This window comes from Bidens hawaiensis, unplaced genomic scaffold (genome assembly GCF_021521415.1).
Source record: "Bidens hawaiensis isolate Kalapana, Puna unplaced genomic scaffold, B.hawaiensis_p1.1 tig00008762_1, whole genome shotgun sequence".
NCBI classification, from domain to species: Eukaryota; Viridiplantae; Streptophyta; class Magnoliopsida; order Asterales; family Asteraceae; genus Bidens; species Bidens hawaiensis.
Genome location: NW_027491632.1, coordinates 1,044,569 through 1,116,657, shown reverse-complemented (window position 1 = coordinate 1,116,657; position 72,089 = coordinate 1,044,569). Strand labels below are relative to the sequence as shown.

The 72,089-nt window shown below is 36.0% G+C and overlaps 1 protein-coding gene, 1 non-coding gene and 1 pseudogene across 3 annotated transcripts; 1 reads left to right on the top strand and 2 right to left on the bottom strand.

Moving 5' to 3' along the window:
• Window positions 1-18,041: 18,041 nt before the first annotated feature.
• LOC143529913 (uncharacterized) lies at window positions 18,042-21,287 on the top strand. The gene is made up of 6 exons (XM_077025596.1): window positions 18,042-18,623; window positions 18,953-19,004; window positions 19,469-19,558; window positions 20,505-20,569; window positions 20,637-20,795; window positions 21,156-21,287. The coding sequence occupies exons 1-6, from the start codon at window positions 18,042-18,044 to the stop codon at window positions 21,204-21,206; spliced, it is 999 nt and encodes a 332-aa protein (XP_076881711.1). The 3' UTR covers window positions 21,207-21,287.
• Window positions 21,288-26,643: 5,356 nt separating this feature from the next.
• LOC143529912 (anaphase-promoting complex subunit 8-like) lies at window positions 26,644-28,251 on the bottom strand (annotated as a pseudogene). Its single transcript, XR_013134753.1, has 2 exons — window positions 27,175-28,251; window positions 26,644-26,875 (listed from the first exon to the last, which is right to left on the bottom strand). The product of XR_013134753.1 is annotated as an anaphase-promoting complex subunit 8-like (transcript).
• A 1,449-nt stretch (window positions 28,252-29,700) lies between these two features.
• Window positions 29,701-29,773, bottom strand: TRNAA-CGC (transfer RNA alanine (anticodon CGC)). The gene has a single exon. It is a non-coding gene; the product is annotated as a tRNA-Ala (tRNA).
• Window positions 29,774-72,089: the final 42,316 nt, after the last annotated feature.

Here is a 72,089-nt window from a genome sequence, read left to right as displayed (position 1 = left end):
TAAAAAGGGCATGTAAAAGAAGATTTTGGTTCTGGAAAAATTACAGGGGACTATGTGGATGGCAGGGGACATCCAGGAAAAATTTGGGATTTTTCTAAGATCGTTTGGTATTTACGACATATTTAGTGTTTAAATGGTGTTTAAAAATAATAGATAAATAAATTTTAAATATAAGAATAAATTCTGGAAATATTTTTATAAAATTCCCCACTGTTAAAAAGTGATTTTTGCAAAATTTCAAGATCCGAGAGTAAACGGATGATTAATCGTGCTAATTATCAAACTTTTAAAGTTAAAACGCGTAAACCGGTGAAGTTCGCTTAAGTGAGCTGACTGGTGTATAAAAACCCTAAAAATGAACTATTTTCATATAAATGAGTTAAACAAGTAAAAATAAATCATCCGAAAATAATTCGGATGATTTGAGTAATTTTAACCTATTTTAACAGTTTCCGGTACGCCAAAGACGGAAACGGGTCCCGCGGCCAATCGGGACGTCTAAACCGAGCTATAATTTCACATCTTTAATTAAATTATCAGACAACCACTAATTTCGGGTCGTGTGTAACCAAACTCATTTTTCAAACATAAAAACGGATAACCGTGCTAGACACGCAAAACGAGAAAAAACGACTAATAGTAGTTGTGACCATGGAACTCTAAACGACATCACAATCTGAGTCCGAAGAAGTGTTTCTGGGTTAACCTTGCCCCCAGAACGAGTACAGTGCTGGGTTAACAGTGCCCCCAGATGTACCGGTTAACTTGGTTAAAGTTATATTAATAATAAGTGTATAGTAACGATCGTAGGGATCATATTACAGATTGGACGTGTTAACTGATAATGATTGTTGTTACCTGCTTGCATGTGCTAAGGTGAGTTTCACGAGCCCCTTTTTTACTGAACTGTTTTAAATATTTTCCCGGGGCGGAAAGCATGTTTCTATCAAAATGTTTAAGTACATGCTGATCGCATGGAAATGAATGTATTTATATAATGTTTATTGTACGGGAATCGTACGGTAATGTATTAAGATGGTAATTGTCTGAGTTGCTAACAGTGTAAGGCCCGAAACAGTGTTCTGGGTTAACAGTGTCCCCAGAGGTTATTAAATGGGTTTCTGGGTTAACAGTGTCCCCAGAGGGTATTAAATGTGTTTCTGGGTTAACAGTGTCCCCAGAGGTTATTAAATGTGTTTATGCGTTAACAGTGTCCCCAGAGGTTATTAAATGGGTTTCTGGGTTAACAGTGTCCCCAGAGGGTATTAAATATGTTTCTGGGTTAACAGTGTCCCCAGAGGTTATTAAATGTGTTTCTGGGTTAACAGTGTCCCCAGAGGTTATTGGATGTGTTTCTGGGTTAACATTGTCCCCGGAGTGAGTACAGTACTGGGTTAACAGTGTCCCCAGATAATGTTATATTATGATGTGGATTTATCATGGTTTACTAAAATTGTGAAACTCACCAACTATTCGTAGTTGACCCGTTTTCCCACATGCTTTTCAGGTACAATTTAGATGAAGTGATTGCTTACGTGCTAAGTGCTTGATGTGTGTAAGATTTGTGTGCGGGATGTTAGGATACGTTATAACAGATAGAAATATGAATCGTATTGTATGATGTGTGTATCACCTAGACGGTAATGAAAGATGAGATAATGTAATTTTGAAGTATATTAATGCATTCAGTTTTCTTTATAAACAATGTGGTTGATATCAGAGGTGTCTGTCGCATCCCGTTTACGTTTCCGCTGCGGTTGTGGGGTGTTACAGTAAGAGTAATTGTCTGACGAGGCTCTTCTTCCTCGTCTTCATCGTCGGAAATCTCAAACGTAGCAGCACGTGGTTGAGCGTGTGCCACGTGTTCTTCAGCAACCTGAACAATGACAGGCTCAGGTTCGGTCTCAGAAAAATGACCGAATTTCTCAAGGGGTCTCGATCCCTTGTAAACTATTTTGGCCCCTTTTCTTGACTGCTTCATTAACCCAAAGGAGTTGGGTCCCATTGTCTTCATATCCAAGGTCTCAACAGTTTTCACCAAATCAGAGTAATGAGAATCGAAGATCATCTGTAAAAACCTTGGGTACATAAAAAACATCTCCTTCTTCTTTTCTCTGAGATTGCTTATCATTTCATTGAAGACGAATCTGGAATAGTTGTAATTCCAACCCATGATTAGAGCAGCAACGGCAGACATTTGAGTGTGGCTAATCTCATCTGAACCCCCTTTTCTTCCCGAGATGCATGTGAAGAACGTGTGCAATAAATATCTCCAGTAAGGGTGAAACAGCTTCTTGATTACCGGTGGATAAGAACCTTCATACCCCATCCTGGTAATTACTTCAGTAACCGCGGCTGTAGAATACTCTGTTGGGTAGTCGGGTTGATCCTCAAACAGAAGTACTTCTCTGATAATTGCTTCAGTAACGGTAACAGGCTTTAATTGTATCTTGGAGTCGATTGAAGTAATTCCATCTGCTCCTTGAGAGTTGATCTTTGCATTCTTCCAGAAGTCAGTAACCATCTTCTTGCAAATCACAGGATTCTCACGAAAAGCATGGGAAATCCTGCAAGTGTTGAGTCACACAATCATCGACTTGAACTCCTTGTGAGCCAGTGGCGGGTCATACAAGTGACAAGCGATATTATGAGTGTCTACAAACTTTAACGGATTTTGATCAGCCATATCTGCACCAAACTTAACAAGTTAGCTAATAATTAAATTATATTGACATGGATCAACAATTTGTTCATGAATGGTAAAGAATTTTAGTTATTAGACTAAAAAAAATGTCAGATAGCCCAAAGTACATTAAACAGGTCCAAATTCACATCACTGTGAAGGTTTGGGCTCAAATAGTAGGAATTTAGCCCAGTAAGAGGGATCTCGGTTATCAAATGGGTTTTCTGTCTATAATTTAACCGAGAACAAAGGTTCTCGGTCGCGAGTTGGCCGAAAGGGGGTTCTTGGTCACGAGTCTGCCATGAAAGGGAGTTCTCGGTCAGGACTTGGCCGAGAACAGAATTTTGTTTCACAATAAGGAGTTTTCGGTCAACAAAAGTCAACCGAGAACTCCATCACAGCTGTGACAGAAAACCCTTTTGAATTCCACCTCGGGAAGCGAACCATCGTCTTCAATCCCACCGAGATCCCTAAAAACACCATTAAACCTGCAACACCCTGATTAATATCAACCAAAAACATATTCAAATTGGACACGCTGATTAATATCAACCGAAAACCCCAAATCACAACTAATATATCTATTATTAGTCCGATCACTCATGAAACTAGTGACCAGTTCAACAAGTCATCCGTAAGAGCAAATTGAGAGACCACAACTATAGGTCTTAGTGATATGTAAGCTTCATATACCCACATCCAGTACCTGCTAGTCACAAAAACAATCTTGAAGCTTTGATTAGTAGGGAAGGTTTTGATCTCGGCAAGAATATCAAGTATTATGGAGAAGGATCTCGGCTGAGAGTGTTTGATATGGGCAAAACAAAAAGGAAAAGTAACTCTTTGAATATTTATATTACCCTTAGCAGGTCGAAAACCCCTTAGTGGGCCGAAAGCTCTTGGAGGGCTCAAGAAGGCCGAATACCAGACAAAAAGCCCAAACCATTTAATACTTTCAAAACATTTGAGAAATAGCCCAAAACATGAATCATGACCCACTCGGGAAGTCCAAAACTTTCAAAGTCCAAGTTTGAAGATACGGTTTATGCAAATGTTCCAAGGAGAGTAATTTTAGAGGAGAAGCTATATAAGACATGACAAAAATAAACAAAATAATAAAGTAGAAAATATTTTTCACTAGAAACTAACTCTCTTTATTTTAACGTCGGGATCAAATTTCAGTTCTTCGTAAAACTGCCGCCCCTTTTTGAAAAGATCCGAACATGAAATCATATCGTTTAAGAGGCTGTCACAAGGATTCATGTTCAGCATTATTATGACATCTAAGAGACAGATTGATAGCGTGTATCCCATACTTAGCATGATCTTTCATCGCATCAGTGATATGATTATGGTTCAGTTAGACATAAAGCTTAGATGGACATCACTGATGGACCTGTGATGCCTCCTATCTCTTCTCAAAGCGTATTTGGCTTTCCCCAGATCACCCCAATTTGACTCCAACCCCTAGTGCTTGATCAAAATGAATTTTTATACAAAACATGGCTTAGAAGTAAGGTTGAACGTTAGACTGAGTGCCAGTAAACTGACAAGCCTTTCATTCGAGACATGACAGGACTTACTTGTGTGCCCCCATCTCTGTAGTTCTAGTTTGAACCCTTGAAGCCTTGATAATGAGATAACTATGATATACATAAAATAGCAATATTTTGACTATATAATATTTTGAGATAACAATTTTTTTAATAATAATAATAGCAATATCTTGACTATATAATATTTTTGAAGATCAAGACACTAACGGGCTCGTGTATGACTGGGTAATTGTTTTTCTGCCTATCATTCAGAGAGATGTATCTGGAGACATGCACCTGTCTTCAAAATGACCCTCCACATTAAGTTTAGCAAATTTAGTTTATATCACTTCAACTTTTACGCATCGTGAAAAGTACCATACACATCAATGACTGTTCTAGAGTCTTTTAAGCCTAATAACTTCACCCGTTAGGCACACAGAAACAATTTATCTATCACTTTCCAAAGGTTGGATCAATTTCCATTTGAAAATATTTTAAAGCTTCTAAAAAGCTATTAACTGAATAGTGATATCACTTCCCTGAGAGTTAATTAAAAACACACGCGTTAAGCATTCAGTCACCCCGGTCACTTTAAGCCTTCAGGTTAATGGCTATCCATTATAACCACAAGTGGTTAACCGGACCAAACATGCATAAAAACACAAGTCCTTCCGACTCAGAGTTACCGACATAATTTTAAGTAAAAGAACACGAAACACAAACAACATATCATAATCGCCCCGGGTTCTTTCAGTCATCAGGTAAATGGCTATCCTGTTCAACAATAGATGTAACACCGGACCAACCATATGCAAGTATATGTCCTTCAAACTTGAGCAACCGACATAATTTTAAGCAAAGATGAATGTTAAAGATTTTTTTTAATAAAGACAACACACACACATTATTTTTTTTCTTTTTGACCACACACACTATTTTTTTCTTTTTGACTTTTTCTCCCCCTAAATTTGTGCAAAAATAAACAAATTAAGTACAAATTTACTCCCAAAAAGACTCAATCCTCGAAACGAAGCATTTTGAGAAAACTCACAAGCACATTAAATTTTGCTGTTCCGACCGGTTTTGTAAATAGGTCCGCCACGTTATTGTCGGTGTGGACCTGTTCAAGATGAATCAATTTTCGATCGAAACAGTCACGAATAAAATGAATTTTAATGTCGATGTGCTTGGTTTTAGAATGTTGGACAGGGTTTTTCACAATAGCTATGGTTGCATCATTATCCCAAAAAATAGGAGTGTCAAGGAATTCCAAACCGTAATCCAGCAACTGATTTTGCATCCAGATGACCTGAGAGCAGCAAGCAGACGCAACAACATACTCCGCTTCGGCTGTCGAAGTGGACACTGTTTGTTGTTTCTTACACTGCCATGAAATGAGTCTATCTCCAAGAAACTGGCAACCAGCTGACGTGGATTTCCTGTCAATGTCATCTCCACCATAATTGCTATCAACAAAAGCATAAAGATCAAATTCTGATTGTTTGGGATACCAAAGACCTAACTTCGGTTGTCCCTTCAGATATCTAAAAATTCGTTTAACATCAATTAAATGAGAGAGTTTAGGATTAGCCTGGAATCGAGCACATTGGCAACTGCGAACATTATGTCGGGATGACTGGCTGTGAGATACATCAGAGACCTGATCATCGATCGATAGTATGTCTGATCTACGGGACTCCCTTCAGGATCAGACGATAAGAGTGGTCTTTCAGCCATTGGAGTGTTAGCACTTTTGCAATCTTGAAGCTCAAACTTAGCCAGCATATCTTCAACATACTTTCCTTGATGTAACAGGATACCCGTTGGACTTTGCCGAACCTGTAACCCTAGAAATGTTGTCATTTCACCCAATGAACTCATCTCAAATCTTTTCTTCATAACGCTTTCAAATTCTTTGCATAGATCAGCACTGGTAGAACCGAAAATGATATCATCAACATAAATCTGGACTAGAATCAAATCCCTTCCGACTGTTTTTCGGAAAAAGGTTTGATCAATCGTTCCCCGCTTATAGCCGTGGTCAAGTAGATACGCAGTCAGTGTAGCATACCATGCCCGTGGAGCCTGATGTAACCCGTACAGAGCCTTATCTAACTTGTAAACATGATTTGGCTTCTTAGAATCAACGAAACCCGGTGGCTGATCGACATAAATTTCCTCTTTAACCTCACCATACAAAAACGCTGTTTTAACATCCATCTGATAAACTGTGAAATCCATGTATGACGCATATGCCAGAAAGATCCTTATTGCCTCAAGTCTGGCTACTGGAGCATAGACTTCTGTGTAATCTAACCCTTCAACCTGGCGAAACCCGCGAACTACCAGTCGAGCCTTATTACAAACAATGACCCCAGTGTCGTCTTACTTGTTCCTAAAAACCCATCTTGTATCAAGAGCTTTCTTTCCTTCCGGCAATTTAACCAATCTCCACATCTTCAACTTTTCAAACTGATTCAGTTCTTCATGCATAGCATCAACCCAACTAGGTTCTTGAAGTGCCATCTCAACATTCTTTGGTTCAATTTGAGATATGAAACAGGAGAACATGCTGTTTATGTGTCCAGTCTGGCTTTTGGTGGACATTCCTGCTTCAATGGGACCTATGACGTTCTCAATCGGGTGATTATTTTGTATTCTAGAGGGAATTGAATGATCAGAAACAGCACAGTTAGGTTGCAAATTTGTTACATTTTCTCCAGAGTCAGTGAGAGGGCTTTTCCATCCGGACGTTGTTGTACTGTGAGAGTACGAGGTTCCGGCGACGTATTCATCTGGAATGGCATCGGGAAATAATGTGCTCCCGAAAATCTGATGAACGGAACTCTCCCCCTCAACATTTGCAGTATTTTCAGACGAGATTGGTTGAGATTGATTGGTCTCTGAAGATTGAATAGGCTGATCGTCGGTTGTGGTTGTAGCACTCGTCATCTCAACAACCTCATCGTCCAGTGACGGAGAAATATGAGACAGTGATTGAGAACTGTCTTGAGTAATCTCCACTGTAGAACCACCTTGAGTCTCTGTGATGATAACCGGAAAGACATTAAAAGGCTTGAAAAATTCATTGTAGTCGAATAGCCAATCAGGACCAACACGGGCGTCAGTTTCATTTTCTTCCAACCAACGAACTTCATAAGACTCTATGATCTGTTTGGTAGACTTGTTGTAAACCCTGTAGGCTGTGTTACCGGCATATCCAACGAAATAACACTCATCTGCTGCGGCCCCAAACTTTGGAGTGGTTTCTAGATACAGCAAAGTGCATAGACATCCAAAGGCTCTGAAATGTGCGACTATGGGTTGATGACCATAAACAATCTCATACGGAGTTTTCATCTTTGACTTGTTGATTATCACCCAGTTCTGAACGTAACAGGCTGTGTTAATGGCTTCAGCCCAGAAGAACAATGGCAATTTAGAGACATAACATCGTTCTTGCTGCTTCGATTAAAGTTCTATTTCTTCTTTCAGCAACACCATTTTGTTGAGGCGTACGCGGAGCACTGTATTGACGAAGCACCCCCTTTTCTGAGCAGAAATGATTCAGAACTGCAATCTTGAATTCCGTTCCATTGTCACACCTGATTCCTTTCAGCTTTAGGTTTAATTGATTCTCCATCAATACCACAAATTTCTTGATTAGCTCTGCAGTTTCACTCTTATTTGACAAGAAAAACACCCATGTAAAACGTGAGTAATCATCAGTAATAACTAGACAATAAGAGCTGCAAGACAAACTTAACACATGAACTGGCCCAAAGAGGTCCATATGAAGTAACTGAAAAACTGACGAGATGGTATTAATTAACTTAGGCTTATGAGATTTTCGATGATGTTTTCCCAAGGCACAAGCCACACATTTTTCAACAATCACAAAATCTTTGATAGGTAAACCACGCACTAAATTATTTTTAGCAAGACGATTTAGATTTTTAATATTAGCATGACCAAGCCGACGATGCCAAAGCATCGCATTATGTTCCGACACTTTTGAAAACAAGCCGACGATACCGGGTTTCAGAATTAAGCACTCATTTTTAGTAAAATGAGTTGAAAAATCTTTTTCACAAATTTCTGACACGCTTAACAGACTGTGCTTCAATTCTGGAACAAAATTAACATTTTCAAATTTCAACACACCGTTACTTACAGTACCCTTTTGAGTGATTTTTCCTTTCTCTCCTCCCGCAAAAGACACATACCCACCATTAAATGTTTGAATGTCGTTTAGCTGAGTGATGTCTCCTATCATGTGTCTGGAACAGCCACTATCAACATACCAAGGTCTGATGATATTCCTCCATAGCTGTCCCTGCACAAAGCGTGGGATTAGTTAGTTTTTGGTACCCAGTCCATACATACACTGGGTGACCCTGACTCATCAATTTTTGTCACAGACTGCCATGTCATATCCTTTTGATAATCAAAAACAGAATGATTAGATGCATTTGCCGGAGATTTAGGCAACCACTTATGTCTGGAAGACTTGGAATTATAAGTACGAATGGTTGTCATTATCTCCGGTGCCTCAGATGTAGAATTATTAGATGAAACCTTTTTCTTCTTCTCCTGTTTAGGTCTAGAGTTGGTGTGTATGTGAGATTTTGAATGTGAAACACCTTTACTGATCCTTCTTTTGATCATGTTGGGTTTGGTTTGATGAGGACTAAACCTGCCAGACTTGTTTCGATTCCAATCATTGTCAAAGGAACTAGCCAAAAAATGTCTAAACCCTTTCCTATATGCATCGTGATGCACATATGGCATATTCCTTTGATAAAATCCGTAGTATGGAATGTACGGACGATGTGGACAATTTCTTGCAATATGACCAGGAATGCCACAACTGAAACATGTCTGGCGTTTTATGAAAAAATAATTCTGATTAGATTTTTGTCTGGACTGGTTGTGTGGACCAGTCTGTTTAGATTTGCGAGAATTCACATTTTGTCTTTTGAACTTATCACCTTGGTTGTCGTTGGAGCATCCCTCCTTGACAAACTTAGGTGCAACATATTTTTCTGATGTTTTTGAAATTTTTGGAGTTTTGTTTTTATTAGAAATCACATTACTAGAATTCAAAGTTTCATCCGAATCAATCACACAAGTATCCTTGCTCTTTAAAATAGAGCCCACACAAACATGTCGGAATAACAGAATTTAAAACAGGAAGTTCTAAAGAAACATTAGAAATGAAATTATTATCAAAATCAAAACATGGGTCGTCATCCTCATCAGTCCACTCCTTCACAATTAATTTTTCTGCACATGAGGTAGACACATTAGAATCATTCACACTTGAAGTAGATGAACCGGCACTAGCAGAGCCAGTCCCCTCACCTTTATCTTGTTTACCGTATTTCAAATCTTTTATCTTTTCTTTTGGTTCTTTTGTAACAGGGGTAGGAACATAGTTGTGGTTGTATGGTGGGGGAACTTGACTAAATCCTATCCCCTCACCTTCATTTTCTTTCCACCACAACTGATTCTCAATCATTGAGTTGACAACTTCACTAGAAGTATCGAACTTCTTAAAATCAAGTTCAGCCTTTTCAAACTTGCTAGTCAGATTTAAAATTTCCAATTTGGCGGCTTCCAGCTTAGCAGTCAACTCATCGATTTCTTGTTTAGCATCAAGAAAATGACAACTTTTAACACTAAAGTCAGATTTGAGTTTCTTACATGTCTTTATTTAGAGATTCAATTTTCTCTAAAAACCCATTTTCGTTTTTCTTAAGTTTAAAACTCTCTGATTTTATTCTTTCCATATCTCTAATTAGATTATCATTATGAAGTTGATACATTTCAATTTTCTCACCACAATTTAAAGAGCATGGTTGAAAACGTACCTCAGATGATTCCGGAGAGGTGAATGCCATGTATGCAAAATGGAGTTCCTTAATCTTCTCCTCAGCAATGTTTTCCTCTTCAGATTCCTCAATTGTTGCGAAATTTGCAGTTTGATTTCCAATATTCAACGCAGCCATCTGTCCTTCCCATGAGAACGTTTGAGCAACCATACCTCTTTCCCCATTACTTGAACTACCTCCAGCTTCACCCCGAGCATTTCCGGCTGAAACCAAGGCCCTTTCTGTATTCCCCTCTTTAGTTGGATTGGTGCATTCACGAGCAAAGTGACCTGGCTCATGACAGTTGTAACACCTGAGAGTCTCCTTGTTAAAACCCACCTTTTGATTGTTTGGCATGTTCCAGTTATTTCTACCCGTCCTTTTGGTGAACTTCTTAGCAAGGAAAACCACCATGGAAATTTGCCACGAGATGTCCATTTCTTCAACATCATCAGGATGAATCTGATCAAATTCAGTAGCAGCCATGGGTTGGACCAGATCTCCTGCCAGAAACTCATGGTAACAGTTCATAAATCCTGCCATTAATGCAATATTTTCTTGAGTTTCTTTGGGTATGGTAGGAATCTGGCTGGAGTTTACACTGGAAGCGACTTTGCTAGCATCACCAACTGACTGACCAGATTTGGTAAAGAACACAGGAACTGGGTTGGGTGGATTTGATGATGATGATTGACCAAGAGTGGATGAGAACATCTGAAAGTTTCCCGGTGGTGGTAGTTGGGAAGGCTTAAATAATGAGAAGCTGTCTTGAGACATGAGGACACTATTAGAGGTAGCATTATATCCAACAGCGCTATAAGAACTAGCATGATTTATTGCTCGCTGTTTGTCATCCATATCGCAGGCCTTAATAGTGGCAATCATCTTAGTCATACTCATTCTGTTAAGATCTTTGGTCTTCTTAATGACTGCAACATGCATGTCCCAGTTCTTTGGCAGGGAATTCACCAACTTGTTGTTAATCTCTGAAGTTTGTAGAAGAATTCCAGCAGTTCTCATTTCAGTTGCCAGGGATATGAACCTTTGAAGTTGAGATTCCAGTGTTTCTCCCAGAACGTGATTAAACATATTAAACTTCTGTCGCAACAAATCCTGGCGACTTCTCTTCATATCCTCATTACCCTCATAAACTTCTATCAGTGCATCCCACAACTCCTTTGCTGATTGGAGTTCTCTAAACTGGAGAGCGATCTCGGGTGAAAGTGTTATAGTTAGAGTTGATAAAGCTCTCTCATCTTCTTCAACTTTTGCAAAGTTATCATCGTCGTATTGAGCAACTGGTTTCACAAGAACCTCAGTTGAACCAGCTTTTTGATAAGTAATCCTTTGAGGTCCCTTCACAATACTTCTCAAATCTTTGAATCTTTCATTTTGGCATAGTGTTCAAAGCGAAATTTCCATTCATTGAACCCTTCCGAGGATAATAAACGAGGTACACGTGTAGCAGTACCCATGATTGAATCAAGTTCTTGGTGAAGTGATGAGTTGGTTGAGTTGCTGCCATTTGTTAACTGGGCCATTTCAAAATGGTTACTGATTAATATTAGGTCCAATTAAAATAATTGTAAGTCCAATAGGAGAAGCCCAAACACATACTGGGCAGAGAACAAACACTTTTGGCCGAGAACTAAGTGAGAACTAAACATAGAGCTGACTTAATGTTTGGCCGAAATCTCTGATTGACCAAATTAGTTGACCGAAAACCTTCTTTTGTTGACCGAGATCTAGGATTTTTGACCAAATCTTGACCGAGAACAAAGGTGACCGAAAACTGGTGTTGATCGAAAACGAATTTGACCGAAAACCAATATTCTTGATTGAGAACCAAAGGTGTTGACCAAAGCCTTTAACCGAAAGCTCTGTCTTTTGAGCAAGTTATGGCCGAAAACTGAGTCAGCCGAGAACTAGGATTTTATTGGAATTATCTTGGCTGAATACCCAATCTTCCCAGTTTAGTTGTAACAAACTTTCGTAAATTTTGGAATGTGGATATGTTTCCAAATCCAGATCCAATCTTTACCAAGATACAGCCTTTTCTCCTCCGATGATCAGTTGGCCTGAAAAACAAAACACCACCAAAAATACGATCTTGAATACGTTGATATCACAATAACGAGCCTGAATTCATCAAAGGCTCTGATACCAATTGTAAGTCCCGAATCTGGATCACTACAATATGATACCAACCAAACAAGTATTGGTGCGGAATACCAATGCTCGGTTATTCAAGAGCACAAGTGATAACAAGTAAACGAACACAAAGTTGCTTCAAAACACACGTATATTGATTACGTCGGGTGCTTAAGCACTAAGAATACTTGAATGATAATAAGAATGAACAACCCTAACCCTATACATTACACATCTATATATAGGGACACCAACCCAAGCCGGCCCAATGTACACCAAGCCCACCGAGAACACAATTATGTTCTCGGTTTACATAAACACCCAAAACCAAGTCCAACTAAGCATTAGACAAACTCAAACCACAAAACTAGGCCCAACAAGTACTCACATTCAAGTAATAAACTTGATTGGTAAAACGACGAGTAACCGGAAGGATGAGGTTTAACGAGCAAGGTCTAGATAAAAGGAAGTCTTGTATTATAAGGGTTGTCTAGGATGTCTTTAAATAAAATAAATGATAAGAAATGCAAACAATTTAAAGTTTAAAGTTTAAAATGTAAATATTTACGAAAAACATAATAGTAGTCGTTTAAAAATATAAGTTTGCGCCCTTAATATTTACTCAACCTATGTTAAGTAATAAGGTGGGTAAAAATGCGAGAGTGCAAGTCCCTTTGTAATATAGATACTAAAACGGGTTTTAATGAGTGTTTCGGGTTGTTGGTTCGGGTCTTGATAATTGGTCAAACCCAAAGTCAACTTTCCAAAATAATAGATGTTATGAGATAACTCAATAAAATTTAATAAGACTTAACCAAGTATTTAGTTCTATTGTTTTAGAACTAACAACGTCCATTAAGCGAGTGTTCGGTTTTGTTGGTCCAAACTTTGTTATGAGATCAAGTTGGATCCAACATTTCCAAGTACTTAAGAAAATAATTAAAATCAGTTTGTAAAGTACTTTTAAATATTTATACAAGTCTTGATAGCTAAAAACACACTTTTGTGTCTTAAGCGAGTAAAAAATTGGTTTAGATCAGTTTGGTTTGGTTTCCATCTCACAATAAGTTCCTAGATGGTTTCCACATGCCCAAATATCAAAGAACTTGTATAATAATTTATAAATGAAGAAACTTAAGTTTTACAACCAAAAAGTTAACAATAAAGTCTTTAAACGAAAGTTCAGTTTGGTTCGGTTTCCATCTCGCAATAAGTTCATAGATGGTTTCCACATGCCCAATATCTAAAAACTTGTATAATAATGTATAAATGATGAAACTTAAGTTTTGCAACCAAAAAGTTAACAATAAAGTCTTTAAACGAAAGTTCGGTTTTCGGTTAGGATCTAGTTTCGGGTTAAGACCGAGGTTAGAATTGTAACACCCTTGGAAAACACAACATCGTCCCACTCTTAGTCTATCCCACATCGGCCGTGGATAAGAGAGATCCTTGGTTCATAAGTAATGTCCTGCCTCTTAACATCACCAACGCGTTTTGGGCTTAGTTGGCTGTGAAGCACATGAAAACTCCACGGTTAAGCGTGCTTAGGTGGAAGTAGTACTAGGATGAGTGACCACCTGGGAAGTCTCTACCTGGGCAACCAAAAAAAAAAGCCGTGAGTTCCCGGATGGGCAACCCATCGGGGGCAAAGCGGACAATATTGGTGGTACGAGAGACCGGGATGTTACAGGTAAATGTAACAACTCGGGTTTTCAAAACTTGAGGTTCGGATTATTAAACATATCGAGCTTATCAAACTAAATTGAGTATTTAATTAATAATTTATTTTTATAAAAATATCTTTAGTGTATTTACTCTTTTAGCCCAAAACATAAAGTTCTATCCATTTCTATATTCATCTCCAAACTTGAGGGGCCTGTTTGTAAAGTTTGTTATAATCCATGTTACATGATGGATAATCCATCCCCAAACCCGACCCATATTCAATTTCGTGAACTCGTGATCAATCAATCAACTAATTAGCTGGCACGAATCGTTTGTAATCAAGTTATAGGTTAGGAAATCGTTTATTTATGCTAGGCCCGGCCTCACCGACAATGTAATTACGTTAATTACACCTTATTTGACTCGTTTTTCCTTTATTAAACCTAACCGACACCCTAATCTTGTTACACACGATAACAGTAATATTAATCCAATTAATTTTGATGATTCTTTCCTTGATTGATGGATGGCCTTTTGCCCCTATTTAATTGAATCATATCAATCATTTTCATACTCGTTCATCACTTTAACTTAGCCGGCTCTGTTTCGCTTCATTACCACTCTTCTTATATTCGTTCAAGGTAATTAAGGGCATGGTTGGGATCGCGAATTCATGGGGATCAAAACCCCTAAACTCGTTTTGATTGATTGTAACAGATTTGATCAAATCGAATTTAGAGTTTATACAAACTGTTTGGGGATAAATAGTTTCAATATTTATATTTTTGAATCTGGTTATGTTTGCATTCGTCTAAGCTGGTCTGCTGGTAACGCTTGTATGTTGGGGTGGCAGAGGTCGTGGGTTCGACCCTTCCACACCCCGTTAATTTTGGAAAATGATCTTTTCAATCCTTTCTAAATATATTCATTTTAATAATAATAATAATAATGATTAAACAAAGTCGTTTCACTAAAAACCGACCTTTTAATATTCGTATGCATTCATGTATATCTATTTCTCTAAGACACGCTTTCATTTATATACAAAAGTAAAGATACTTAAAAGCTAACGTTTTAATAAATAAATATATATATATATATATAAATCAAGTAACTTTATAAAAAGACTAAAGACGATATTTTATTAAGTTATGTTTTCTCAAATCTAAAATAATATTTTAATAATAAATCCTTACAAATATAATATTATTATAATATTAAATGGTTATCGTTTAACTCGTATCGTGATTAGGATCCTCATTTTAAGTATATTCTTTATTCTCTTAGGCTTTAACGTTGTTCGCGTGTGATTCGTTTCCCCATTCTCACTATCCTAACCATCCTCGTTCATCTTTGAGGTGAGTACCACATTCCCCTCTTTTTACTCGTTTTATCACTTTTGGGGACATATGCGTAACTTAGTATATTTTCATACTTTATCTATACACAAAACTGCAATTGTTGTCTTATGTGTTAACTAATCTCATGCCATACTTGTTATATGTTTATGTGCTCAATGTGAACCGCATTCAGAGAGGTCCAACAAAATTTCATAAAATAGTATGACTATACGCTAGTAGATTTAGCCTTGTGCTTTTCGACATCTCATTTTATTTGCTCATTGGTTGATTGGTTAAATCTCATATGACTCGTTGCAGTTACGTATTTTATTATATATGTATAACTTAACTGGTGTGTTGCTCACTCAACCTCGTGTTGACAAACTATATTATTTTCAACGCATATGCAGGTCACCGTTTGATGTGAAGTGTGTGAACTTAGAAGATTTATTTAAGGGCTTATGCTAGAAGAATTTATTTTGAGACTATGAATTTTCATGATTTTGATTTATCTTTGATGTTTTGTTTATTTTGGATTTTGTAATGAATAATGGTGTTATTTGAATTTAAATAAATAGATATTTGAACTTTAAATATTTGCATGATAGTAACCTTACGAGATGTGACAATCAGTCCACGCCCCGGCATTTTCGTTGTAGGTTGGGGTGTGACAAGAATCTACAAACCCATAACCATAGAAATTATAAAAATGATTTTAGTAACTTAAATCTAACATAAAGTATGTTTAAACAGTTATTTAACAAAACTAGTAAACAAAGTTCGGTTTACGGTTTAGAGCTATTTACGGTTAAACCGAGGCCAGACTCTTCAAAACCATAACCATAGAACTTCATAAATACGATAAACAAACTAAAATGAGCATAAGTTAGTCATGGTTAGTATGTATAAACAAGTTATATATATATATATGTATATATATATATATATATGTATATATATATATATAGAACACGAAGTCCTCCATGTAGTCTTGCCTTAAGAGGCCTGAAACTTAACCAACCGAGGTCGGATAAGTAACTACCAAAGGTAAAAATGGGTGTATATTATATATATGTTGTGCAATAAGCTTCAAGTATTAATTAAGACTAAGTAAACCAATTAAAATGTAAAACTTGGTCAGTTTGACTTTTGAAATTCAAACTGTAAAGAATATGAAGAAACAAGCTTAAAGATCAATGAATTTGAGTGTGGAAATGAAATGAGATCAGGGATGGATGTGGGAAAGGGTCTTGTATTTATGGGACAAGTTTTGGAGGGTTAAACAAGAGGTTTGGAGGGTAAAAACCGAGTTTTGGACAAAAGAACAAATAAGAAAACATGTTTCTGCAGCTGCTATCTGGGACCTCATAGCGGGACGCGACCCTATGAGGGTCTAACCCATCGCGTGGCGCAATGGGTTGGCTGGTATAATTTTCCAAGTTTCAAAAAATGGCAGAAATGGTCACTGGAGTTCGTTTTAAGTGTTTTTAACGCACTTTAAGGACCGAAAAGGATGTTTTTGAGACTCAACAAGTGTAAAACAAATATGAAACATAAAATCCACCATTTTGAATATATCGAGGGTTTCGATTTATAAAACGGGTCGGTTTACATAATAAACGATTACAAAACGAATACAAATCGGACTCGAAATTGACGAATGTCACATTAATAAAATTACTTCGTAAATTGAAAGCATATTAGAGTTTTTTTTTTAATTTACAATCTTCAACAATATACATAGTATAATGTGTTAATGATAACATTTAAAATTATATTCTTTTCAATATTTAACAAACACGGTTTGTTGTTGATTTTTGGATTTCACAAAATATGTTGTTAAATATATTCTAACAATGTATAGTAGTATAATATGCAAATATTTATTTTTATAAAAGTGTATAGATATAATATAAATAAAGTTTTAAAAAAGTGAATAATTTAATCATATTATATATATATATATAATATAGATGGTGTGTAAAATGAAAGTGAATAATTATTAATCTATGACATATATTAGTTTTGGAGAGAAAAAATTGTGAGGATTAACCATAAACCGACATGTGTCTACAGTTATGTTGCTTTATTAGAATATGTAGATGTCAAAATTTAGAACCAAACCATGAAGATCATAATCCAATTTTTTGTCCTTTTGATGCACTTCGAGTCCCTCCACTCGGTTGTTAACGCTTATTTTTTACTAACACGCACAACCCGAAGTTGATACGCGTGTAATATGGCAATGAACATGTAACAATCTTGGTACAAGCATAAAGCAGCATCGCACGTACCCAGTGTAGGCACACATGTAACTCATAACTCAATGCGTTCATCGACGACGCACACACTGGGTTACGCATAACCGACACTGAAACACGTGTGCCCGTCACTACACGTGTCACCGATGTCTAAACACACGTATCCGATGACTGACGTGAAACCTATGTCAAACTATAACCTGAATCCATCCAACCCACACACTTACCAAGCCCAGGATTTGAGGATTAGTTGATCTGTCAACGACAAAAGAATGAGACATGGATGAGGAAATGAGTACCAATTATGACCCGTAATAGTATTAGGTCTTCCGCTCATTATGCCCATATCAACCCACCTAGAAATTATTGAAGGCCTAAAATAACCAATTACCAATATTAACCCAAATTCAAACACTTGGCAACATATACTCTTTTAGAAGTCAATATGCATCATTATTAACAAGGACCATGAAAACCACAACCCAAACTTATGCATCATTTTACAATTGCTCCAACCGCCATTGAAATCAATGGAGGAAGAGGAAGCAGCAGCGTACTACGACGAGCTCACTCGTAAAGGCGGTAACGCCGCCAGATTCAAACAAGGCCTCGGTTTCTCTTCTTCCTCTAACCCTAACCACGCCGTACCAGCCACAGGCTCCGCTCTTCTTTCGTCGTCGTCGTTCCTCAGCAGCTTTGTCAAAGCTTCGACTCCTTCCAAATCAACCGATGCTCAGAAACAATCTCAAATTGAATCTATTCAAAACAAGCTCAAGAAAAAGCATTATTCGGATGATCGATCTCGAGGGAGAGATAGTGACAGCCGTTCTTCTTCGAGGCGTAGGAGTACAAGTAGAAGCAGAGATGATGATGATCGTTCGAGGAATCGGAATAGGCGGAATCATAGGTCGAGTAGTAGAGATCGAGATAGGGATAGGGATAGAGATAGAGATAGATTTAGGGATAGGGATAGAGGAACAAGGAAGAGGAGTAGAAGTGTGTCTCCTCGGGGCCGGAGATCGGAGAAGATTAGGGACGATGATCGGAGGAGTAGGAAGGGCAAAATTGGTGGAGGCGATGATGCGAAATCGATTCAAGGCTATGACATGATGGTATGCTTCTTGTAATTTTAAGTGTTATTAGAATGTGTGCATTACTAGTATAATACTATTATGAATGTCTTATTTGATAGAAAACTAGATTAGAATGTCTCTCTCTTACTGCTAGTATACTATTATGGATTCTGTTTATAAGTTAAATAGTCTTGTGAGCATGTATGGATAAACACTAGTGATTGCCGCTTTTTGTTTGAAATCACTACATCATGTGAAGTGTAATGTTCTTTTTTTATTTTCACTTGAAATGTTTGCTTGTCGGTTGGATTATGCTATAGTTAACGAGCTAGGAAGTTAATTTATGCTATGCTTTGTGCTGTATGCAGTCACCAGCTGAAAGGGTCAAAGCAAAGATGAAACTTCAGCTTTCTGCAACTGGTAAGTTAGTGTTGCTATATAATTATTACTACTTTACTGCAGCATGCTAACTGTTATCAACATTATGAAGACTTGATCCACTATAGGTGTATATTGGATCACTATGTAGTTAATTGGGTTAATGGCTTATAGTTATAAGGGTGCGTTCAATACAAAACCAATTTTAAGTAGAGAACTGCAAGAACCGAATAACGCTTGTACACAGTCTTGACTACTTGACTAGATATAGAGAGAAAATTGAGATGGTTATGTGGTTACATAACGTCCTTATGCATCACAATATCACCCTTAAAGAAACATGTGCTTGTGTTTATGCTTGGTTGGACTGCAACAAGCAAGATTAATGGCATTTTACACTCATTTCTATGTTTTTACTGAGTTGAACAGAGTGTTTTTTGCATAAACAAATGGACATAGACTTTTTTTTTAAATATATAATTTTATGAATGTATTTCAAATTTCAGCCAAACAGGATGAAGCAAATGGCATGGGCTCAGGATGGGAGAGGTTTAACTTTGACAAAGATGCTCCACTTGATGATGAAGTGATTGAAGGTTAGCCCATGTTCAAACGGGCCGGTTGGGCGGGCCAACAAACCCTTTTATTTATTCACCATGCAGGGTAGTGTGTTTGTCTCGGTAATATTATAGATATACATACATATACATGTACATATGGACACACATATAGGTACCTGTATACATACGTATACTTTACGTGTACGCACACACACATGGCTGTAAACAAACCGAACGGACATGGACAAGGCCTTGTTCATGTTTATTTGTTAAGGAAATAAAGTGTTCGCGAACACTTACCGAACGGGATTTTATGTTCGTGTTCGTTCATTAAGAAATGAATGCGTTCACGAACACAAATAAAATTGGTGGAGCCTAGAGATTGGGACCGATGCATTCATCAATGTGAATAATGAAAGCCTATAGATGAATCGAACGAACATGAACAAGGTTGTGCTCGTGTTCGTTCATTTAACTTTGCACGAACACGAACACTTAATCGAACAAATATTTATGTTCATGTTCGTTTATTTAAAACATGAACATTTGTGTTCGTTTGTTTAAAATCTAAACGAACATAACTGAACAAAGATAAACGAACATAAATTAATGAAGATATATGAACAAATGTGAATGAACACAAATAGACATAAACGAACATACATGAAAACACTTAAATGAACACAAATTAACAAATATAAAACCTTAAAGTAAATGATTCATTCAGATAATATTTAATTATTTTCTATTAATACATAAACGAACATAAATAAACAGACATAAACAAACATTCATGAACATAAATGAACGAACGGGAACATGTGTTCATGTTCGTTCGTTTAGTTAAACGAACACAATTTTTTGTTCATGTTTGTTCGTTTATTAAATAAACGAACTTCCCATCGAACGGTTCACGAACAGCTCACTGAACGTTCAGTTCGTTAACAGCCCTACACTCATACTATCAGTATGCGTTTTTCAGCTGCAGAAGATGATGGAGCTTTAGTGAAGCATATTGGCCAAACTTTTCGGTTTTCTACTGTGGAGGTAGTTCGCATATTAAACTTTTTTTATTTAACTTCGGGTAGTGAGGGGTATTTTGGTCATTTTGAAGGCAAGACGGGAGGAGAAGATTAAAGTGACTCATGATGAGGCTATTTTTGGAACTTCATCACTTGCACCGCCTGTCGATATAGACAGTGAAGCAGATGGAAACAATTGCACAAAAGAAAGTCCCGAAAACGCCCCTGCTGCAGGTCTCATAAGCGATCAGGTTTGCGACAATTTGCAGATTCGGATTTGTTTCATCTCAAACATGTCTAGTGAAAAAAAAATTCTAAAAAGGGAATGGGTCAAAAATGGGTTGATAGTCAAATCGGGGTTGAACTCAAGTATTTGTAATGGGGTTGAACTCAAGTATTTGTAAGAGTAAAAGGAGGAAACGTGTAGACATATTTGAACATAAAAGGATGATTCCAGTTATGTTTTTTAATTTAAAAAAAAACCTGAAACTTGTTATATATCTGAAAGACAAAATGTAATTTACTCATAGTGTTACTTAAAAGAAAAATTAAGTTCTAACCCGATCATATATGTGGTGATGATGATGATGATGATGATTTTGTTGTCACAGGTTCGATCCTTGCAGCAGGGCTCGTGGCGTGATCGGATACACAAAGCTTGATTGAGGATTAGTTGGTTTTAACCCAAGTTGTTTGCCCATCTTTTATAATGTGACAGCATAATTTATTATAACTATTGTTGAGTTATGTTTTATACATACCATGTCAAATTAGTGAATAAATAAGTTTTTAAAAAAATATTTCAAAATTATATATAAACAAACAAATGTACCTAGTAAAATCTCAGTTATAGCAACAACCTGTTGGTATATTAAAAAGGCATAAAGTGGCATAAGAAATCAGAACAAGAAGAAAAACATTAAGAAAACTACAGTAGTGATAGATGAGCGCATAGCTATGAATAATGAATAAGGTCATTATTGTTAAATATTTAAATATAATTAGTACTATAGAATGTTGTTTGTTTGTTCCCTCAATTAAAATCAAGAGATGGGAATAATCAAGTGGTGACCAGGTCTATGTTCTTTCTAGCAAGTAGCAACTAGAAGGTGACACACAAAAGACGTGTGCAACTATACTATGTTAACGACTAATAAACTCACCAACCCCCTTTCATTTCAAATAAATGACACATATTACAAGAAATTAGGAAAACTTTACCCAAATATTTTTAAAAGAGTTTTATAATATTATTAGGTAGAATCTTTCCAAAGAAAATGTCCAAACATATTTTATAATTCTTGAATTCAAAATTCACAATTTTATATGTTTTGAATTTGTGAAAAATAACATTATTTTCCAGTCAATCTACTCAAAATATTAAAAACGGTTTCAATCTAAGAAGGTGAAGAGGTAGGTTCCAGCAGAGCCCAGTTGGTCCCGCAAGACTCACCTTGAACAGGGACGTCTGCGCAAAGGCCATCTGCTTCCGCAGGACCCACCATGCTCAGAGAACCTTACGCGCAGTACGCAAGCTGTACACGCAGGGAAAGCCTCCCAATGGTGAAGTACCCCGCCTGTTCCCGCAGTTGCGGATACAAGCCATCAGGGAAGGCTACCCGCAGACAGCAGGGCTACACGCACAAGACAATAGATACTTCAGTAGTCACATGAAGGAATGAGCAAGACGGGAACAATCCCGCCAAAATGAGCCAGTCCGTATGATTCTGAAAGATCTTCTGTACTATACCTACCAAGGTATGGATAGGACAGACAATCTGACCAGAACAGCCCATGAGCCAATCACAGGGTGACAGCTCATCGACAACAGTACGAGGAGGAGCACCCTCTAGTACTGTTTGTCACTATTAGCCGCTGCCTACTCACCAACCCTTACTGCAGGGCATGCGCAGCCTACAGTTGGTGAAATAGTGTTACTGTTGGCCGTAACCTATTCACCAACCAGCATGGCCTGCGTATAATCCACAGTAGGTAGGACGTGCATAATCTACAGTTGGAGGAATAGTGCAGCCGACATAGTTACTGTTGGCCGTAACCTATCCACCAACCAGTATGGCCTGTGCATAGTCCACTGTTGGTAGAACAGGAATACTATTCAGCCGGCTATACCTTCTAACCTACCTTCGGCTATAAATACTCCAACATCTTGGAATGGTAAGATCATCTGCTATCCAGTTATCTAGCAATCTCTTAATATACACTTATATTCAGAGCAATCTAGTCTGATTCTCACGCCGGAGGGTGGTCACAAGGAGGAACCCCCCCCCCCCCCTTCTCAGTGACGAGCTTACGGTGTTTGTTTTGCAGGTCTCCTGAAGAACAGCCTTCTCAGTTAGATCTCATCCGTGGGAAACATTACTTAACCCCCAGATTATCTATAATCTGTCCAGATTATCTATAATCTGTCCAGGGTTCACTTAGTGTTTCTTCAGAAGGTCAATGATATATCTTTTACTCTTTTAGGATACTCTAAAAATTAAAAAAAACATCCAAAAACAAAGCAAACTACAATTGAATTTGGTTATGGTTGACAATCTATTCGTATTTTGTGTATGATCCTACTACATTTTAAAAAAAGCGACTAAAGACGATTCAACAACTCTTTCACCCTCTCGGTCATTTATGTTTGTATCAAAAATATTTTGTCGGTTCCAATAACCAATTAACTTTGTTAAGTCAGGTCAGCAATATGTTTTTGGTTTTTTAGTGTAGATCTAGTGTACTTATTTGGGTTGTTGCTTCATGTGAGATTTTAAGATGATTTCCATTATAAATAAATTTGATTTGTTGAAGGAGATTTTAATTTTATTCAAATGATTTAATTAGCAACATACTTAATCTATAACAATCAAAGAGATGCACATTACAAATTAATTTAAGAAATTTCAACTTTAAAATAATAATGGACGGAGAAATATACACATAACGTATAAACTGTGACATCTGCCCGATCCAACCCGACCCAGGTACCCGTTTTTGAATCCGATTCTTTTTATGATTTAAAATTTGTTTATTTAATCTTTGTAAATTTAACATTAAATAAATTATATATATTTTACTTACTAATAATAATAATTTCTTTTCCGCCATCCCGCCTCTTCCTCTCTCTTGTCGCCGTCCCGCCTCCTTTTCTCCTTTGTCGCCGTCCCGCCCCTTTGAGTCTGAACTCCTTTTTCTCTTAACTCTTTGCTTGTCCTTTGGTTCTTCCCGCCTAAGGATGTCTGCGCAGCTCCACGCGCCAGACTCCTTACAAGGAAGCCTGCGTGAAGACCAGTTGTTCCTGCGATACGCGAGGCGAACTGTTCTCGCAGCGCGCTAAGAATGTTAGTTCTTCTCGCAGCGCGCTAAGAACGGTAGTTCTTCCCGCGACGCGCTAAGAATTGTAGTTCTTCTCGCAGCGCGCTAAGAATGGTAGTTCCTCCCGCGACGCGCTAAGGATTTGTAGTTCTTCCCGCGGCGCGCTAAGAATGGAAATTCTTCCCGCGGCGCGCTAAGGATAATAGTTCTTCCCGCGGCGCGCTAGGAACTGTTCTCTGTCTGCCTTCGCCCTCGCGCGTGCGCTCGAGCCTTCTCGCGCTAAGTCTTTTCTTCTGTTTAGGTCAGCCTGTATTCTTTTGAGATCTTATTTTATCTTTTGAGCTCTTTAGGTCAGTTCCAACATCTGTCCGAAAAGCCACTTTCGGCGCAGCATGCGCACCAACCCTATTGGTTGACAGAAAAAGTGACTGACATAATCTTTTGAAATCTGCTTTTCCCATGCCTTGACCAGTACCTTTATCTGACTCCTCCCATGCTTTATTCTGTAACCTGTCAGCCCTTTTTCCTGTTCCCCGGCTGCCATATCTTTTGGTATCTTTTGCTTTTGGAATCTTTTGCCTTTTGATATCTTTTGCTTGATTTGAGGAGATCTTTTCCTCCTTTTTAGGGATTGTGTTCCCTAGGGTTTCCCTATATATAATACTATTTTCTTGTTATTTAACACTACACACACAAACACTTAAACTCTCCTCTGCTCTCTTCTCCTTGCCCTCTGCCGTTGTTCCTCAGCCGCCTCCTCTCTCTGCCTTCGTCTTTTCCCTTGTCCTGCCCAGATTTCCGGTAATATATTATATATAATAATTTGTTAAAGATACATATTACTATGCTAACATATATTCAAGGTATAAAACAAATCATTAAACCAATAAACTTTTATTTATAGGTTAACTTGTGCTTGTTTCTTGCATTATCTTTCAACACACCTTTTTCAGGTGAGTAATCTCGTACCTAATCCCTTTTTATTTTTAATGTTTTGGGATGTTCATGTGTTCGTACAAACTTGAGTCTTAAACTTGTTTATAAACTTTTGTCGCGCAAAACTCCATGTGTTATGGACGTAGACTTGGCTGTTTATTTGTATGTGTGAATCATTAACCGTCTTGTCGGCCTATTCCGCAGTTTTCATGGATCCATTAGATGAACACGGGAGAACTATCGTTTATGATTTCTCTTTTGTTTACACTTGCACAGTTTTCTTGTTTTTGTGCTCAATTGGGAGCACGGATTGAACTATGAGCTATGATCTAAGGCTTGATCACAATCTGATTACACCCTTGTTGAACACCAGTTATACACATGATGCGCGCAGATATTGTTATCTATTTATATGTATTACACTTGATTTCTCACCGACACGCAAGTGTTGACGTTTTATTTTAACACATGTTCAGGTTTGCTGTAGCTGTTTCTGGAAGCTTGAGGACACATAGGATGTTTTCTTTTCTTTTGGACCTAGTTTAAAATGTAACAAGACAAGTTTATGTTATTTGAATATTTTAAGTTATGATATGATTTATGTTAATTTATGATTCATGTTCTGCGCTCGCGCAATGAAAATGTATTTATTAAATATTGACACCCAATAGTGTCGCGAGTAATGAAACAATACGTGGCGCCCCGATGTATAATCCGCCTTCGGTCGGGGTGTTACATATAAACAATAGTATAATGTCACTTGACCATGAACACATATGTAATTATACAAACATATATGGTCCCCACCTAAAATACAAACAGAAATATATAAATTATCATTCAAAGTTTCTAGAATTTATTATAATAATAATTAAATTGAGCTGGTTAATGATTTGCTAAAAATTAGCATGAAGATTCAAATAGATGAATTTGGGTATATATATTGTTTGTTCCCTGATTTCCCTTCAGTAAAATCAAACCAAACCAAACCAAACCAAACCAAACCAAAGAAGATATGAAGTGGTGCACAAGTCTTCTAGTCCTTTTATGCTACTAGAAGGTGGCACTTACCATAGACCTAGTCATTAGTCAAATTATCTGTTGTTATCCCTTAACCTTAATCAACACACAAACAACTTATAAGTACCTCATTCAATATGACTATATGTGTTACAAACAAAAATCACATTCATCTCAAATCAAACACTCACATTTTACAAGAAAATTATAAAACAGGCGAAGCAACCATGGACACCACAGGTGGTTGTGGGAAAGCTGACGGGCATTCTTTTGATAACCTTCCAGCAAACCGATGGCAGATTAAGAAAAAAATTCTCAAAGAACTGATATTTGGTGATGGGAAACAAGCAAATGAAGATGGAGGTGCGGTGCTTCCACAAAATAGGTGGCAGATCAAGAAGCGACTATTTAAAGAATTGTTTAGCTAAATCCGGTTACATGCAGACTGATTAACGTTGTATTTTGTTTTAATTAACGACTACTGTTCAACTTTTACGAAAATGTAACAAGAAACACATATGATTTGCACTGCTAATGTGTAAACTTTTTTGTACTTCATGCAAAATGTGGTATTTGCAACAAAGGTTATAGCTTTGGCTTGGTGTCTATTTTAAAACCAAAGATGATTTTAACTTTTGGCTTGGTGTCTTGCCTTATTCCTGGGTCCTTTTTCATGTCCTTTTTAATATACACTTTATCATATTTATTTTATTTGTATTTTACACCGTAAACAAACCAAGATTTATTGAGCTAGAGGGTCTCGTTGGGAGCAGACTCTCTATCTCCTAAGATAGAGGTAAAATTTGTCATCATCTTATCCTCCTCATACCTTACTCGTGGGTTATTACTGGGGTATGTTTTATTGTGTCCTCAAAACTTTGAATTCAGAATATTAAATGCTCAGAATAATAAAGATCAACACAAATCATAACAATAACAAATATATAAAAGTTGTACCGTAGATCAAACTATCAACTAGTGATTAAACATCCATTCAAGTAAACCTAGATTGCGCAAGTTTAATATCTTCAAGAAGGCTTTTTGCTCTTTCTTTCTCCTGCATTCACAATTAAAATTCAAAAATTAACTTCATAAAGCTTTCAACTTTTCAAGTTTTCCTGTTTCCAAAACAAACTTTAAGACAAAACCCGGGTCATTTAAGTTGGGTAACGGCCTAAAATGGTCTGCACGGGTTAAATTGACCCGTAATCACTCTTTTTTGCCCAGTAAATAAAATACTTAAACCAAAAAGTTTAGAAAGTCATGTTATACAACTACCAAACCCATTTTCAACCAAAAACTTATTTAGCCGGTTTGACCCGTTTGAAAACCAAAAATAAAGAATTTACAGCTTACCGGGACATTATAATCAAGCAGACGTGTGCAATACACTTCGGCTTCATCGAATCTTTTCTGAACTTTACAATAATCTGCAAGAAAAAACAATGCTTCCACAAATATTCGGCCCGTCCCGTTCTTCATCTTCCATTCGTTCCAAATCTTCTTTATAATAAAACGCTGCCTCTTCATTTTGACCCAATTCCCTATGCAATATCGCCAACCGATGAACCGCGATCGCCTCTCTATCATTACAATTCGCAGCCCGTTTATAACACTTAATCGCCTCGTTAACCATCTGAACCTGATCCGTTTCATAACATTGAGCCATTGCGATCCATAACCGCGAATCACCCGGCTGCAGAAAAACCGACTTTTTAAAATAATGAAGCGCGTAAAATGGCATTCCCATCATTTCATACGCCTGCCCGAGCCCGTACCAGGCACGATAATCACACGCGTTTATATCTACAGCCCGTCTGTACGAGTCAACCGCAGCTGGCGTGTTCTTCATCTCGAGAAACTCATGACCCATTAACGTCCACGCGGAAAGATACTTTTTATCCAACTTTAATGCGCGTTTAAAGTACATAACTGACTTTTCGTGAAGACCCTTTAAACTATAGTAGTTACCGATAATACAACATGACTCGGGTCGGTATTTGTCAGTTAAGAAAACTTTATGCGCGAGGTAACTTAGGCCTGAAAAGCATTCTTTTGCATACAGCACGTTTGAATACAAATCCATGTCATCAATACGATACGGGTCAGTTCTAAGAAGCTCTTCAAAAATAGCTTCGACTAACTTGAACTCGCGTAAGCTGTATTGGGCTTTAGCGATCTGAGCTTTTACGTAATTGCTAGACCCAAAAGTTGCTTGCAAGTATTCATATTTGGTTAACGATTCGTTATGCATAAGTAGTTCGTGATACGTGGAGGCAAGAAAGAAGTCTTTCATCCAATGGTTATTGAGTTTGAGCCCGTTTAACATGTCGCTTGTCGTGCATAACGATTGCAGTTCTTTCCACGCGCTCCAGTTCCATGGATACGCGTTAACCGACTCGACAAGCACGGTTCGTGCTAGGTTTTCATTACCTTTTGGTGAGTTTGGGGTTTAATTTTTATAATTTTGTTAGTTTGAAATATTATTGTGTATGTACATGTACCAATAAAAGGAATAGTACTGGTTTCGTTCCTTAATTATGATACTGATTTTGTTGGGTAGCTACCAAACGTCCAAACAAATGAAAGTAAGAAAGTTTTATTATTTATTTATTTGTTTTTCAGTTTGGGATGAGATTTTAGTAGCTATAAATTGTGGTGACTGTGATTTGGGACTTTGAAGTTTTGTATACTATTATGATTTTGATTGTAAATTTAAAGTTTGGAATGGTGTAAGTGGAAGGATTTGTTTGATATGGGGTAATGAAATAAATATGGGAATGAAATAGAAAGGGGAAATGAAATGAACCGTTATCATTTTGTTGAGGTTTTTGGTTATCATGTGAGAATTAAATGAATCAACATTGTGTATTCTTTTGTAGTGAGTGGAGGTGGTGGATGGTGGGGTGGCGGGTGGCGATGGTTGGAGGTGGGCGGTGATAGTGGGTGCCGGTGGTCGGCGGCACGGTAATGGTCTATTCCATTCTGTCTTTCATTTTTGCATACAAAACACTACTTAAGTGTTCAACTCTAGTTAGTTAATTATTACGTTGTTGGGCTTAGGAACAATAATTTTTGCGCGTCAGGCTGAGTTGAAGGCTGAAACAAAGCAAAGTTTCACAAGAAAAATCAACACATGTTCCCTATTATTTTCGATACATTTGGTTTATAGCCTAGGATGTTGTAAGTTTAACGGGCCGTGTATCGTAATTTTTCGGCCCATAAGACACAAACTTTGTTTTTAGTACGATCAGGTTTGCCATTTAAAAAAGGTTTGTGAATTGTGACAACTTGATGCACATTTACTTGTCATTTTTTTGTTAGCAAAACTCCACATTAATACTTTTTTTTCTGTTTTTTTTACAGGTCCCCTACATGTTAAATCTGAAATTCAATACCAAGATCCAAAATTTAATTTTTTTTGCTTGACTTTGTTTGTTGATTTTATTGCTTGTATGCATGTGCCAAAGAATAAAAATGTTCAGGTGATATTTTGATTGGTTTAGACTTTAGACTAGATATAATAAATCTATATAATAGTAAGCTTAATAACTAATAAGAATATTATACTGGGTTGCTTATTGCTCTAGTCTTTCTTTTGGGTTCGTTTCTTCTTGGGCTTGAAAGTGTCTTCGATTATGTATTCTTTTGTTTTTTCTAATTAATTGGTTATTGGTGTAACGGCAAGCTAAAAAGAAAAAAAAACAAGTGCAAAATGCACACTATATATTTAGTTTATTAGAATACAAAATGTTAACTTAGCTAAATAATAAAGGAACGAGTCAAATTTTGGTGTGAATTCTCTCTCATTTACGGATCATTTTTACATGTAATTCTCAAAATAATCAGAGATTTCCAAACAAACAATAAAAGAAAAACGTTCGGAGGTGCGGGAAATCGAACCCCGTGCCTCTCGCATGCGAAGCGAGCGCTCTACCATTTGAGCTACACCCCCAAATTGATTTTCTGACTATTTATAGATGCTTAATAGCAAACATGTCAGCTTCTTGTTCCTATAAGTCTATAACCACTACTGATGCCAATGACGTTGTTACGACAAAATAACTCTTTTATGTAATTCTAAGTAAAATGGGCAACTTTAGAGAAACAAAGCCCAATGAGTGGTCAGAGGGTATTCACAAGAATATGGCATCACTATAATGAGACATTTAGCCTAGCTATTAACCTAACAACTATCAGTTTTAGCCTCACTCTATCTCAATCTTAGCATATTTAAGGACGTTTGTTGCACTTAACCTTAGGGTTCGTGGTTCCGAATTTTCCCAAACATGTATGTACTTTCAATAAAATTATTTCTTTATAGCCTTAAACAGGCTCCTCGTGCTTGATATCAAAAGTTTTTTCTTGCTTATGCCACCTTCATTGGCTTCTAGTGTTGCTACACTAACACCTCACTTAAAAGAGTTATTTTTTCTTCACCTTACAACGAGGTTCTACCATGGCCATTATTCTTATCTATGTTGATGACACCAAAGTAACTAAATCTAGACAGGCCCTAATCTCCCCTCTTGGTGTTGAATTTTTCATCACTGATCTAGTGCACCGGTCCCTTAAGTGTAAACCAGTCCTTGCTCTTATTGTGTAGTAGTGACTTGTGACGCAGGGTCTCTATTCTGTGTTAAAAAAACGAGTTTTAGGTTTATTTGAAAGTCAATGTAAATTTAAGGCAATAAGATGTTGTAGTTAAAAAAGTTTGGGTTGAGAAGTCTTTTAAAGACATATCCAATAACTACCCCTAGCTCCCAGACTCTGTAAGTGAATCACACAAAAGACATTTGTCACACTTATTGATGAGATATCCTAAATCATCATTGACTATACGATTAAAAAAGAAATACCAAACTAATTCATCTAAGAATTTGTATATTACATACGCATAGTTATAAAGTTGCTTTTATACACCAACTTGAAAGTACTTATTTTATCTATCAATGTCAGTAACTAACTACACAAAATAATTTAAAATAAATACACTGTTATTTGGTGTAACTTATTGCCCGGCTGTCTTCTACGTGTAAACATTACTTTTTAGTGGAATAAAAAATTTTGGTTAAAAAGTGTTAAATAGGTTGAGTTGCACGGTGACAAACGAAAAACAAGACTGCTTAGCTGGTTTTTACATGATATAAAGCCTATTGAAAGAAGGGAATGTTTGGCAACAAAACAAAAGATGAAAAGAGTTTGAATTTGTTAAACTTTTGCATTTGGTCTAGGGCAAGTGTGAGGTGGGCATCGGCAGGGGCGGATCCATGGTATTACGGGTGGTTCCTCGGAACCACCCGAGTTTTGAAATAATAGTGTATTTTTATATAAAGAATAATAAAGGAACCACCTTATAAATTAGGAAGGAATCACCTTATAAACAATTGAATCACTTGTCCAGCTGGTAACTTGTCGGTTTTGTAACCCGGAGGTCACAGGTTCAATTCCCGGTTTTGAAACTTTTTTTTTACTAACTTACCCAAGTATCATTTAGGGTTTTATAATAAAACACACACTGAGTTCGATGAACACAAAAGGAAAAATAGCTATTGGTCGGTTACATGCTGATGTTTTAAACAGAGGCATGGATGTTCGTGTAAGTTTAATAATATTATTTGAGCTCTTGTATAGTGGTTCGTTTATTTTATTTTGAACTTTTCTTGCACCTATTTAAAGTGTTATAATTTATAAATTCAAGTAATAGAAGCAGATTTTTAGACTTATGAACGAATCGAATGCACACAAATGGAGCATGTTCGTATTCCGGTGTTCCTTTTCAACTTTAACTGAACTCTGAACAAACGATCGAGCATGAAAATTTAAACGAATAGGGGTGTCTTGTTCCTGATCATTCGTTAAGAAAATGAACAAGAAGACCCCCTTTGTTTTAATCCGTGTTTGATAGTTTGTTTTGTTAAGTTAAACGAAGCGAACACGAACATGCTCTGTTCGTGTTCATTTACAAGCCTAGATATTTTCCTAACAATCTTTTGGTCTGAAGCAAATCAGTTGGTTTATTTATTTCTTTTGTTTGTTAATATTTCAGATACGCACATCGGATGACGCCTGCAGATTTGGAAAAGTCAGCAGAGTTATTTGTGTTTGAGAAATTTTGTAGGGCTCATGCTGAAAGTGTTGAGGCAGGTGATATTTGTGTGTATGTGGTATTTGGTGATATTCAAGTAACAATAGTTTTTAGAAATAAGATAATAAATGTTGATTGTTCTTGACTTCTTGTTAATTGTTCTTAATTATTCAGTGCTCGTGACCTTCACAGTCCACAAAACACACAACGCCTCTCCCTAACCCTATTCAAACCTACCACTCTACCAGTCGAGAGCCGGCCGTCCCCGTCACTCCGACCACCGTGGCACGCCGGCGACCACCGCGGCACCCTGTCACCCCGCCGCTGCCTTCTACTCTTCCTCGAATCCTCCCACTTTGAAGGTAAGTTTACATTCATTGTTAAATGTTAATTGTTCTTGATTGTTAACTACTTAATTTCTAATGACAGTGTCTCTTTTATTATTTTATCGTATCCTTATTATGTAATGAACTTTGCCCGAGCCATCGACCCGACCCGAACCTCAAATCGACCCGGAATTTTTTATACCCAACTCTATGAAATTAAAACATCTAAATGTAGTGCACCATCTGAAAAAAATTCCTGGATTCACAACTGGGTATCGGGCCTTGTTAACCCTAAACTTTCTTCCATGTAATCATTACATGCATATGCATGGACCACATTGTCTCAAATAACCCAAAATAAAAATACCACCACATGTACATGTTTCCTTTCCCTTTTCTTTTTATATATTTTTTTATCTTATCATTTGAATAAGATTGTTTTTACTTTCCGTATGTTCACATAACTCCTAGAAAGATTTGAAAATAAAAATAACACAGATTTCAAAAACCATTGTGAGCAGTGATGGATTCAAGAATTTTTAATAGTGGGGTCTTATCTTTCGGTGTTCAAATATTTTGGGTCGGTTGGGTCAAGGCGAGAAACATAATAACAAAACAATCAACACAGTCCTTACATAATTAGCACTAAAATTCATGCTTTTAACAAAACTAAGTCACAATCTACCGACAACTTGATATTACAACATACAAATTAATTCTTGTGCTGATTACCAATATAAAATCAATCAGTATTAGCCATAAAATTATCTTTTGTATGAGACAAGTCAGAGGCGAGTCGAGAGGGACGGAGGCAGGTCGGAGACTCGAAGAGGGGGTGTGAGTGTTGGTTGAGGCATGTGTGTGTGTGTGTGTGTTATGGTGTTGGAATGGTTTTTAGGTTCCAACGGGTTAATCGTTGGACAAAAGAATTTAAAGAGGAACTAAATAAAAGAGCACGAAATTAATTCTCCTACCTTTTTATAGGCTTACAAACTAAGAGGTAGGATAACATGGAGTTAATGGGTTAAACCCCCTCTAACCATAACTTTTGAAGTAAGTTGTTAACCAAATAATATAAAGAAAATAGAAAAGTCATCAAAATTCCACTAACATGATTGGTGTGGCAATCAAAGACCATCCTCATTCATAAATCAATCCAAACTAATCTTCATTAAAATTAGTTTCTATCTCTTCCACCAACCCAATCCAACTAAACCAAACTTTCCATTCTCATTAGCAAATCAAACTTCATTACTTTTTATTAAATAAATATAATTTATAATTGTTTATTATTGTTGTGTGTTTTTTATTAAAAGTGTTTAGAAATATAAAAAATAATTTCTTTATTTAAAAATAAACAATATATATTTCATATAAAAATATTTTTAAAAAAATATATATACTCATCAAACACACTTAATAAAGTAGATAACAAAGTTATGATCGTAGCATTAAATATAAAATTACATTTAGAAATGATAAAAACTACATAATTATTCATCATCGTCAAATTTTTGCCAAATATGCTCAATCAAATCGTTTTTTAAAACGATATGAGTTTCTCTATTGCGAAGTTGTTCCCTATTGGTCATATAATTGGATAAGCTTCCAATTCGTTGAGTATAGTATTGAAAAGGTTGTTCATCATCTTCACTTGAGCTTCTTCGTTGCCGGTTAACAGGTATATCATTTAGAAATTCAGATGGGTCATAACAGTTAAGATATGCGCCTCGTACATCCTCAATTATCATATTAAGCATAATAATACATGCAATCATAGTTTTCCTTATCATATCCTTGTAACACACATAACATGGGTGTCGTAAAAATGCAAAACGAGCTTGTAGAACGCCAAAGGCGCGTTCAACATCTTTTCGAGCGGCTTCTTAAAGTCGAGGCGAACAACTTGTGTTTCCGCAAATGTTGAGAAGTTATTTACTTGACAAAGGCAGCCCATGAAGGATATATGCCATCGATAAGATTTTAAGTTTTATCCAAAAAATCATATGAACCAATTTGAATTTTACAAGTTTCGGATGATGAATTATATAATCAAATAATGTTAGATTTTCTAGATAACAAATTCTATCCAAAAAATCTTTTGGGCCAATATAAAGTTGACAAGTGACGGATAATATAAATCGGTAATGATTAAAAATAATTTTTTTACAAACTTCAAAAAATTTATATCGATGTGTTCACAAAAAAAAACTGAGCAAGAATGTGTTTTTAGAATTTTTAATAAACTTAACTAAAAAAAGTTATTAGAAAAAAACAATATTGATGCTAAAATAAATTAGTTTAAAAGACAAAACAAGAAAGAAAAAAATAAAAAAAGAGAACCATAGAATGAATGACATGTGGAGGTTAGCTTGTATGCCATAAAGTTTGCCACCACGCGTCGTTCGCCTCCCTTTGATTGATTTTTCTTTTCTTTTTAATCTTTAATAGTGTTACAAGCTAGGGGTAGTTTGGCAATGGGGATGGTCTAAGGTTGTGATGGGTTGTGTGACATGCAATCCTAAGAATGGTTGTGTTGAATTTTATTGTTTCCTTTTTTTTACTTACAATTAGTTTTATTAATATTTTGATGTTTGTTTAATAACTTATATTATTTGACTTTTTGAAAAAAATATAAAAACACAGTTTTGTTTAGTTATTTTATAAACATTTTACTATAAATTTTATAAAAACGTAGTACTCACAAGAATTTATTTTGTTAATATGAGTTCGTAAGTTTTTTTTTCATACATGTAAATTGATTATTAGGTTCGAAATGAAATTCAAGTGATTAATTTTTTAAAATCTAAATCACGGTGTCATGTTTAGTTTTAATAGTTTTTTATATATAAAATAATTTTGTTTAAAAAAATAAAATTTTTATAATCTATAATAATTTTTATATAATATACTAAAACCTAAATCATATATATATATATATATATATATATATATATATATATAGAAAAAAGGGTTAAAATAAAAATACATAGTTTTGTAGAAAGAAAATGAATAACACAAAATTTAAAGTTAAGAAACTATGTAGTATAAATCCATAATCCTAGGAAACTATTTGGCAGTTTAAAAACTACCAATCTCAACCATTATATCATAAATCCAATAACCTAGATTGATTCTTACTTTTCCTAGAAAACTATTTCTTTTTATTATAACCCACCCCTATATATATATATATATATATATATATATATAAGTTGGTATAGATTAGGTTATGAATAAAGATGAAAAGTTGAGTTGGGTTGGGTGACATGGGTAAAACAGAGAGAAATTAGTTTTTATTAAATGTTGGGTTGGTGTGAGTTGTTAATAAACAAACTTAAAGCATTTCAAATGGGTTCTTCATCTAAAATTTAACTAAGAAACATAATTACTTAATTTATACATCATTTTTTTAAATCCTCTCCCGAACCCATTGTTAATTCTTATCTCTATATATTTTTTTTATTATATTTTCTCTTTCTTCTATTTATAATTTTAACTACTTACTATTTTTTCTTATTATCATTTTCAATATAAATGGATTTCTAATATATTTTATAGAATGGTAGTTGGAAATGGAGTGGTGTGGCAATGTTCTATATTTGGAGGCTTCATATATCATTTTACTAAAATTTAGAAATGGAGTTTGAAGATAGGGAATGGGTTGGAGTGGTTATTTAGATAATTTTTTAAATTTTAGAAATGAAGATGGGTATGGAGAACCCATTTAAATTGCTCTTACATATACGAAAATAATAATAACAATTAACAGCTATACCTAGGAATTAGGAAATGAATAAGGAAACTTGCTTAATTAACTTGTGCATGAGCGTGGGATTTTAATTAGTTCGTATCAAATGGTTGGAGAGTTGTTTAAACTTAACTAAATAACTAATACTAATACTAAGAAGTATTTAAAAAAGAAAAACGGAAAAACAACAAAAACGGGTCTTGAAAGGCTTGAACCCGCGACCTTTGATATGTAGAGCCAAGGACTTTCCGCTAGACCATATCAATAATAACAATACGGATTCAAAGTATTAATTTGTCACACCCATCTTAGGGCTGGGCGTATGACCAATAGTTGGTACCACATTTGTAAATATATCAGAGTTAAGGGTTTAAAAGCGAAAGTCTTTATAACATATGGATTTAAAATATAATATTTACATTATCAAAAGACGAGATTTAAAAGCTCCCGTTTTGTGTTTAATATTACTTGTTCATTTAAAAAAACCACCATTCATTTAACATTTAAGTTTAACAAAAAGATCCGAGCCATCGGATATCTTAAGCACTTCGTCATCCCAAGTCCTAATCTTGATTACCTGCAAAATGTTTAGAAAATACGTCAGCAACACATGCTGGTGAATATGCTGACGCTAAAATATTTTCTTTTACTTGATTACCCCTCGAGACATAGTTATGTCCGGCCCATCGTGGCTTAGGAATAACCAAGCTTTAAAACAAATACAATTATAAACTCAAGTCCCTACACTAAATACCCCAGCAAACACCGCAGCGTTTGACTTAGTTAAGTACCATTCGTATACACATGGTTATGCTCCCAGTTTCCTGCGTATGACCAGCTGTGGTGCGATGTGTCCACCGTGTTTACCACATATGTAAGGATCTAGACAAACGTACACGACAGCATGAGGGCTAGCGCTTTTACTTTTTTTTTATAATGTTTTAGAGACACGTAGTCCCATGTAAACCTTTTCATTTAACACATTTGACTCGTTTTAAACAAGTTTGTAAAGTTTGGGGCGTATTCACCTTTTTCGATTTGGATAAGCTTCAAACACTATCCGAGGGTATTTCTCTTGCTATCTCGCACCTATAGTACGGATATAACTTTTTGTTAGTCGGATATACAATCCGGCTTAAGACCTTTATTCCTTTTATAATCTTTACCTCGATTATATTTTTTTACTTTAAAACATTAGTTAAAAAGTATTCTTTCTTTCTTTTATAAATTAAATGTCTTTCTTTTAACTTATTTTCTTTTCTTTTCTTTTATAAGATAACCTTTAGTTAAATCTTATTTTCTTTAAACCCTACGTTTCTTCTTCTCTAAGAAACGTATTCTTTTCTTTTCATTATTATCTAAGAATAATCATATTAAACTTAAATAATACTTATAACAAAGAATAATAATCACATTGTATCATATTCATATTTCTTTATTTCTTTTCTTTGTTATGTTTTCTTTTATTTTATCGATGTATCGAGTATTTCCTCGACTTTGGGTTTTAAGCCTTTTTAATAATTTATTATTATTTTATTCGGGCATTATGCCTACTTTTGTTGGCTTATGATAACCCTACACGATTAAGCAACACTTCGTCGCCGCTTCGTTTTCCTAACACCTTCCTTTTAACACCTTTTTCCTTTGCATGTATATCGAAGCACCAATACTTCTCCTCACGTCGGCACGCTTTACGAGACGGGTCGTCGGGACGTTGGGATGGCAACACCTTCTTTGTTGGAACGTCGTCAGTATATGGCACATACTTCAAGGAAACGGGCACAGAAATCGAGGAGTATGGGCACGTTTTACGAGGTGATCGAGGGTACACTTTACTAGGCTTAAGAAAGAAGTTAGAGAGATGTATGTGTGTGAAATGGGAGTGTGAAGAGTGAGATACCCGTATCTTGCTATTTATAGGTAAAACAAAGAGCGAATCACGATACGCGATGGCCCTTGGGTTTGTCTGTCGCCTATCCCGACGTAGCCTTGCCCAGTCACCTTTTAGATCTGCCACGTGGCGGATGGGGGTGCCACGTGGCGACACACCATGCCACCGTTTGACACGTGTCACACATGTCAGACCACGTCATCGCGATACGCGATGACGTTGGTCCATCAGCGATCGCGTGTCGCTATGGACCATTTTTCTTGGGTTCATAATCATGCCCATCGTGATAGTCTTGTCTACTGCTTCGTCGCGTATCGCGAAGAGGCAGGAAATCAGATGTTTCATTTTTAGTCCTTTATCTTTTGGAACTTATTATTTTAAACCCGAAAATTTCATGATGTTACATAATTATTATGGGGTCCTTCAAAAATTTAATATACCGTTTCTAAGAAATTTTTGAAAAAAACATTGGTATCCCGGGACCCCGATCCATGCTATGTGGGCCCGCCCTGATTGTGAGGAACTCCAAATCAAAATCCCACAACCAAGACCGATACGAATTAGGGCTGTCACTTTTACCTGAATCCGAACTAACCCGACCCGAGAAACCCGAACTCGATAAAAGGCTAACCCAAACCCGAACCGAAGTAATTTGGGTCGGTTCTTGGGTCCGAATTCTCGGTTTCGGATCAACCCGAAAAACACGAATAAACTTTTAGTTTTAAAACCTTATATAATAGGTATCATAGGTTAAACCTTAGCCACTAACGTTATCAGAATGGTTTTGACAACTAGGACTGACACAAAAGCATTTACCTAACGGAGTTAGTACTCCGTTAGTTGCGGACTGATGGAATCAACGTATGTGAAAGTTGGGACCGTTGCCAGCCAAAATGATAGTTGGGACCAGCGCCGGTAAAAATGAAATACTTGGGACCAATAAAAACCAATTTTCCTTTTTTTTATTGGTTTATTTACATTAAGAGTAAATAAGTACATGTTACATTTAAACTTAGCAATGTAGTTTTTTTTCCTAGGATACTCGAAACTTGATTAACCTAACTCGAAAAAAATCGAACCTGAATTACCCAAACCCGAAGAAACCGTGAGAGATTTAGGTTGGGTTTCAGGTATAGATAAAAGACTTTGAAACCCGACCCATACAACCAGAAACCCGAAAAACTAATCCTAAGAACACCCCTAATATGAATCATTTGTAAAACTCAGATTCCGTATTATAGGGTAAGGATATTATAGGAAGTGCATTTTCTTAAGAAGTCTAAGAAGAAACGATTGAATGTCATGTGTCCAAGTGAGATCAGAAGAAGAAAGACAAGAAAAAAAAGAATTTGGCCCATTTCCACTATGGATGAGTATTTTCGTACAGTTACCGAATTCAGTATCGATTTGGTACCATCAGTACCAAGTTTTGAGTTTTCGTATCAGTACAGTTCGGTACGGTAACAGTATTTCCCAAAATTTGCACAAAATACCGGTACCGAACCGATACCTAGGGGTGTTCATGGTTCGGTTTGAAACCGTGCAAACAGGTCGTCAGTTTGGTTTCATGGCTGATTTTTATTCTCAAGTTTCGGTCGGTCGGTTATAATCTCAAATTGTGGCGAAAAGTTTAGTTTACGGTTTATAACAAAAGCCAACTGTATAAAACCGGCCCGGATCGTATAATTTTATTCTATGATGCACGGGGATGGCTTGAAGGCTAGGGTACCGGTCATGTGGACGACGTGGGGATGGAAACACGCCGGAAACGCCTTGGAAACATTTCCTAAACGAACCCGTTATACGGGGACGGTCAACAAACGATTCCGAGACGTTTCTATACCAATAGCGTGCGGAGAGGCCGCATATGGTATTCCGACGCTGGAAGACCCATGAAGAAGAAAGAAGAAGAAAGGAGGCGCCTGGAATTGCTTTAGTATTTTAGGGTTAAATAAGTTTAGGTTTAACATTTAACCCCTTGATCTTTCACTTGTTTGTATCCAGTCCCTAAAACTTGTTAACTTTTACGTAACAATCACGAGCTCACATCAAGTAAGATACATTACCAACTTAAGGCGGATTTGGTTCAACACGTTTAGGATGATCGTCCAGTTGAAGACGATTACGAATACGAAGACGAGAACAAGGACGAAGACGTAGACGAAGATGAAGACGAGTCTTAAGTTAGTATTTTATATGTATTTTTTTTGTGTGTTTTTATTTTTATTTTAATGTATTCTTCTATTTAATTAATTTAATGAGATTTTATTTATTTAATTTAATGAGTTTTGTTTGATTAATTATATATTATATATATTAATCGTAAATTGCCGCCTCCGTCTATGTTGATTGGCTGTTAACTGGCAGAGCAATTGGTTGTGACTTGCATGTGATTTGGGGTGGTCGCCTGAAATATGAAAGTAGGTTTGGTGGCTGTGATGATCTAATGTTATCTGAGTAATCATCGGCTCAGGATCTGTGCCTGGCGTGGCAAAAATGCAGGATGGCAAGTACCCTTGCAAACTCTTTTGCAGCCATGGCACTTTGAATCTTGTGAACCAATGTTTCAGTAGGTCTGAGCCTCTTTATAGTTATTATTAAATCATGGATGAATTTCAAGTTTTAGTTTCTTTTGGTATTTATAGATGATGGTATTTGCAGATTTGTTGCCTCGCATATTTCACTGAACCATCATCTTTAATACTACTTATTGTTGTTAAATTATTAACTTTAGTAATTGAGATTGTGTACTAATGTAAGTTCTCTAACATTGATTGTATTTTAGATAGTTAGCAGTTAGATAAGGGTGTCATTTTGGTGAATTTGTGTTTCCAAGGGATATAAGGAATGGAGTTGTTTGATATGGAAGATGGATCCAAACTGTTAAACAGAGGTGGTAGTGAAGGAAGTACGGACGGAAAGACTGATGAGGGATTTATTGATTGAAGTAAAGTGAGACTTTTGCTTTGTGACAACGATACAAAGACTCTAGAAGTGGTTGTTTGTCGTTTTTGTAACTGCTTCAAGTGTGATGCTGTATCCAATCTTGATCTAAAGTTAAGGTATTAAGTTCATAGCCTCTGTAATTTTTTTCAAGTTTTATGCGTTTGATGCTTTGATCGGACTACCATTAACCGGTCGGGTTCACGTTCATGTTCAACTTTCGGGTTTCTGTTCGGTTGAACCCGCAAACACGAATTTCATATGTTTTAAAATTAGTTTGATTTGTTTAGATTGGATTACACGTTAAGTGGTCGGGTTCAGGTACATGTTCAACTTTTGAGTTATGTCAGTTGTACCCGCCAACCCACAAACACGAACCACGTTTGTTTTAAAATTATTCAATTTTTTTTGTTGACTTTCAGTTTTAAGAGTTTAAAACTTAGTTTAGTTTTTTTAAGTTTTAAGGTTTTAAAATATTTTTTATAAGTATAATAAAACTTTGGGCATCACTAGATCCCGAGCGTCAATGATCTACGAAAGTGAACCGAAAGGAGCATTATTGGACTTATAAAAAAGAAATTAGATTACTAAAGTGTATAATCGGTGTTAAAAGTTTTGATGATGCTGAACAATATGTTATATGAAATTTATTTATATTTTTTTGTTTTAATGGTTTCTTTTCTGGAAACTGATTTCTTTTTACTTTGTAAGTGGCAGAGGCTTACGATTGCAGTTGTGAGTTTTTTAATGGATATTTCTATTGAAACGATTGCTGTGGGTTCTGATCAACCCAGTTAGCTACTATTGAAAGAGTTAAAGTGGCAGAGGCTTATGATTGCAGTCGATGGCGTGGCTACGGTTGGATATTAGGTTGAATTTTGATGCGGACAATAAAAAAATCAGATGGTATTACTATAGGATCCGATATGTTGATTACTACTAAAACAATACTGGTAGAATGTTGCAAACAATGTGTGTTTCCTCTGTGTAAAACCATGGAAGATAGTGGTCTAATGACAACACTCTGTTTGTTTCCCCTTATAGGTTGATACTAAAATTAACTAAACAAAAATAGTATTTGACAGCTTCACGTTGCGCTACGAAGTGCTGGTAAATTACATGACCCCGCCGCGAAGCGCGGGTAAACCATTTAGTTTAATTTTAATAAGAAAAAAATGACATGGCGATGAGATGTGGTTACAAAACAATTACACCCTTAAAACAAAAATTCTCTCTTTGTTGATTGTGCGTCACATGTCATTTATCCCCCCTCCTCTCTCAATGTGTAGCCCCCACTACATATAGCCTTAGGATTTTGTTAACGAGCAAGGTTTAGTCTGCTCTAGTTCAATGAAAATTATGATATCAGAATGATTCAATTCTTTGATTGAAGGATCGCTACTTTAATACTAACCTGAGTTCTAAATCGTATCAAACTATACATCATATATGAATAGGGATATAGACAAACATAGGAATAAAAATAAGAAGTGCAGCATAAGTCAACTAAAATTCCTTTTTATTTCTTTTAACATATAGAAAAAAGATTAAATACAATAATTGCTTAACGTACATTAGGTATAAGAATACTTATATTTATGAAATCGATCCATGAAATCATATCACAAGATCTCAAAATCGTCAATACATATCCAATTAATTATTGGTTCACCGAAATAACAGTTTTGGATCGTTAATCAATCAATTATTCACTTTTATTCGCGAAAACCGTTTTTGAGCGTTTTAGGTTTTGGCTGAACATTTTAGTATTTTTGCCTTTGAGCGTGTTGCGTACCTATCGTACATTAAGCAATTATTGTACAATAACCTCACCACACACACATATAAATATATATATATATATATGTGTGTGTGTGTGTGTGTGTGTATGTGTAGGGTAGGTTCAAAAGAGAAAACAAAAAAAAATGAGAAGCCATGTTATTTTTTTTAATTAAAATGTCTTCTTGTTAGTGCACGATTTTGATGTCCGTAGCAATCGAATAAGTTATGGATAGTCTAGTATGTTTATTTATTGTAAAATGGCACATTCGCTATGAATTGTATAGCGAATGAGGTCCATTCGTTAGTTAACTAGGATTATTCGTTAAGTTATTACCATTCGTTATGAAGGCATAACGAATGGTGTCTCACTCGTTACTAAAATATAACGAATTAGGCTGAACTTAACGAATGGAGCTGATGGCCTATAAATAGGCAGCTCATGTTCATAATTTAGGGAGAGAGAGATCCTAGTCTAAGTCAGGGCCGGCTCCGAAAAGACGAAATTTTTTTTGGGCCAAAGGCGAACTTTTTTTTTTGGGGCTTAAATTGGGTTTAAACAATTTAATTATAAATGAGCTTATTTGATTATGATTTAAGTTGTGTAAAAAACTTTTGTATAAAAATAAGCTTAAAATTGTCTCAAATAAGACTATAACCCACAACCTTTTGGTTTAGATATCATACCCTTTTATCATTAGACAAATCTAGTAGTCATGTAATTGTATTGAAACATTGATTATACACATACTTTTGATAAAAATAGATATAATTTTTATTTGGAAAAAAAAAATTTCGGGCCTAGCGGGGTGTCGGGTCTGTGGCCGTCGACTACCCTGCCATGCCTCAAAGATGGTCATGGTCTAAGTTATCCTCTCCATAAGTTTTTATCTATATTAATGTATTCATCCTTCTTTATCAATAAAGTATTATTTAAAGTATCGATCTCGTATTGATGTATCGGGTTAGCGGCTACATCTTTGATCCTAGGACGCTTAAATACTTCTACATGTATTTATATGCAAAATCCTTAAATTTGTGATGATAAAATTAATGTTTCATATGTGAAATTGAGTTTTATATTACTCCTTACATGTAAAAAAACATGATTTTGTAATTCTTTACTTTTATATGGTTCCTTGGAAAAATTCCCAAAATATGCCATTTGAGGAGAGAGAGTATCAAAATTGGTCATTTAAGGAGAGAGAGAAAGTTTCAAAATAGGCCATCGAAATCCATCTCAGCCGTGACATTTGGTTTCCCGCCGTGATATTTGGTTTCGTTTCAAATTTGTGAGATTTCAAGCCAAATCCGTCTGACCCGTGAGATTTCAAAGGAAATCTGTCTGACTCGTGAGATTTCAAAACAAAACAGTCTACTACGTGAGTGTTTTTAAGAAATTGAATCCACCTCATTCCACCATTGATTCACCATCACCACCACCATCCCCCACTTGTCGGAAATCGGAGAAGACGACGGAGCCATTGATTCACCACCACCGCCGCCGCCACTTGCCGGAAACCGGAGAAGACGATGGAAAATACGACGTGATGCGGATATGTTGATGTTGGAAGACGACGTAGTTGATTCACCATGAAATGAAGGCTAGCATGAAGACAACGGTGGCCGGATATGTTGATGCTGGATGGTGAAGGAGGGTGGCTGAATATGGTGATGTTGGATGGTGAAGGCGACGTTGAGCGGATATGGTGATGTTGGATGATGAATACGACGGTAGCCGGAGATGGTGAATGCGACGGTGGTCGGAGAGAATGTAGCCGATGGTGGCCGGAGATGGCGATGTTGGGTGTTGAAGGACAAAGATGATGACGAAGATTAATCGAGATTCTTACAAAGAAATGTGGTGTTGGTGGTGAATCAAAAAGAGGTGAATTCAAACTTTTTCCAAATCCTATGGAGGAGATGGTTTTCAAGGAAACTGATTTGACTTGAAATTTTACTGGTCAGACGGATTTGGCTTTAAATCTCACGGGTTAACTTGAAATATCATGAATTTGGCACGAAATCAAATGTCATAACGGAGGATTATTAATGAAAATTTTGAAACATATGGCCTATTTTGAGACTCTCTCTTGTCAAATGACATATATATTTTGTAAATTTTCCGGTGGTTCCTTTTTAAACATACCCTACTCTCTAATTGGCTCAAATGAACTAGAGTAGACAGTGATATATAGTCCGGTGGTTCCTTTTTAAACATACCCCTACTCTCTAAGTGTGGATATGATAAACTCTAGGTATTATATAGACATAGAGTAAAAGTGAAGCATATATTCTCAGGGTGAGGGCCATATACCTACCAGAGTTACTATTTATGTGGGAATGTAGATTTGACTAGGGTATCATGAAGGAATGGTTATATCTGATAGTCTAATAAATCATTATTAAATTCTATATAAAAATTCACTTCCAATTATTACAAAGTCATATTATCATCACATATCCCTACCAGAGTTACTATTTATGTCGGAATGTAGATTTGACTAGGGTATCATGAAGGAATGGTTATATCATATCTGATAGTCTAATAAATCATTATTAAATTCTATATAAAAATTCACTTCCAATTATTACAAAGTCATATTATCATCACGTTCTTTGGTTAACATACTGTCAGTGGCGGATCCATGATTTTTTGTCAATGGGGTCCCAATTTTTCCGGTTTACAAAATTTTTGGGTCGGTCGTTATTCGGGTCGGGTCGAGAGGAGGAACATAATAAAACACGAAAATATGGTGTCATCGGAAACGAGTAAGTAGAAAGAATATAGATTAGAAACTAGATAGAACATACACTTTTAATTCATTTTTATTCATACCCGAAAAACATAAGCGTAAGCTATATATATATGGTCTTACATGAATAACCAAGACATGAAAAACTAACTCTTACACAAATAAATGATTAATTATAATATACATACACAAGATAAATAATTTAAGTATATGTAAAACTCATGTTGTCATTATATATGTTGCATGGTGATAATGGTTATATGGGATAAACTAAAGTGATAATGGTTATATGGGATAAACTAAAGAAAAAACACAAATACCCTAACTAAATAACTAATATTGACTAGAATATTAAAAAAAACAACAAAAACTGGGTATGGTGAGGCTTGAACCTGCAACCTCTCAAAGAAAAAACAAGGGACTTTCCACTAGACTAGTTCAGCCTTAATAGTATGGGTTCCAAGTATTAATTTTTATGGGGTCCTTACAAAATTTAATATATCGTCTCTAAGTAATTTTTAAAAAACATTGGTGTCCCGGGACCCCGATGGGAACTATGTGGGTCCGCCACTGCATACTGTCAATATATAAACTATAAAAACCGAAGAGATTGTGAATGCCTTAGAGAATTTGGTCTAGTAATAAGAGGTTTGCCATTCTAAACTAGAGACACATGTTTGATTCTTACTTGAGTCAATTTAAAGGATATCTGAGTGAATAGATAAATTAGAGCTTTTAATTCGGGGTTCGAACACAACAAGGGATGAAGGTTTACGGATTCCATCCGGTTGCCACATATCAAGAGGTACAGTCTCACGGCAGTTGAGAAATCAACCTTAAACATAGCCCTAAAAAATAGATTTATACATAAAATTCTGTCTTTTATTCATAAAAAAATTTCAAAAAAGTGAATATGTTTTGTAAGACGTGCTTGCATTATTTTATTCTCGAGTACCCAAGTACCATTGAAATGATCGATGTTTCAAGATTCCTTAGTGTTTTCTTGGTTTCTTAAACATTTACCGTAAAAGCTCTGTAAAGTAATACTCAATAAAACTTATAATTTGTTTAGTTTTAATTTGGAATCAATGTAAAATTGGATTCCAATTAATAAAATTATAAGATAATAATATTTTTGAAATCTAGGTGTATGTATATTGGTCTCAACAAAACTAAAAATTAACAATTACTAAAAGATTCAACATTCTAAGATTGTCTAGTAAAAAATAAATCTATAGTCACTTGTTTTTTTTTGTTGAACTTCAAATTTATACTAAGTTCATCTTTAAGTCTCTTCATTGCACTTAAGAGTTGGGACATTGTCTTCTCGTATTGTAACAAAGAGTTGTGAAGAGTTGTAGCCGCTTGCAATGCTTCTTTCTGAGTAACCGGTTCTAAAGCTACTAAATCATCCTTAGCTTTGTCATCGACCGGATTTTAAATGGTGTCCGCCATAATTTCTTCAATGCTTTGAACCTCGTTACATTCATTACTTTCGCCAGGATAATCTAGCAAGTGATTCACATCCATTTTGTGTTGATAATGCATACCCGTAATCAATTTTCAAGCTCACGAATGTCTTCTCTACAATTTATATCATTTAAATAACTTGAGCCGGTTGGATTCGCCGAATGCGTTTTACAATGTTGAATGAGCTAACTTTTTTACTTATTAAAAAACAATGTACTTGACAAATTCAATTAATTTGTGAATGTACATTGCACTTTAAAATTTAAAGGTCATACGTAAAACCTTTTTAAATTAATAAATTATTAATTGCAATAATATCTCGCTAAGTTAATAAAAATATTTCTGCCATAACATTATTAATTTATAGAGGTTTTACTGTAACTAAGGGTGGCGGGGGCGGGAAGTAACCCGTCCACATCTACCGGCCCACCAATCACTAGGCACCACCACAGCCATTGTCCTTGAACCCGAACCCTCCAACACCCCATTACCTGTCCAACCCTCTGCTCCCTCTCTCCCTTACACGCAGAAACATGCTTCTCTCCCCTCTCCTTTCTCCGGGCTACATCACCTGGATTCGATACCTAGCGGGAAAAATAGGGAGGGTGACGGCGGTGTACATGGGTAAACCCTAAACCCGAGGGCACTACCCGCTTCCCCCTCCACTCCGATAGTTGTTTATTCCTTTTTTGTAGTCTGAGTTAGAACCTAAAACTTCCTATATATCAAAAAGGTAAGGGTGGAGGGTGGTTTACCCACGTATCTAGACTACTCACTCAATCAACCAGTTTGGTAGTGTCATCTCAAATCAACCCAAAACTACTTCAAACTACTCAATATATATGGTATGCACGGTTTACTCAAACTACTCACTCAATGTATTTGTTAATTTTCTATTAAACTATATAAATTAAAAACATAATTTCATCAAATAAAATAAAAAAAAAAAATAGTACAATACTTACACAAAACTGAAAGCTTGGGTTTGGGTGGCACATGTTTTGTTGGATTTGGGTTTGTTTGGCTTGTATTCGGCTGGCTCGGGGTCGGACAACTCGGGTTACAAGTGTGAACAATGATATGTAAAGTTTGATAAGTATATAGTGTCAAAGGGTTACAACAGTGAACATGCCACTTGTGATATTTACAAAGAGTATGGTGACAAAGAATTTGCATACTTGTTGATATATGTGGACGACATGTTAAATGCTTGCTGAGATAATGAGTAAATTGCGTAAACTAAAGGGAAATCGGTTTTTAATACTTTTAACTTTCACCAGTTGGCTGAAACCACTCCCAACTTTCACCCTATTTTGTTTATGGCATTTACAAACTTAACGGACCTTAACTCCCTTGGTTTTATTGCTGACATGACATTGTTGTTTCCAATGTGACACTTTCTAATGAAATAATAATGAAAAAACGGGTCCCACACCACCACCCAACCCCACTAGCTCCCATAACTTCCACCACACCTTTTTTTTAACGGGCCACCACCAATCTCACCATCATCGTTATCTAACATCATTTAGCACCACCACCCACCCACTACCACATCCCACTATAGGGTTATGATAGGGGTTGTAATGAATTCAGGTGGAGTTGGTTTGGTGGTGGTTCTCCGGTGTTGAGTTGCTGATGATGTTGGTTTTGGCTACTGGCTAGGAGATGATGTTGACAGCTAAGTAGTGTGTTCGTCGGCAGTGGTAATCAGGTGTGCTCTTGAAAAGCAATGGTGATGATGGGGGTGTTCTTGGTTCATATAGAGAAAGGGATATGCTTTTGAATCTATGAAAATGGAGAAAAAAGTGGATAGTGATTGGTGGTAGTTATTGTAGGTTATGGTGGTGGGTGGTGGTGCAAGAAAACATCTTGGCAAAGACAAACCCACGTCAGTATGAACAATGCCACATCCGCCAAAAAACTAACGAAGTTAGGGTCTGTTAAGTTCGAGAGTGCTCGAAACAAATTGAATGAAAGTTGGGAGTGGTGGGTAACAAATCGAAAGTTAGGAATGGTATTAGCCAACAAACGAAAGTTGAGAGTACTAAAAACCAATATCCTTAAACTAAACGGTTATCGGCACCAGAATTTGATATGAATGAATTTGGAGAAGCAAGGAAAATGCTTTGTATGAAAACTAGTGTTTTACTCGGCGCGTTGCGCCGGGGTAGGTTGGTAAAACTCGGGAGGTGGTAAAACTCAAGCGTTGAAGCGATACGCCGACGCGAATTCGGTCGGTTTCGACTACGTGCGTTATAAAACAAATAAATTATAAAACTTGAGATGGACCAATGTGGGTGGCGTCGGTTGGTAGAACTCACGTGCTAGTAAAACAGACCATTGTCGATTTTGGGCGTTGAGGTGGTGAGTCTACACAAATTCGGTCGGTTTTGTCAAGTTGATAGGTTGCATAACTAAAAAAAATCGGTATTCGGTCGGTTTTCGTTACAGTATCAGAACTAAAACAAAACGCAGTGGGTCTATGCAAATTCGGTCGGCTTCATTTACATTTGTGACAGTACCGAAACTAAAATAAAAAAAGTTGCTCGATTTCTGTCAAGTTCGTTATGATACCATAACTAAGAAAAAATAGACCTTCGGTCTGTTTTCGTTACAGTATCGGAACTAAAACAAAACGTAGTGAGTCTATGTGAATTCGGTCGGTTTTGATTACATTTGTGACGGTACCGAAACTATGTAAGTTGTAACAATTGTTAATTAAGTTTTATATTACTTAGAATCTTTGTGTGTTAATTTGCCCATTAGTTATGTATTATATATAGTATAGATAGATATTAATGGTTTATAATTATTTAAATTAATATTAAATATCAAATAAACTTTATTTTATCAAACCGACACCATTAAGTTTTTCATTTCTTGTTAAATAATCTCGTTATAGATTTTTAGTATATATATATATATATATATAAAATTTATATACAATATAAGTATATATTGTTTTAAATAAACCTAACTAAAACCCGACACTTTATATTCACGTTTTCTCGTCATTGAGCCTTTTTATAAATTCATTATCTTTATTATATGTATACGTATCATTCTTTGAATATTGTAACAATTGTATTTTTTTAAGGTATTAATTATATTTATAAAATTAGATATTTCGATAAATAGTCTAAGATATATATTATATGATAAATATATATTTTAACGTTTATCTTAAATTAATTAATATATTACAAGTTATATTTTTATATGTACACATTTATAATTGCCTTATATTTAATTAATATTAATTAAATAATCATATAATTATTCAACTCATATTTATTTATTTAAACTAATAATAATGTATTCACAATAACAAATAATCCGTAGAGGTCAGTCGTTCAATCAATAATCATTCTAATCACAACATAAGTTAAATTACATCGAAATCTTAATTCATTAAATCGTGTTATATCTTCTATAATTAATTCATATTACTATTATTTAACTAGGAATCATTGACTGTACATTCCGAAGGATTTATCTTTCTCAGATCATCCTCATTTGTATTCCGTTCATCTAATCAGGTGAGTATCTCATTCCCCTCTTTTACTCATTTTTACTGTTTTGGGACATATGCGTTCGTAGATATTTTATTACTATATATTATTCAACTTGAAACTGTTAGTCATGTGTGTTTAACAATTTATGCCTAACGTGCTATATGCTTATATGATTTACTTGTATACATTTCGGAGATGTCCAACATATTTTCAGACTAATATGATCATACGCCCGTCGTGTTAGCCGTCGTCCAGTTCATCTGGCATCGAGCTTACCGGCAACATATTTACTTGCTCATTTGGTTAAATTGCTTATATCACTTGACACAGTTTGCTCATTATTTATTATTATGTATTCACTTATCCGGTGTTTTACTCATTCCACCTAGTGTTGACAAAAACCTATTTGTATTTTTAATGCATATGTAGGTCATTGCGTGATGTGATTCTCAAGCTCGTTTTGAAGAGAACTTAGGATTGCATGCTAGAGAGAAGATAACAAGAGCACGATTTATATTTTGTCTTTATTTATGTTATATATGGATTATATACTTTGAAATTTGGTAATTTGTTGGATTGTTTAAATTTTAATATTAGACATTATAATATTAAATTTTGCATGTGAGTACCTTGAGAGCTGTGAGCAATCAGCTCACGCCCCAGCATTTCCGCCGTAGGTTGGGGTGTGACACCAAGGGGTTGAGCCCCTGGCTGGGGTAGACCTGAAATTATGAAAGATTCCAATCGCATCGAATGGGGCTTAATCCAATCGAATGGGGTTTAATATCTTAAGAGAGAATTAGTAAAGCCGATCTTAATTAAATCAAAACAAAATTTTCATTAAATGCTTAGATGATAATTTTATTCTGGTTAAACATCATTCGTTATCTCATTCATTATGGCGAATGGTTCCATTCGTTATAACGAATGGTTTGATTCGCCGTCTCATCAAGACGAATGAATGAATAACGAATGACTAAAATCATTTGTGACTTCTATGAGACGAATGAGAGGTTCATTCGTTACAAGAGCACACAAGTGTATCTTATAACGAATGGTTTGATTCGCTGTCTCATCAGGACGAACGAATGAGTAATATCATTCGTGACTTTTATGAGATGAATGAGAGGTTCATTCGTTATAGGGGCACACGGATGTATCTTATTCGTTATGATGGTTCAACGAATGACCAGCCATTCGCTTATCATTACAAATAAGCATCGGTAATTATCCAACTTTGACTCAAGTAGTCAAAGTCAAAATTGATAAGAACTCATATGGTCAACCATGCACCGGATTTACAATTAACCCTTAAATCACGATGAAACAACACAAAATTGGCATCAGTATCCTCGTATACCCAACGACTAGTAACCCCAATCAACCAAGCACCTAAACATTATGTTTTAATGGTGCATTTGATTGATGTATATAACCGGTTATTATTCGATTAATTAACCTATCAAATGTTAACGAAATTCAACAAAAATCATTACGTTCGACTCGTCTTTACCATTTATATAGATCTAGGAATACTAAACGAGCCGAGCATAAACAAACAAGTTTTTCGTTATAAATCGTACCTTAGACGAATCGGTTTCACGAACTCAATCTAGTCTTTGTGTATGTCTTGCTCGTCAAGATGCCTTAACACCCACGAGCTCGGGTCTTTTCCTTCGGATCTTGGTCTGAGATAAAGGAGGTTTTTTGGTGTGTGTTTTTTAGTGTGTATGGAGGCTAGAAGATGGAAGTGAGGGTTATAATGTTTTAGGGAGGTTTAAGGGGTTTATATACCCTAAAGCCCATGTATCTAAGGCCCATCACCATCCCTTATTCCATCATTTTTTGACCCAACCCACACTCTATCATTTTATTTAATCTTTACCAGATATTAACACACCCTTAAGCAAACGAAATTTCTTTTATTTATTATTAAAAATAAGGACGTTACAGAAATGATGAGAGTGTTTGTGCGTGTTTTTTAGTGTGTAGGGAGGCAAGGTTGATGGAAACGAGGGTTTTAAGGAGGTTTAAGGAGATTTATATACCATTAAGCCCATGGACATAAGGCTCATCACCTTCCCTTATTCCATATTTTATTGGCCAAGCCCACACTCTATTATTTTTATCTAACTTAACTAATTAATAACACACTATTAAATAAACGAAATTCCTTTATTTATTATTATTATCAAAAGTAGGATGTTACAATACAAAGGTTGAGGGTGAACACCGTACAAAGAAGCTTCATAACAAAAAGAGGAAGGCTACCTGTAAGCCTTCTACTAGTGGTTTGTCCCAACAAAATGATGAGGAAGAATAAGAGAAACCCGAGCGGCCTCTTAAACATTTGAAGAAAGCAAAGGACTCCAAGAAGTCTAGGCCTTCAAAGATGTTGTCATCAGTCAAGGTAATCTTTCTCTATTCTTCCACTATGACACAACCACCACAAACCACCCAAGTAGACCACACCAAGCCTCACCAACCACCATGTCCTGCACCATAGAAACCCTAAAAAGAAAACAAGTTTATATGCCGAGACTTAAAACCAATGCCAAAGCTAAAGCCAAAGCCAAAACCAAATCCAAAACAGAAACTAAAACCATATCCACCTCTAGGAGACTCCACAATTCACCCATAACCTCTCCTAAAAAATTCTCCCACACAAAATGACCTACCCATAAAAGGCCTTCCCTATACACGAATAACCGAAACTGAAACCGAACTAACACATACCTCACCAATACAACAACTACCTCTCTCCTCGCCTAGGACTACCTCACCAATATTATCCTCATTTAGCTCATCCTTTACCTCACTGCTTAGGGGAACCACATTCTAGTTAACCACATTTACTGCCTCACTAACTACCTTACCCATAACTAGCCTTACCCATATATCCACTGAACCAACATCCTACCTATAGCCTTAAACTCACCCTTAGCCACCCAAACCATAACCATGCCTACCCAAACCTCACCACAATCCATATTCTCAATCACACCACCAGCAATCACCTAAAGCCCAATCATATCAGCCATTAGTCTATCCAGTGGGAGTATTAGGAAGTCCCTAGTCTACCAGGATCCGATCCTTGATAGGATTCAGGAACCGAAGGAATCAAACGAAAGTAGAGTGAAACGAGAACACCTGATGATCAAGTTTGTGAAAGAACAACAAGAAACGAACGAGAAGGTGATGAAATAAAAAAACTACTCTTGCTGTAGGTTTGCTTAGTTGGAGCTAGACATGGAGGTTGATAGAGCCCTGATTGAGAGTCAACGTCTGTGGAATGAGACTCTTTAAAACCAAGTCAATAATCAACACATTTTGTTGACTAATCAATCATTTTTGAATGTTGAGCATCACGATGAGGTAACATGTCTTGAGTCAAGGGTTTCATGTATTGAGATTAATCTACCTTCCTCCTCAAACCTTGCACAAAATTTGAGGAGAGTGTTAGATTTAGGTGTTGACAAGACGATGATTGAACTTGAAGGACTTGACACTCAAGTCCGTATGTTGGAAGGTGAATCAAGTTCTTCAAGAAACATTGGAACTTTGATTGGAGAAAATGCAGATTTGAGAACGGAGGTTGAACGACTTAGACTCCAAATCGAGCAACATGACCATTTTACAAACGCTAAAAATGTGGTCATGAAGCTCTCGTAAACTGATATCTTGTTGTTGTTGAAGGGATGAAACTGGCTGATGAAGATATCGACGATCTCAAGAGCCAAATCAAAAGTGTTCCAAAGCTGGACTAGCTCCGACGATGATGATGACAACAAAGGGAAAATTAGAGAAGTCACTTTGGCCTATCTCGTTGTTGATGCTTAAACTGTTGGTTCTAAAACGGGCGCAAGTGGTAGCGGAGTCAAATTTGTTGATGGTGTGAGTGGTAGTGGTGCTGTTGGTGGTGTTAGTGAGACGACAGTGGTCGGCGGTACAATTGTTGGTACCCGCGTGGTTGAGACCACTGTCGCGTCTCATGTGAGTGTTGAGACCGTTCTAAAAACCGCTCTCAATTGAGCAACTTTTTAGGGAACGAGGAGGTAGTTGAGGAAGAGGATGACGATGACGAGTACGATTTGAAGGATGAAGATGGCGAGGAAGACGATGATCAGGGTGATGATCTTCATGATAGTTTCGATGAAACATGTGATGGCGGTAATGGTGACGGTGGTGGCAATGGAACGATACAGAGTCATGATGACTCGCCAAAGTATATTGTCAATGATGATCCCGCCAAGAAAATAATGAATATTGATGCTGCACTAGAGGAGGAAATTGCCTCTATTTTTAATGTTGCTACATATGCAGGTACCAAGACTTCAACTCAGGAAGATGTTGAGGATGATGGTATAAGCTACTCACCGAACCCACATTCCGGTTCATGGTGACAATGCGGATCAAGATCAGGAGCCAGCCACGGTGATTGCTCTTCCAGCAACAAGTGGTAAATCTTCTGAATAGTCGAGAAGAAGAATGAATAAAAGACACTACATCACAAGGGTTGCAAGTCTTTGAGACCGTCTCTGCCCTTATAATGACTATTCCCCAATTCTCTATTGCAAGTGGCACACGTCCAGCAAGACGTGGGCACTTCGTCGTGCTAATGGGGATTTGAATTGCATGTACTACAAAGGAATGCACACGCTGTCTGATCTTGACATGAACTACTTCAGAAGGTTTGTAGGTCACGGTGCGAGTGAAAAGGAGCTGAGGGATGGTTCATGAGATTTCTGATTTCTAGAGTGGAAGAACGATTACCCTAATTTCAAGCTCAACAAGGGTAATTCGTACCGCCATCCAACTGATATTGATCCTGTCTTAGAAATAAGAGAAATGCCTGGACATACAAGACACACAAAGATGGGAGGCCGATCTACCATGGAGAACCGTTTCTGCCCAATATTTTTCATGACTTCATCAGTTGAGAGTTCGGCAACAATACTGGAGAAGTTGTCATCCACTGCAAAAAGGATGCATTTTGATATAATGATAAATACATATATTTCCCTTTTATATTTTATATAATACTTTATTAATCTTTTTCCGTTTTTAGTTAAGATTTGTATACTACTAACATGTTTGTGTTTTGTAGGTTACGGAAGTTGATAGAGGTTGAAAAGGGCGAAAAATGAGGTAAAATAAGCCAAAACGAGAAGCCGGAACGCATCAGGAAATGAATCGGAGGGAGAAACAGTCAGATAGGAAGGTCAAACCGTCCCTCCCACATGACCACGCCGCGTCGCGCGGCCAGGTGGTCAGAACCTGGTCGCGCGGCGCCGAGACCCTATTATTCCATATAGTTTCTGATTTTTGTCAATTTAAGGCCTAATTCACTATAAATACACCCTTAACCTTAACATGAAAAATACACTACAACCACCGTATGAATTTGGAGTTTATGGAGCATACATTCGAGATTCTTGGTGGTTTCGAAGTCAAGGAAGAATTCGATGAAGTTTTCTACATTCAAGACTGAAGAATACTGGTTTTATCAACTTTGATCTTCCGTTTTTATTGTTTTCACCATGTTTTCTTTTATCATTGTTTTGTTCGATTTTAAGATGCTAGGCTAAACTTAATAGACTACTTAGGCTATTGATGAACCATCGTTGATGTTTTGATTTTAGTTGGATTGTTTCTTTTCGTTATGGTTTTATGATTAAGTAAACTATTTGATTTTATTTGATTGATCAGTATGTAAACTTGGTTGATTAAGATTGCTAGATATAGTTCTTTGTAAGGAGTTCGCCTAGGTTTGATTAATTAATATTGTCTAGCGATTCAATTAAGTTTATCAAATTACCTTTGATTTCCACGCTCTAAGATAGGATTTCACTATAAAGGTACTCTTTCATAATTAATTAGATAACTGTAAGGGAGTTTAATTTATAAACTAGTGTGTCTTAAAACTTATTAAACACTCATAGGTGTCTTCTTGAGATGGGTCAGAGGTCATGTTTGGATTTTCTTTTAAGAGTCTATTATATTATCTCAATTTCATAACAATTATTTTCCAACTATTTGATAACTGAAACTTTGAAAATTCCAGCCTAGGTGGTTTTCATTACCATCTGAATCAGCTAAACTTAATTAAATTAAAATCCCCCTTTTAATATTAATTACTTGTTTCTATTAGTTAATATTAATTAAATAAAAATCCCCCTTTTAATAATTATAAAATAAATAGTTGTGTCGGCCAGTTGAGTCTAATTAGTTAATATATGTGATTTAAAAAGCCTCGTGGGTTCTATATCCAGACTTACTTAGCTATACTATAGTCGATCGGTTCACTTGTCGATTAGTATTTTAGTCATGTTTAAATAGTTTAGAGTATTACTTAGTGTCTAGTTTAGCTTAATTTAGTTAATAATTATTTGACTACTTAGCGCATCAAGTTTTAGTCGCCGTTGCCGCGGATTCTTGGCGATTGCGTTATTAGCTTCTGATGTGTGCCAAATTCACAATTCTATCTATGAGACTCACAACTAAGCTTTAAATTTAAAACGAATTATCCTAATGACACCACACACAACCGGCAAGTGTACCGATCATAAGTAGTATAGATTAAAGAAGACTGAGTATCGAACACAAGAACATGTGAGAACGCTTTTAACTACTAAACACTAGAAAAGACCTTCCTAAGAATAATATTTTGATTGAGTTTATTATCAAAATCTACTTGACCTAACTTACTTTAAACTAAGTTAATTAAACTTAACTAACTAGAATAATTGATAAAACTTTTCAAACTTAGAAAACTTAACAGCCTTTAACTGATATGATGGAGAAAACATCTACCTAGGCAAGAATCAAATTGACAGCCTAATAAACAAATGGATTGAATGATCTCACGACACCGCTATCTAAATATGACACAACTAAGGCTCGCTCAAGCTAGCTAGATCACCTCTCAGTCTCACTAACAAACCTAGTGTGTTTTACAACACATCAACTTCGATTAGACTTATTTGCTACAAACGTGCTATTTGCTTTATTTTTCGTTTGAGTCAAAGGAGTCTAATTTAATTTTAATTTTTTGTTTTAAATTTTATTTTTATTTTTAATCTACTTACTTGGTCTTTTGCGTTTTTCAGGTATATGCCACATCTTTGTTCAAAAGGACCACCATTAGATAATCTTGGATTTTCTCCGTTGAAATTTGAGGCTAGTTCATCAGTAGAAAAACAACCATCAAAGTCTTGTTCTACACCAAAATCATCACCGCAAAGTTCACAACTGTCAAGTCAGAGAAGTTTCACCGGAAACCATTCATCCATCATTCAAATGGCTAACAACAACAGGATCGTTTTTTAGAAAGCTTTCGATGGTTTCACCGAAAACCATTCGTCCATCATCATTCCCGAAATCAACAACCCAAACTAATGGCAGATTCCATCATACATCATGAATGCCCTCACCTAATTAAGCTAACCAATTTCACGGGCGTGAAGACGAAGATGCACCAGCACACATTAACCGGCTCAACCGTGTTCTTAAGGCTTTTAATTTACAAGGTGCTACTGAACATGCTATATTCACACATATGTTTTCCTTTGCACTTGCAGACTGGGAGGTTCTTTGGCTCGATACGCAACCACTCGACACGTGCACTACTTGGGAAGCACTTTGGTCAGCATTCATTAAGAAATACGTCCTACCTACTAAAGCATCTCACCTTCATGATCATATCCACTCCTTTTCACACGGAGCTGGATGAACCTTATTATCAGGCTTGGGAGCGGTTTCAGAATACGTTATCTCGTTGTTCACAGAATGGTCTCATACCATGGGCTCTTGTTGAGAAGTTCTACAATGGGCTGGATTATGAAACTCAAACATGTTTCAACACTGCGGTGGGGGGTAATCTGATGGATAGAAAGAATGTCACAGAGTGTAATGAGATGTTTGAAAGTTTTTCTCAATCAGAATACGCTAAATGGCCACGTTTGGGGAATTCCATTCCCGCCACTAGTACATCCTCGTGTGCTCGAGATGTGCATCAGGTCAATTTGGATACTAATGTGGCAGCTGCTTTGGAATGTTTGACTAGAGAGGTGAAGGAACTCAAGGCCAAAGTTGATAAGTGTGAGTTTTGCAGGGGTGGTCATGGTACTTTGGAGTGCCCGTTGATGAATCAAGATATGGATTTTGTTGCTGGTCAGAACATGTTTTCCAACACTTATGACAACAATCAAAATTGGAACACTACAAGAACCCGAATCAAGGAAATTCTAATTGGCACCCCTCAGGCGCACCACCTGGGTTGCAAGCTGCTTTTAACCAGGGGCAAGGTCAGTATAAAATACGGGTTCTAGTGTTCAAAGTTCAGGTATTGGGCAAGATGTAAGTGGTGGTTTGAGAAGATTGGAAGAGATGATGAAGCAAATTCTTGTTAGAGATCAAGCCAATCAGAAGACTTTCGCCAAACATAATATATTGTTAAAGAATCACTAGTCATAATTACTTCACCTTCAGGGGTTCGTTGCTGATATTGCTCGGCGTCTCTACGAAAGGCTTTAGGGACAGTTTTCAGGTACTACTCAGCCGAATCCGGCCATTTAATTGAAAGCAATTACTACTCCTAGCGGAAGGGTTTTGGGTCCTGAGGTAATCAGAGAAAGAGTTGGAGTTGAAGATGAGGAAGTAGTTGATGAAGAGATAGAGATAAAGGTTCTGGGAAAAGTATAGGTTAATGGACCAATTATTGAGCCACAAGTAGAAAGAAGCATTGAGAAGAAGCCGATCGAAGTCCAGTCGTCACACATCATTGATCATGCTCATGTCCCGTGTCCCTCTTGGCTTAAGCAACAAAAGTATACGAGGGAGTACGGGCATTTCTCGATATATTTCAACAGTTGGAAGATCAATCTTCTGTTTATTGAAGCTTTCCAACACATGCCGAAATATGCGAAACTTTCGAAGGACTTGCTAAAAAGAAAAGATTGTTTGAGAGAGGTTTCATCTATTCCTCTTAGAGGTGATTGTTCGGCGGTGGTTTTAAATGAGGCCCCAAAAAAGTTGTCTGATTCGGGTGTGTTTACGATTCCGTGTTCGTTTGGTAGTAATATGATGAGTCAAGCGTGCGTTGGCGGATTTGGGTGCTAGTATTAATCTTATGCGGTATTCTTTGTTCGAAAAGTTGGAGTTAGGCGAGCTTACACTTACTCGCATGTCGTTGTCATTGGCGGATCGTTCGATTAAATATTCGCGGGGTATTATTGAAAATTTACTAGTAAAAGTTGATAAGTTCGTATTCCCGATGTATTTTGTGGTACTTGATATGGAGGCCGACGAGAGGGTTCCCATTATTCTTGGTCGTCCGTTTTTACAAACGACTAAGGCACTTATTGATGTGTATGACGGGAGAAGGAGAAAAAAAGAGCATCTGCGAACCAGAATTATTTGCAGGTCAGAATATGGTCTACAGGAAAGATGATGAAATTGAAGTTCAAGCACGATTAGTCTTCTTGATACATGTCATGCATCCGGTTCATGCCAGGTAAGTTTAAATTTTTGTGGTCTGACCCGCTAAGGATTTCTAAAACATTTTTCAATTCCACTAATAAAATTTTAATGTTTAACAAGTACTGGGTGGAACTAAACGTGTTAGATAGGATCCAGGTCTAGGAGAAACCTCCAGATTAAGTTCAAGTGTGGGGAGGTTTATCAAAGTTTGTATAATTTATCGAGTCATTAATGTAGTTTTCTGTAGTTCTTTGCTTTTTGTGTTTATAAGTTTTTCTAGGTTGAAGAAAGATTGTGTGAGCTAGAGAGATGATCCCTAAGGAAGAGTTTAATGAAAAGACAAGTGTGGGGATGGATCAGTGGAGCCGTATACTTTATATTTATTATTTGCTCCTAATTCTTCATGTTTTATATATTACTTGTTTTGGTGAAATACTTTGAATGCATAATATCTATCAGATTGATAAGATATATTATTAGATATATTTATTATATTTTTGCCGCTTACGTTCGTGTATGAGAGAAGGAGGTACTGTTTGCTAAACATGTTCGTAGTTGGAGGGCTTTCATGGAAGAAGACTTTGGCATCATATTGCACGCATATTACCAGCTAAGTCTTTTCCATTATCTAGCTTATTTACTTTTTATTTTGTTTTGTTTTTAATTTTTAAGTTTTTAATTTTTTGTAGTACGACTTTATTTTTATTTTAAGTCTTTTTTATCCTTGCATTAAAAACAATGCAACATTTAAGTCTGAGGTTAGGATATTTGAGTCGTAGTTTTAATTTAACTTAAAAAATATTAAAAACAATAATTTTTTTTTGAAAAATGTCTATTGAATATAGTTTTCAGCGTTAAATTGGGTGATGTTGATACTTATCGGAAATTGTTATTTCAAACTACTAATAATATGAGATAATATAAAAATGGTCGCACTTAACTTGGGATGTGTCAATAGGCTCATCCTTGAAAAATAAAGGGCAATTTGATAAATGGGTAATGAATATATATAAAATTTCTAGTAGGTAAAACATTTGTCCGTGGAAAATAAGTAATGAAAGGTTGGGTCATACTCAAGCCTCAATTTTTTGTATGAATGTGAAAATAGTATGAATTGTAAAAATTTGGATACGCTATCATATGATGCTTCGGTAGGTTTAAAGTTAGAGTATGCCAAGTAGCCGGTGATATAAATCTTAAATCGTTTAGTTTTAGTGTTTTACACTTTATTAGAATATGGTTGTATAACCTTAAATCTTGTATTGATGGGACACATTGGGTCCGGAGACTATGGGTCTGTATGCGTTTTTTCATCTGGGTATTCATAATTCCTAAGTGGATTTGTGAATATTAAAATGCTAAAAAAGAGCAAACCCGCAGTTATTTGCCAAACATAAGTCATTAAACTTGATCATTACGTAATTAAAGTACAAATACACTACTGACTTAATCATCTACGTTGTTAGCAATGTGGGGTCCCCTTGCTCGCGTCTCATTACCATTAAGAAACGGACCACAAGGGACACGTCGCATGTAAACCCTACAGATGAATTTATGCATACTCACCTATGGTGATGGGTTTGGGGTATTTCTTGATAACGGAGTATGTCATGTTGTTGGGAACACTAGCTAATTAATTAATTATACCTAAATCTTATCTAATTGCTGATTTGGTAGACTTTGATGCTTAAGCTTAGGTGTGGATAAACAATATCCTTGAACGTCTTAACTATTCATGCAAAAAAAAAGAGCAACAAAAATTTTAAATCTACTAATTTTGAGGTTCAAGTCAAGTTGGGGTGGTCTGGTCCGCTAAAAACTGAAAATAAACGGGTCTTAACTGTGTAAACCACTGATTTATATAAATTAAAGAAATTGTTGGATCTTATTTGTTCCGGTAAAGATCAAGGCATACGTTTAAGTGGACAACTATAACTGTGATTGCTATCTTTGCGTTTTATTAAACTTTAAATTAATGTATATGTTTTAAAAACTATATTTCTGATTCCATTACATTAGACTTTTTCATTGACGAAAAAAATAGTAAGTGTGGAGATATTTGATATAATGATATATATATATTCCTTGTATATTTTATATAATATTTTATTAGTTTTTATTCGTTTTTTAGTTAAGATTTGTATACTACTAACACATTTGTGTTTTGTAGGTTCCGGGAGTTTAAAGGGGTTGGAAAGGGCAAAAAACAAGTCAATATAAGCCAAAACGAGAAGTCGGGACGCATTTTGAAAGGAACCAAAAGGAGAACCGGTCAGACCGGCCGGTCAGACCAGCCCTCCCACATGACCGCGCCGTGCCGCGCGATCAAGTTGTCAGGCCCTGGTTGCATGACGCCTAGGTCCTACTATTCCATAAAGTTTCCCATTTTTGTCAGTTTAAGGCACAGTTCACTATAAATACACCCATAACCTTAACCTGAAAAATACCCTACAACCATCTGATAAATTTGGAGTTTATTGGAGCATACATTCGAGATTATTGGCGGTTTCGAAGGAAAGGAAGCATTCGGTGAATTGTTCTACATTCGAGATTGAAGACTACGGGTTTTATCACCTTGGATCTTCCGTTTTTATTGCTTTCGCCATGTTTTCTTTTATCGTTGTTTTGCTTGATTTTAAGATGCTAGGCTAACCTTAATAGACTGCATAGGCTATTGACGAACCATTGTTAATGTTTGATTTTAGTTGGACCGTTTCTTTTCGTTATGGTTTTATGATTCAATAAACTATTTAATTTTATTTGATTGATGTGTATGTGCATTTGGTTTTGTTTGTTCTAGTTTTATTATTCCATATAATCCTTGGTGATTGTTTCATATGATAGGATTTTGTTAGGTCATCTACCATGTGTTTTTGACTAGTTTATGATTGAATTCGAATAAGATCATAGGAATAATCTTATTATTCAAACGAATAAAAGTGTGATGCTAACCTAGAAAGCTATAAGGTGATGAGTTATTGTTAGATCTTTGTTGATTAAGATTGCTAGATTTAGTTCTTCGTAAGGACTCCGTCTAGGTTTGATTAATTAATATTGTCTAGCGATTCAATTAAGTTTATCAAATTACCTTTGATTTCCACGCTCTAAGATAGGATTTCACTATAAAGGTACTCTTTCATAATTAATTAGATAACTGTAAGGGAGTTTAATTTATAAACTAGTGTGTCTTAAAACTTATTAAACACTCATAGGTGTCTTCTTGAGATGGGTCAGAGGTCATGTTGGATTTTCTTTTAAGAGTCTATTATACTATCTAAATTTCATATCAATTATTTTCTAACTATTTGATAACTGAAACTTTAGAGATTCCAGCCTATTATGTGGTTTTTCAATACCATCTGAATCAGTTAAACTTATTTCTCTTTTGTTTTATTATTTCTCGTTTCTTCATTAGTTGTTTTATGACTTAATATTAATCAAATTAAAATCCCCCTTTTAATAATTATAAAATAAATAGTCGTGTCGGTCAGTTGAGTCTAATTAGTTAATATACGTAATTTAAAGAGTCGTGTGGGTTCGATATCCGGACTTACTTAGCTATACTAGAGTCGATCGGTTCACTTGTCGGTCAGTAGTTTAGTCCAGTTTTAAAGAGTTTAAAGTATTACTTAGTGTCTAGTTTAGCGTAATTTAATTAATAATTATTTGACTACTTTTAGCACATCACATTTCCTCTGCTTTTTTGATGAGCACGAGTTGACCGGCCTAATTTCATGCTATACAACTATCCATTGGGCACAGTTGAAGACGTTCGTCTAGAAAACTCTAATAAGAGAGTTGAGAAATTCAACAAATTCTTTCATTTTCTTGTTGACAATCAACTATATGAAAACAACAAAGGCTTCGACTAAAACTAACTGAAGATGGAAGCTTACAGATCAAATACTAAAGACTATAGGGAGATTATAGGGTCCCGTTTTGTTCAATAGTCTTTTGTATTTGTTTGTTTAACTTACGTTGTATCTTGTTAGCTTATCGATTTCATTTATGTATGTTTGGGCCCAAGACCATAAACTTAGAGCTCATTGGGCCGATAATAATATAAGTGGGCATGACATTGCTTCACCTATAAAAGGTGAAACATGCTTTGGAAATACCAACCTTTTGCCATTTTCTCTATCTTATCCATTTATCAACTCTCTCTACTCTCCTCTCTATTTCTATTTCCGGTAATAAACTAAACACCAACAAGATCCGAGATCTCGGTTGACACAAGTGATTTTCGCTAGCTTGTGGTTAGAGATTGATTCAAGAACTATTTGTTTTATCCGTTTTTAGGACCTACAAAAAACATTAAATATTGAATCTTCGGTTTTCATATACTTTGACTTCTGGATGTGCTTGTTTTACGCTTTGAACACTTTGTTTTGTTTAGGGCTCGTGCATATAATGCTTCCACTATTTAAACATTAAACTCTGAGAGCGTTTTCCCGCTTTGGGAAATTATAGTTTTTAAATAAACTTAAATGTCGTTTGATGTAACTAACGAGTAAGATCCCGGTATGTCACGCGTCTCGTGATAAAACCCGCTTGTGAAAACTGAGGGTGTGACAAATTTTAATAAAATAAAAAGTACTATCCCTTAAAAATTATTTAAATAAAAAAAGTGTTGATAAAATACAAAAATATAAAACATATATCATTAGCTTTTAACTTATAGTTGCATATATAAAAGAAAACCAGGAGAGAGAGAGAGAGAGACGTTGGGTTTTTGTGGTCATGCTTTCAGACAACAATCATGATGACTTCCTCTCCTCCGATCCACCACCCTCCACCGCCACAAACACTCTCCACCACCATCATTACCTTCTTTATCATTAACCAACCCAAACAAAAATCCCCCATCATTAATATAACAAGAGGATCATATATATGGATTTGAAGAGTTTGGAGATGCGAAGAAGAAATATTAATAATATTTTCCAAGATCTCTCTCTTTCATCCTGGGGAATCAAGCGACTCGGTCCGATTGATGTTTGCTATATCGAACGTCACATGGTTCATGTTTCTTACAGCTAGTTCAGTTATTGTCCTACTTTAACATGGGTGTTTGTTTTTCTTATCTACTTTTATTTCATTTGAAACCCTAATTCCTAGGGTTTGAAGAATTTAGCTTAGGAATTAAAATCAAAGTGAAACCAAATGTTTGTGTTATATTTTTTTTATGTTAGGAGATGATCAAGATCCTCATAATGCTGTTAAATTCTTGATCTAGATATTTCTCCAAACAGAAAATGAAAACCTGGGTCAATTTTTTGCTACATTTGTTGTGATGATTGCTATTGTTTTTGTTGGATTATAATATGTTTAAATGTATCTGAATGCAATAGATTTGTTTTCAACTTTTTATGTGAAAATTGATATTCATATTATATGTCATAGTTGATTCTCTTTGTAAGATGTAAGAAAAGTTTACATTTGCTCTGGAACTTAACATTTCCAAGATCCGGAGTTGTTCATTGCCTTTTATTTTCTTTGAGTTTATAATTTGGGTTTAACTGAGTCTTATTCGATATGTGTTCATCATGAATAGGTATATTCTTTTTATGAGCCATGGTTTATTATTTTCTTGGGTCCCTTTATAATCCTCAAAAGAATCCCATGCATATTAATCGAAAAAGCATGTTTTCTTTTGAAAGAACAAACCTGACTAATTAAAACAAGTTGTGTTTTGATTTAGATATACGGGTAGCCTTTTCTTAACGAACGGAAAATTTCATTAAAAGAAAAGGAGTAGCAAGTTTCTACTAAACAATAGATTTCAAAAAAAATTTTCCATAGTTCATACAAAGGAGCCAAACTAAAAAAAATAACTTTACATTAATCTTTACGATCAAAAAACATAAGCTCCCTCAATGCCAGGGCCGGCCCATGGCCACTGAAATGAAGATAGGGATTTAAATCCATATTTTGTTAAAGTCTTCCAATTAAAAAGAAAACATTAAATATAGATGTATATTTAATAGGTGGATTAAAAACAAAAATAACATATGGTCTAGTGGTAAACCTATGTGTTGCTTATTGGTAGGTCACAAGTTTGAGGCTGATTGCTAACATTTTTTGTCCTATGTTTTTGTTTTTTAACACAATTATCTAGAAATGGTCACAAAATCTCATTTTAATTTAGGCCTCAAACGTCATTGAGTCAGCCCTACGCAATGCTTAACCCACAAATAACTTGTGAACTTTGAATGACTTTGACAACATGGTTTGGAAAGGGTTTTCTATGGTTGAAGAATGCTCCAGCTAGATCCGTTTTCCTCATAGCCATCATTGTTTTTCCCTTGTACATATATGGCTGTGTATGCAAAGAGAAATTATGTGCACGCACGGAGTGTGTGTGTGTGAGAGAGAGTAGTCTCTCTCAAAAAATAAGATATCACTTATATATAGTGAGTGAATGGGCCTAAACCTAATCGGCTAACGCCATCTTACCTTATTGAAGTTGAGCTTAACAAGTTGGATTATTGGGCTAAATCATGAGATGAGATAAAGGACCAAATATATCAAAACTCAACCCATAGAATAAGCCCAATTATGGGGTTACCTTTTCAGTTCCTAACTTTTCAAATGCACCAATAAGTGTGAGAACTATCTCATGGATTATCTCCTTAAAGACGGATCTGTATTCGGACTACCACCAATATCCAATAGGTATTTGATTGAGAAAGCATAAATGGATGGGAGATTACACCATTTACTTGAAGATTTCCATATAAGCCAAACCACGAGAGATTAAGACACATGCTTAGTCGATTCCGGCATGTCATTGCACAACAACACTAAGTGTCCCCAATAGGCATATTCATGCGTAACAAAGCATGCGATGTTGGGATTTGATCTAACTTGACTCTCCAAGTGAATAAATTGTGATACGACCCATGTCCAGATCGCAGCCTAATTATCCACGCAACCCATTTTCTAGATTAAGTAACTGATAAGGATGAGTCAATACAAATGAAAAGTCAAATACCTACTAGTGCTCATCTTTCAACTCCTTTATACTTTTTTGTTTGTTACATCTTAATTGTTTTTGTATTTAAGTAAAGGAACAAAAATAATAAACTTATGATCAATTTTTCCTACTGAAATTCATTTCTTGTGTTTTACTTGGAGTTTTGATTCGACTTGAATAGAACTGTATCAATTGGTACCTTCATTGACGCACACAACGCCTTGTCGCCATGAAACAAGGACTGCACAAGATTCTATCGCGGTCAAGGTCGAAGCTATACACTCCAGTTCCCAAGAGAAGTATCAAAAGTTAGATGCCCTCGCAGCCCAAACAAAACAAACCACCCTCCTCACAGCATACCTAACAAAACCAGAACCTAAGGCGTTGCCTTCAAATATACCACCGTCAGACCACTGCTTACAAATACATCATCCCAAGCTGACCCTCTCGACTTTGATGGCAAAAATCAGCCCAATTACTTTTTCCTAGGTGTAAAATACTTCACCTTTTACAATGTCAGTCCCCCGCAACAGTTGGCGATGGTGTCTTTCAGTCTATCCACTGACACGCAGTTGGTACGAATACCTCCTCAACAGTCACGTGTTAACCACATGGTACACCTTTACTGATCACTAAAATCATATTTTGGTGCCTCCTCGTATGATAGCCATTAAGCTTCATTTTTAAGCTACGCCAGACCTCCACAGTTACCACATCCACCCTTCTGGCATTGTGTCTTCGTAGATTATCACATGAGGCCCTCCAGCAACAAAAGGCCGTCAAACTATGTTTTCGTTGTCGAAGAAGTATTACCTTTGGTTACTGATGAAACCCTCGTCAATTTTTTTCCTCCTCGATAGTGAAGAACCTTACTGTTTCCTATCACTGATCAATCTTGACTTTGAACCAAGCCCACTAACCATAATTTCGACTTCGGCTAAACACCCAACCCCCTAATCTAAACCCACCGATGCACACCATTTCTATTTCTATTCTTTGTCCATGATCGCCTAACTCGGCTTTGTATCGCTAAAAGCACTTCATGTCACGGGTTTTATCAAGGGTCAAACTTGAGGGCTAAACATAACATTGTCCAACTGTGATGGGTTTATTACCTCAAACTTGCAGTGACTCTAATTCAATCCATTTAAGTTATGATAGAAAATGGTGAGTTCATCAATTGTATTGGTTTTTGTCCTAAGGTAACATTAGTCTTGACTTTACAATCTTTTTTTACTACGTTATTCATCATGCCCAAAGATGGAGCCAATATCGTCTTGGATTTTAGATGGTTGAGATTTTTGGGTAAAACCACTTTCAAATTCTAAATTCCCCAAATCACCTTTAGTCATTATAGTGCCGGCCATGACATATGGCAGGGTAGTCGACGGCATAGGCCCGACTACCCACTAGGCCCGGATTTTTTTTTTTGTAAAATTATATGTGATTTTATGAAAAACTATATCTAGAGTTGATGTTTTAACAAAATTACAAAACAACTAACTTGGTCTAATGGGTTCTAGTCTCATTTGAGACCTGTTTTGGCCTATTTTTATACATTAGTTTTTTAAACAATCCAGATCATAACCAAGGAAGACAAGTTAAAAATTAAATTGTTTAAACAAAAAAAAAAATACTCATTTACTTAGGCGCAAATATTTTTCGCCTTCGGCCCAAATTTTTTTTTCAATTCTCGGAGCCGGCAATATAGTAAAGCCATTATATTCTAAAGAGATCCATATATTCATCGCGATCCTATGACCACCCAAAACTATTTCAAACTTGCTGAGGACAAGGCCAATTTCAAATGATGGGATATTGATACAACCCATGTCCAAGTTGCAGCCCAAACCCAAGCGAGCAATGAATTGGCCAACCAATTTCAGGATTTAGGAAATGATAAGGATTCCTTAGTGAGTTAGTTCAAATGCAAAGTCAAATACTTACTATTGCTCATCTTTTCTCTCTTTTATGTATTTTTGTTTAAGTTGTAAATTCTTCATGTTTTGTATCTAAGTAAAAAAAACAAACGATCATTTTTCCTGCCAAAAGTACCTGCTCTAACTCTTTGTTTTCCTTGGAGTTTTGCTTCGAATAGAATCGAATATTACATTGATCGACCTTCAAAGAAACCCACTATTCCATTGAAACTCATCCTGATGAACCAAAACTTGGCGATCACATAGGCCAATCTTCTTCCTACTCGTCCAAAAGCCCCAAATGTAGGATTCCCTCTTAAAGAAAGAAAAAATGAAAAAAAACATAACACCATTTGTGAACTCAAGAAGCTACATTAATTTAAATTTAAGTCATATTTGAAGCTTCAAGAACTTTGTTTTTCAACCAAGAAAAAGCCACATCCACATCCATATATAAGGCCTATCATTGATTTGCCTATCTTCCATATACGAAAATTGAACCTCATCATTGAACAAAGAAATCACCTCTTGGATCCTAGTTGTAAGGATTTTAGCGCTGAATTTGTATTGACATCTATTTGGATAGTGAACTAGTTAATCATCCACTTGAAGTGGACACATATCACCTTTTGTTTAACATACCACGTTTAACAATTGTTATAACCATGAATTATAAAGTTTGGACCAAAGTCAACCTTTATATTATTAGAAAATCAAGTGGAAAAGGTCGCAGATCAATTAAGCATCGTCCGTTTGCTCAAAAATTTGGACCAAAGTCAACCCGTATTTTAAAATATACTCGTTCTCGGCTGTTTGATTCTTTTACAGGCAAATGTGAAACTAAAACATGCAGGTGTTAGGATTAGTGAAGGCCTTTGGGCCGGGTTTGTTGGTTGACAATTAGAAGACAAAAGGGGCGACCCGTTTATTTATGAAGGATGACCCATTTGATTTTTTTTGGTCCCTAAGTCATTTAAACTAATTGTTCTCTATATATATCATGGTCATGTATTGTAATCTTTGTACCGTGCTTAATAAAAATATCCTAGTTGCAGCCCCTATTGCTTTCACTTGTGCGTGTGTGTTTGTGTTTCCGCTGCGTACCGACTCTGTTTAATACCTAACAAGTTGGGTTAGGCTAAATGTACCCCTCTGGTTGCTTGTCTTAACCCCCCACCCCCCACTTGGAAAAACCAACTTTCATATTAACCCTTTAAATCATATAATTACCAAATTAGCACAAAAATAAGGATTTAATATTATTTTTTTTACAAGTTGCGTTTTCTTTTTATGATTTCGAGTTTAGGGTTTTGGGTTTCGGTTTTATGGTTTAGGGTTTAGGGTTCGGTTTCGGATTTAGGATTTCGGTTTTAGGGTTTAGGGTTCGGGTTTAGGGTTTTTAGGGTTTAGGGTTTGGTTTCGGGTTTAGGGTTTCAGTTTTAGGGTTTAGGGTTCGGTTTCGGGTTAGGGTTCGATTTTGGGTTTCGAGTTTTGGGTTTAGGGTTCGGTTTCGGGTTTAGGGTTTAGGTTTTAGGGTTTAGGGTTTCGGGTTTAGGGTTTTTGATTTATTTTTTAAAAGATAAAGTGGTAAAATAAGGATATTATAAATACATATACTATTAAAATTTTAAAAAGATATTATAAATATTTATAATATTAATATTAAAAATATAAATATTAAAAAAATAAATTAATAGTAATACTTGATAGTTTTTAATTTGATATATGTAGTGGAGGTTAACAAAAGAAAATAATGTTGTAGGGACTAATATGTATATAAATAATGTTAAGAGCTAATTGTAATTTATGTAATAAGTTCAGGGGGAGTATATTAAGTAAAAATGGAGTAGGGGGGGAGTTGGTATGTGATGCGTGCTGTGTAGCTTGTATAAAATATGATATATTGGATATTTAGCTTTTGCATAAGATCGTGTTTTAAATTTATAAAAGTGACTAAACACACACAAAATAGGCAAGTGTACCTATCGTATATGTAGAATAGTATTGGTAAGAACCAAGTATCGATCCATTGACACAAATGTTTCTAATAATAAATCGTTGTTTTACTTCAATCGGAGGTTTTAATCATTTTGGGGTTTTAATATATCATGGTCATGTATTGTAATCTTTGTACCGTGCTTAATAAAAATATCCTAGTTGCAGCCCGTGGACGTAGATCGTGTTGACCGAACCACGTAAAATCTCTTGTCTCTTATTTATTGCTTTCGTTTGTGCGTGTGTGTTTGTGTTTCCGCTGCGTACCGTCTCTGTTTAATACCTAACAAGTTGCATCAGGGCTTTGGCTCGTTGTTAACACACCGGTTTGTTGCACTGAGACGATTTGCAGAAAGGTTTTTTTTTTTGGGTTTCGAGCTGTCTGTTTCCAATCGTGAGTAAAGCAAGGATTTTATTTCCTTTCCTGGAAGCTTTAAAAGGTCAAAACAAATAATAAAGGGCAGGAATTATTTCTTTTGGAGTTCATGCGTGTAAAGAAAGAAATCACATTTTGATTTTGTTTCTTTGTAAGCTCCACGACTTCATAATAACAAAATAGGAAAAGTCAATTCCTTTTGATTGCCATTAATTGCTTTCTTGTAGCCGCGGTTTAGAGAAGTCCACCAACAGATTGGGTTTATTTAATATATTTGTTTCTTGGGAGCTACACAAACAAACTAGAGGGAAATAAAGGTGTTCTGCCTTTTATTAGTTTGTTACGTGAAGTCAAGGAATAGTTATTATCAAGTATTATTGTGTTGGTGTCTTTGGCGGAGGATTACAAGGTTTTGGTACGGTAAAATTTTTTTTATTGGGTTTTCATTTGCGGGACACGGGACAAGGTGATCGAGGTGGTACCGGGTTAAAACTCTTTGAAGCCGTTGATTAGAGTTTGGTTAAAACTCTTGGATTCGCCGGGTTAAGGTTAGAGTTTTTGTTTATTGGTTTTTTTCTCTGTTTTCTCGTTTGCAATGTCTGAAGAAGGGAAGGTTCGAATCGACAAGTTAATGGGACTGATTTTTCATGGTGGAAAATGCAAATAGAGGCGTTACTTGGGGAACATGATTTGGATATGGTATTGGAGGAAAAGCCGGATAAAATGGATAAAGCCGAAGAAACAATTTGGAACTTAAAGGACAAGAAGGCTAGAGGTAAAATTACATTGGCTTTGACAGTATGATGACAGATCTGTCAAATATGTATGAAAAACCGTATGCAGCCAATAAGGTGTTCTTGATGAGGGAATTGTTTATGACAAGAATGCACGGGGGAAGTTCAGTCGCTTATCACATTAATGATTTCAACTCGATCATGTCCAGGTTAGCTTCTGTGGGCATGAAGTTGGATAATGAGACTCAAGCTATTATATTGTTATCTTC

Bases quoted from the DNA above. Each gene is read 5' to 3' on its own strand.
- LOC143529913 (XM_077025596.1), top strand. From the start codon at position 18,042: ATGGAGGAAGAGGAAGCAGCAGCGTACTACGACGAGCTCACTCGTAAA. The intron at 18,624-18,952 runs GTATGCTTCTTG...TGCTGTATGCAG, and splicing joins TTCAAGGCTATGACATGATG to TCACCAGCTGAAAGGGTCAA. The intron at 20,570-20,636 runs GTAGTTCGCATA...GTCATTTTGAAG, and splicing joins TTCGGTTTTCTACTGTGGAG to GCAAGACGGGAGGAGAAGAT.